General features: G+C 31.2%; 4 protein-coding genes across 4 annotated transcripts; 1 reads left to right on the forward strand and 3 right to left on the reverse strand.

The window, feature by feature from the left end:
- Positions 1-148: 148 nt before the first annotated feature.
- LOC134262659 (E3 ubiquitin-protein ligase RNF123-like) lies at positions 149-12,256 on the reverse strand (the record flags this gene model as incomplete). The annotated part of the gene is made up of 20 exons (XM_062745033.1): positions 11,903-12,256; positions 11,213-11,288; positions 10,831-10,922; positions 10,485-10,591; positions 9,683-9,737; positions 7,514-7,686; positions 6,882-6,949; positions 5,023-5,266; positions 4,575-4,709; positions 4,263-4,391; positions 3,919-4,014; positions 3,449-3,520; positions 2,966-3,070; positions 2,372-2,468; positions 2,104-2,165; positions 1,596-1,667; positions 1,348-1,462; positions 1,001-1,102; positions 637-711; positions 149-249 (listed from the first exon to the last, which is right to left on the reverse strand). Coding segments are annotated over exons 1-20 (2,043 nt in total), but the record flags the coding sequence as incomplete, so codon positions are not given.
- Positions 12,257-12,398: 142 nt separating this feature from the next.
- Positions 12,399-25,794, forward strand: LOC134262670 (rab GDP dissociation inhibitor beta-like). The gene is made up of 11 exons (XM_062745044.1): positions 12,399-12,549; positions 14,986-15,093; positions 15,622-15,718; positions 16,134-16,268; positions 16,793-16,991; positions 17,246-17,377; positions 22,551-22,719; positions 23,020-23,122; positions 23,454-23,598; positions 23,954-24,008; positions 24,510-25,794. Exons 1-11 carry the CDS (start codon positions 12,505-12,507, stop codon positions 24,648-24,650), a joined length of 1,329 nt encoding a protein of 442 aa, XP_062601028.1. The 5' UTR covers positions 12,399-12,504; the 3' UTR covers positions 24,651-25,794.
- Positions 25,795-35,128: 9,334 nt separating this feature from the next.
- Positions 35,129-36,253, reverse strand: LOC134262667 (neuronal acetylcholine receptor subunit alpha-3-like). The gene has a single exon (XM_062745041.1). The coding sequence runs from the start codon at positions 36,251-36,253 to the stop codon at positions 35,129-35,131; it is 1,125 nt and encodes a 374-aa protein (XP_062601025.1).
- A 9,296-nt stretch (positions 36,254-45,549) lies between these two features.
- LOC134262668 (neuronal acetylcholine receptor subunit alpha-3-like) lies at positions 45,550-46,707 on the reverse strand. Its single transcript, XM_062745042.1, has one exon. The coding sequence runs from the start codon at positions 46,678-46,680 to the stop codon at positions 45,550-45,552; it is 1,131 nt and encodes a 376-aa protein (XP_062601026.1). The 5' UTR covers positions 46,681-46,707.
- Between the last annotated feature and the right edge of the window lie 3,884 nt (positions 46,708-50,591).

The following is a 50,591-nucleotide window of genomic DNA, read 5'->3' on the forward strand; positions in this document are numbered from 1 at the left end:
TTTGACCAGAGAGAGAGAGAGAGAGAGAGAGAGAAAAGAGAGGGGGAGATAGACAGATGTGCTATTCTAGTTTCATGATTAAAACAGATAATATCAATCTTTATCTTGCTTACTCCTAAGGACACTGAAGATCTATTGAACATTTTACCTTGGAGATCTGAGCATGAGAAGACAGGTGATACAATAAGACAATGACATCCAACAAGTCCATCAGAGAATTCCCACTGGGCATCTCCAGAGGGGGGTAATCTAAAAAACATTCACAGGGAATCATAAGGGTGGATAACAAGGGGTGGATCCACTTTTTCATATTGAAATTCATAAATATAACATGCAGGGATCAAACAATTTATTTTTTTGAGAGAGAACCAAACTAATTTTTACTTTAGTTTAATAGAGAAATGACACGTTTGTCTCAGTATTTTTAGATGACATGCATATGGGGACTTTAAAAGGTTAAGTTTATAAACCTCCTTGGATCATCCCATTAAATATGCACATTTGACCAGTTATTCAATTCTTTAATTTAAAGAAATGTCATTTATTTAAAATATGAAAATTATATTTTGAAATTATACAAATTCATCCCGAGCTTTCCTGTTATAATTTACAGACCATGAGGTCCCTATGACTCACCTGTACTGACATCTGTATTTCTGACAGGTTTACCATCTTTGTCAATCTGTAAACCCTGGCATTTGTTAACTTCACCTTGAAAAATAAGTTGCATGATTATACATGTACATGTGTTTTAAATTAAGATTTAAGTATTATCCAGTAGTTATAAAGTTAACATAATTATGTTTACAAATCTAACAAATACTTTATTACTTAAAAATATTATAGCCAAAAAAGTTTATCCATTTTCAGTTTCTTTGCGGCAATGAAGTGTACAAATAATTTGCCTATTCAAAAAAAAAAGCTCTAATCATACAATTCTGTCCAACCTTCAGACTATGTGTACATGTATGTTCCTATTTAACTCTTGTTTCTAGCCTACCTCCCAGAACCCTGTTGAGATGTGACACTAGTCCCCCACACCTCTGTAAATCACTCAGTTCTCTGGAATCTAACCAAAACTCATGGACAGGCATAAAGGCATCTGAAATCCAGATGATACACAAAATCAATCAAAATGAGAAACTTAATGTAGAAATAAAACTTATAGTGCTAAATTTCACACTTATTAAGGGTGTGCTGTGCTAATTTATCTTCAGCAAGACTGCAATTGAAAAACTTCCAATGCACGAAAGTGATGATATCCAAAAACTGTTCAGAAATAAAACAAAATGTTCGTCTAATATTTGAGACCTTATGTAGACTATGAATAGATTACAAGTCCCTGACCTTGGCTTAAAACAAATCTGGCCGGATCTTCTTTCTGGAAGTCATCCCAGTAGAAGCGGAGGGCCTGGACAAGACGATGGAAGAAACTCAGGGGGCAGGTGGTCACTTGTTGAAGCTGTAAAACAGGGGAAAGGGACTTAAACATTCAACAATGTATACAAAATTTACAAATAAAAGACTTATGCCATAAAGATATACCTAGTCTTAGGTTTGGTCCTTTTCCTATCAATTATCAATATGTTAATTACCTTTCCAAGTCTGTTGTTACTTTTCAGGTAAGTTCTCAGTTTCTCCACAAAAATCATTCGAGATGTCTTTTTCTGTAAATTCAAAATTGTTCCGAGTTATTTTCAACAGCCTCATCACAATACAGAGATGGAGAGATGGATAAACTAATCTTTTGATGGGGAGGGGTAATACGTTCACTAGAACAAACTTAAAATGTCCCCTAAAACAACACCCTTTCCTCACACAGGTAGGAAAAAACACACTCCTACTCATTAGTACATTCGGTGTCAGCAAAATATTTTGTACGTGCATGGCCAAATACTGAATCTGGTCAAATTTCTTAATATTGAAGATATTGTGTACAGATAAATATTGTATACATGTACATCTGTTTAACAATTACTTCTGTCACAAAAAAAAGAAATACAATGTAATTATTATATATCTATCCATTATTTTCAAGGAATGAAAATTTAAAAGATCTATTTTTTCTGAAATTTTATTCATTATCTGAACATTCCTACTTACGTCTATTGGGTCTGAGTGAGTGAGTAGCACCTTAAGTATGTCTATCTGTACATCCTCCAACTCTACAAAATAATAACAAGCTTATTCCCAAAAATTATCTTAACAACTTAGCCTTCATGCCTCCAACTTGCCAATAATTACTTTTGTAATAAAACCCTCCATACAAAATTACACAACTTGTATACACATGTATGTGACAAAACTTTAAAATTATTTTCAACTTGTCATCAATGCTGACACAACTATGAGTCAATATAGTTAATATTACCCTCTACTTTAGTTCTGAGATCTTGACAATATTTGTTATATCGCCTTTGGAGGTCTCTCTCTGTGTCATTGGAGGGAGGTAGGGGGTTTTCTTCATCCTTCAATGTAAAAAAAAAAAAATCGTTTTTATTATCCTCATGATTTGTAACATTAGAAAAAAAAATAATAGACTGTATATTTAAGCTTTTTCTTCATTTTTATAGTACATCCTATTATCATGCTTTATGACACTCGGTACATCTTTACCTATAGAATTGATGTACAACTTTACATAAAAGTCCTCAACTGCATTTTCCATACTTTTAACAATTAACAAAGAACACATGGCTACATAAATATATTTTATATTGAATGTAAAATTGAATGTTTTTGAAAGTAGCTTTCTAAGCTGAAATGCCAGACTCCCTGCCAAAGTGAATAATATCCTTTTATTGACTCTGACCACAACCCTTTAGATTTTATTTATCCAACTGGCATAACATTTTTTTCTTAATACCCTCCCTTCTGTCAGTCAGGTTTATGTGATCTAAAGCCCTGCGACTCCAACTGGTCTAATTTTATAAAATAAATTTACAAACACATCAAGCAGACTTACATTTTCTAGGGTAGCCCACCAGACAGTGGGGACCAGATCCTCCAGCCCTGCATCATCTGGAGGCTTCACGTGCATCAACACCGGAAACTTTATTTTCTCAAACGTGTCCTCAGTTAAGGAATATCAGATACAGGAATCTCAGATATTGTGACTTGCAAGTACAAGTACCATCCCATTGTTATCTCAAACACCAATATCCCAAATACCAGAAGTATGTCCAAACGATTTTAGAGTACATTATACAGCACTTGCTTCTTGAAAACCAAGGATCTGTAGAAGTGATTAGGTAGTTTGAGATATCAGTTCAATCCTGCAGAGTTTGAGATGACGACATTTAGTGTTCTTAATATTGCATGCCTACATCCCTAACCTAGAGCATGTATGTAAAATAATTATCTATTGAAATTAACATACTTTCTTGGGAAGATATAAATTAAACTGAAGTAAATTAAATATATGTCTAGCTGTGTTAAAAGGATATAGAACATTGAGTAGAAGGTATCTTCTGGTTTGTGAGTGCTGCAGAACTCTCAAGGTCAGATCAAGGTAGGTTTTCTGTAAGAAAAAAAAAATAATGTATTGTTTCAATGATTTCAGTAATCACCCCTGTACACTTTATTAATTAGAGCATAATTATTATATTAAATCCATGCTCTTTACATTCTTTTAATGTTTTAATTTAAACTCATCTGTGAGATTTTATATTAAAGCATCTGTGAAACACAATGCCCTTTGGTAGTGACCGAATCCCTGTGACAGACTCCTATATGTCTTGTAGTCTATTAGTTAACAGTTCAAAATTAAAATTCTGAAATCAATACATATTAAAGACACAAAAGCATACAAAAAGCCAAAAATAATCCCTTATACAAAGTAGTTTCTTTTCATAAAATTTGCAGTGTCATTTTAACTCATTACTTCTTCTAAATTAATTAGTTAACACAGATTCCTACCTGTGATGAGAAATCTGAGGTACAGGGAGATGTCTTGTAGAAGTTGTAGAGTAGGGAGGTCATCATATTGTCTATACAGGGCTTTATCTCATGGTCCTTAGGAAGGAAAATAAAGTACATATAACAGGTCATATTATATACATCTATAAAGGGATATTTTTTTAAAATCTAAATAATAGTAGTTTGCTCAGATGTATAAAATTTCAATTCCATTATAAAAGCTACACTAATAGCATTGCCTTACAGCTTTTTTATTGTTCTTCACACACCTAAATGAATTGGATTGTGTTTTTAATTTTTTTTTTACTTCTGCAGCTACATGTATAGACTGATAAAACCAAAACCTGCATCAGTGACCACATGAGATCTAGTAGTTTGATGATCTGAGGGTTTGTTTTCGTTCGATCTAAGGTTGTGGCACTAAACTTCAACATCAAAGGTAGTAGACAACATTCCACCACATAAGGACCTTTCTGAAAAGAATATCATACACATATGCCTATCTCATTTCTTAAAATTGTAATAAATCTTATCAAAATAACATATCAAGACTCTTTCTTTACTTTAATTTATTGAAAATAGAAACTCATTTAAACATGCAAATGCAAATCTACATGTAAATGTACAAGGCCTTGTACACTCAGTCTGATAACTACCAACAATGACGCCAGTTTCTCAAAGATGTGGGCTGATATAAGAATGGCTGTAGATTTCTTGCTTCTGTTTTCTCCTAGAGGTAGAGGAGGGATGCTGGATCCATCTTGTTCAATTCCACAGACATCTATCAAATGCTGAAAACAGATATATGTTCATGTAAAAACACCAACATGACTTTCTTTAAAGTTTTTCTTTAAAGTAGAAACTTTTTCTTTTCAATTTGATCTAAAAGTATTAGTAATTATTATATTATTTAAAATTAATAACACAAATCGGTTTCCAAATACCAAAGTTCAACTGTACATTCTGTATTTTGAAGTAAATACATGTAGAATGTCAAGTTCATAGAAATTAGAGCAAGAGAATGAATAAACTTTCTAAGTAAAACAGTTGGATATATGTCTTCTCTCTCTTTTTACAATATCAATTTTTTTCTGACAACGCTACCTTATCTTCCTCCACTAGTGTATAAATGAGTTTCTCCTGCCAGCCAATCAAAAGTTGAGCTTTGACGACGTCCTCCTGGGGCACGGCTTGTAAAGGCTCATAACCCTCGATCGGATAGCGGAGGGGTGTGGCTCCAAAGTTAGCTCTCAAGTGTTCATTTCTGGACAGACTGACCGCTGGAAAATAGGCATACCCACTCCCTGTCTTGATGTTTGTAAAAGCCTCTCCCATTGACTTTCCATTCCTATGAAAAAGCAACACTCAGTAATATTTAAATTTGAACTTTGGTTATTCAAATATTGAATTTATTTATACAGTCAAACTTGTCTTAGCGGCCACCCGAAACCAACGGCCACTTGCGGTCAGCGGCCACTTTCAGTTCCCCCCGACGATTTTTCCTATATATTTTAACTGGAATAAACGGCCACCTCTGTAACGCGGCCAGCGACCACTCAAATCCTCCCCCAACTGCCTTATTGACACTGTAATAGGCGGCCATTTCGTCACTTGTTGCGACCCTATCATATCTTTTAACCCCATTGGCTTGGGTAATTATATCCTCAATAGTAAATTTAACCTATTAATGCAATTTAAAAAATGCTTTTAGATACGCTGAACTCTGTGTTTATGAAAAAAAAAAAATATTTGTCCTGTTATATCAATTTGTAATTATTTTTCAAGATTGCCGATTAAAAAATTAAAAGAATGTAATTACAATTGATACTTTCCTCTAGCTAAAGAAATTCACACCTTTTAGATTTTGATTCCATGTAGAAGCCCTAATTGCTTCTCTAGTGAAAACAAAGTGCTTCATATGCCATGATTATCTCGTGAATTTCACTATCAAGAGACGATCGATAGGGATTAGTAACGCTCTACTGCACTTGACACCTGTGTTATGGAATGATTTTCAACTGCGTAAATTCATCTCTCTGGTCAACTGGTTAATTTTATTTGTGTGTCTGTGTATGTTACAGCGAAATTCTGACAGCTTTATAAACAATAAAATTAACTAGACTTCAAAAACATCAGCAAGTAAGTTAATTATCGATTAAGTTGGGGGATGGGGGGGGGGGGTACACTGCTCACCACTTTTTTTAATTAATGAAAGTGAACATATTCTTACTTAAATTTCTATGCTTTATTTTATTTACCAGTAAACTGTATTGTTTGGGTTATTTTCTCTTTATAAAAAAGGATAATAGTCGGACACTGTGTGTATTTCTTCAAATGAAAATTAAAAGAATTTATTTAATATTTCAATGTAACAAAAGCACACTGATGAAATCAAGATATTTAACTAATATGTAGGACATATGTTAAATATTTCGAATTCTTTAATATTCTTTTTAAATGAGCTTGAATTAATATATATACACATAAAAAGCTTTTATGAAATTGACCTGTTTAATCATAATTAAGTTAACTGTCTTGCTTATTGTTGTTTATTTATTGACCGAATGTCCTTCTCGAGGGAAAACTGGAATAAGAGGCCACCTGTCTTAAGTGGCCAGTTTTCAGACTTCCCAAAGGTGGCCTCTTAAAACAAGTTTGACTGTATATACACTCTGTACCATAATTGTGTGAAAATTAGTGATTTCACAATATTTTTTATAAACCTCAATTGCTGAAACCATTGGTTTTTTTTTTTTTGCCATTCATTTTGACATAGAAATAATGTGGTTGGCTAGAATAAATAACAAGAGACTTTTAATTATCGATCATCTATCTGGACACACTGTAATGTAATGAAGATTTGACGAAGTATTTTCTTTATATCTTGTGATAACTTTCCAAATTCTCAACAGTTTTCCACAAGTTATGTTTATTTTAATTTTTCAGTAGCTAAGTCAACAAACCTGTAAAATGTCATGGTTTTATTGTCACAGTCCAGTGCACATGTAATGACATCTCCAGCCAACCATGCCTGCAAAAAATATTGACCATGTGAATCCAGAATCACTTTTGATATAAATCAAGCTCTTCAAAAAGCTTGATTTAATTTCATTAACACATGCATGCTAATGAATGCAATGGAAATTAAATAAAGAGCATTAAAATGTTTTGTTTGGAATCAAAATACAAAAGCAGTTTCAAAATGGAGTTTTAATGTAATACCCATATTTCAGTTAGTTTTCCTTACTTTCTTGAAATCAAATACATGACTTGTATGCTTTTCCTTAAGTTTCATTCATATAATTTAAATTAACAGTTATTTTTACTTATAAGTTCAACATGTTCAATTTATAAGTAGATTTCAGTAACAACTATCTCAGAGTGTGAGAAAAAAGCTTCACAAACAAGAAATACACATTCTTATTCAAAGATACTGAAATTATAGTTGCTTTCAAAAACCGCATCAGACGACATTTGGAAAACAATTTCCTGAACTGAACTGAAGGAAAATTTATAATGTAAGATCCCAAAATCCACATAAAGAAATATCTGTAAGTTAACTGGCAGAGATATTAAGATATTTAAGTGTGAGTACCTCTCCATATTTTTGTGTCCTGATGTTCCATTTTCTGAGTCTACTTCCGTCATAGGAGTATGAATCCTGTGTATCCCCCACGCCTTCCTCGTATGAGAATTTACATTTGATCGTACACCACCCCAGCTGCATCACACCCTTAGACCACAACATGACCTCGTACATCCATTTCCCTACAAAAATAACCAATTCTGAATCACACAAACCAGGGGTACATTTACTGTTACAGTAATATAAATTTTTGTAGGTGTTTAATTTTCGTTGTGTTCATGGTATGAAGAGATGCATGAATTTATGTCCTCCATGAATAAAATTTAGAACAACCAACTTTACTTCAATCATGAAATAAAATCCCCTTGAACCATTAATTTTTTTTTTCAAATCATGAAAAATTTGACCCATGAAAATGTGCAATTTTACAGCATTTGTTTGCATAATCTTTAGAACAAGATACTAATATACATGCTAATTTCACACAGAATTGAAAGATTTGAAAGTTCAGATGATGAGTCAAAAAGTCAATAAGATTAAACATGGGAGTTTTTAAAGGCCGAGATTTTTAACTGTACAGTTTTCTCAGGTAAAGGGAGGGACTTAATTTTACATGCGTGGTACTCTGAGGCATTGACAGTAGTGCATGTCGTAAAGATCGAGCACTAATTCCTATAGTTACACGTCAAACAGTATACACAGGAAGCCCATTCATTGAGTATTACCTGCACAACTTGTTTGGCCTACATTTAATCATAAAATTATTAGATCTCTACATGGAGAATATATAAAAAAATATCATTAATAGTTTAAACTTTATACCCAGGGACTAAATGCCAATCAATTTTAAGCACCCCAAGATGGACCTTAATTCACTTGATTGATGGGGGAATACAGAAGAAAAAACAACATATTTTTTCTATCTGGAAAAGAATAAGACAAATATTTGTTGTCTTTTTTTTTTTATAGTTTTTTCAGTCCACAAAGAAGGTTAAACCTAAAGGTGTAACAATACTATACAATTATTGCTAGTTTTTGAGGTCAATACAATGATTTAGCCATCTGAGGAGTGCAATATTCACCGAGCCCGAAGGGCGAGGTGAATATGCATGGTACTCTGAAGATGGCTAAATCATTGTATTAACCGAAAAAATAGCAATAATTGTTTTATTATATGATTCACTGATAAAATGATACATTTTATTTTATTAAGTCCTAGCCAAATACAAGAGAGATGCAGAATTAAAATGTGAATAAACCTTACCAGTCGTATCGATTTGAAATTGTTTTTTTTTTAAATCAATTTTAGTTATCCATGAAAAAAAAATATATGTCAGTCTTTTTCATAGGATAGATTTTGAAAGGAAAGAGTATTGTCAGGGAAAACTGACTGCCAAAAAGTAAAAAAAAATTGTTGTTCAGTAAAAGTGTTGGAGGGGGATACACCGATCGTATTGAATCCCCTGATATGCACCACCCTCACCTAAAATCTATATTCGCTTATGTTTTGTTCACATGAAAATAAAAATCAAAGTTGTTAATTTAAATAGCTTTCTAAAACTATTTGTATCAATTTGGAATCTCCAAATCTATTTTTAGATCAATGTAGAGGAAATAAATCCTTGTATTGACCTGGAACGTCACGTGCAGGTCAATACAACGTAATATTTTTCCAACATAGTTGAATCTCAGCCAATCAGAGAGATGGAAATTATTCAATCATATAATAAAGTGTGATACATCAAGGTCTCACGATATGCATATCATATTGCCATGACGTATATATCGTGATATAGTACAAGTTAATTTCATTGTCTATTTGAAAATTCTACAAGCAGACTGAGACATTTTAATGTTAATGTATTGATTGAAAACAAGGTAGAAATGAACAAATACAATGGTAAGAGTATCTGTACACCTGCCTATAAATATATTTAGTTAGGGGTCTCAAGATACTCTTTTAATATTTTCTGTAACTGTGAAGGTAAACAAGCAATAATATGTTATGATATCAGTTAATTTAAGTTTATTTAACTGTTGACAGCTGTGTTATGATACATGTTTTTTTCACATGACAAGTGACAAGTATCATATTGTTAGGTAGCTTGTGATACTCAGGCCTACTTAAATCATTTAAAGACTGTCATAAAACTTTTTGAATTGTGTTGTCACTCCTACCTCTATAAACACAGCAGTTGGCCCTCACGGTGCTGAAGTTACTGTGACTTGTAACCTGTAAATAGTATAAATTCAAATTTAAAAATTTTCAAGGAGGCTGGGGGAGGGGGTTGGGGGTTCAACAAAGAAATAGTCAGATATAACATAACTTAATTTTTTAAGATATGATATCTTAAGCTGTCAACTATCATTTGGAAAAGACAAATTTTATACCTTTTATTTTTAAAATTTGATCATTTTTGTATATTATTATATGGAGCTCTTCTTCTTAATAAAATCAATATAGTCTGAAAATGGCCACAACCACCCAGCCCTCTCAATAAATAATTAAGAAAATTATTTATTTTCACCTGAAGATCAGATAACTAAATTTTCAGATAGACTAGCACTGTATTGTATGAAATTCCTTGCTATTCACACATGCATAACTAGGTATGATAATGAAAATGTATTTATAGTTTCATCTGTTTTAATTTAAAAAAAAAAATAAAATTCCAAGGCAATGATCTTTTTGAATGAGTTCAATTTGTAGCTGCTTGTATATGAATATTTATTATTACTTTGAAAGAATCTCAAAATTAAGTACAGTTACCGTTGTAGATCATTATATTTTCATGACACTTTATTTTCGCAAGATAGTCATTGACTCTTTAATAGCGAGACAAAATTTTAACGAATTATGGTTATTGCTGTATAAAATCTTTCAGAATAATACACATGAGAATGAAATTTTTTCACAAATACACTGTCTTGTGTAATTACGCGAAAATGAAGTTCTTGTGAATAAAAATGTAAAACTTACAGCAAGTTGATCAGATTCCAAGCGAAGACCCATCATGCCGACAATCGACTTCTGATCAAAAACAACTTCTGACGGACCAATCCTCCCGTCTATAGGGGTGAGTATGTCTAAAGGATATCATACATGTACAATTGTAAAAATAGGAAATCTAAGGAAATTTTCTGGTAATCAATTTGCCCCATTTTAAATTTTTTCTATAGAAACAGTGTATTTTCAATTTGTAAATATTTATTCTTGTTGTAGTAAGTATTTGATGTTCTCTGTAGAAACTTAACTTCTTAAATACAGGGTGCAAAATTACTCAAGAATTTAATCAGTACTTTTGCTTTTTATTTGATATACAAACTTTTCTTCTTTGAGGATGAAGAGGACTTTTCCACAACATCACTAATCATTTCATCCATATTTGTCTGCAGGTTTTCTAGTTCCAGGCTTTTTCTGAAAGTAATTCAAAAATAAAATCATAATATTGTAAATACTTTTGCTTTTTTCAAATGTTTCAAGGTAAAAACAATTAAAAATCTATAAAGCTATTCAAATTAACACGACAATTTGGTCATGTTGGTATATATGCACACAACAAGAACAAAGTACCTCAGTCACTACCTGGTCTATCTTTTTAAAAGTTAACCAACCAACCAGAAATTAATTAAAAAATAAGAAAATGCATGAAAAAATGCCTATTGAATTGAAAGATTTTCCTGCAAAGATTTTTTCCTTTAAATTACCTTGGCTTTGCACTTGCTTCTTCTGATAAAGTCATCTCTGAGAAAACATGTTGTAGCAAGTCATAAGTCTGCGAGTCTGTAAAGGAAAAAAAATCTGATACAAGACTAATGATACATAAACATGATAAAACCATTAATATTTTTTTTACCAACATGATCTTTGTTGCTTTAATTTGTTTGGAAAATGGTATAATTTGTAGGAAATGAGCAATGCATAAAGAGATTATATGACTTGATCCAGAATCTAAACAAGAAGTTGAAGAACTCCTTCTTGCTAGTTAGGTGTCTATATATAGCCACTGATTCACTGAACTATACATATAGATAGACTAATCTATTATCAGAACAAGCTAACTAATAGAAACATGGGGATACTCAAGTTCAAAATAGGTGTTAATTTGAATTTGGACATAAATAACATGTAAATCTATGCTAAATCTCGTATTTTTATTTTTTTTTTAGTTCAGATACGCCATATATAGCTTTTACATCCATTTATCACAGAGATTGCAGCATTGTCTTTCTAAATTTTAGGGGATAGTTGATTGTTAAATATATTGTATACACATGCCTTGCACTTGAGAATCAAAATCATGAAAATGATTGTAAAAAGTTTGTCAACATCAACATGGTGAAAAATTGAACAGTATCCAACTCATACACATTGAAAAGCCCTTGCAGGCCACAAACCTTCAGTTTTAATAGATGTACTACTTGTCATGGGTGAACTTGCTGTAGATCTTCGTTTTTCGGCCATACTTTTATACGTTAATGCTTAACGTAATTTAAATAAATATTCAAGATTTTGCTATAGCCCCAGTTGTGGAATTTTAGCTTAAAATTTGAACAACCATGTCGAAATATGGACTGAAGTCCAGATATTTTTTATAGATGGTCTCATTCGTGTTGCAATGCATTCGCCTCACAAGTTGCAAAGTTTGTTGTGGAGGGTAGCTAACTGCGAACAATCGATATTTTGATTCTGACGGTGATAAAATCCCGGAAGTAACCAAACAGCACACCAGATGGCGAGAGGATATTATTCCGCTGCATAAATAATAAACTCGACTGTTGTTTTCAATAACTTGTAAACAACTTTTTATTTTAACTGATTCTTTATGCAGTATTAAGTGGTATATATAGTCTTATTGATAAATTTGACGGAAGAATTAGGCCACATGCAGTTTGTAATGTGCCCAAATTCATACGCGCATGCGACCATTATCATCCGCCGGCAGAAGGACCACACCACCTCACATTAATTTTAGTTGTTGCCAGCTCACTAAGTAACCATGGATGAAGAATATGATGTGATCGTTCTTGGAACTGGACTAAAGGTGAATTTCAGTATTACAAATGTAGAAACTGTTAAGTTACCAGTCCTTAAATTCAACCAAAGGGAATAATTAGTGTGTTATGACATTTTTTTTTATAGTAAATTCACGAGACAGATTAGCCACTTTAGAGGAAATGATATTTGAGGTATAATCCGGTACCTGACAAGGAAGTTGTTAAAAATATGTGGAGATCTGAACAAGATATCAAACATTAACACAATTAGACAAAGGCAGGCGAGGGTGGTGAATCTAACAAAACGCCCCTTTATCTGTTGATGTGTATTGATCTCGAAGTCATGTATGAATAATATTATGAAACATGACTACATATTTTGACATGGGTCTTTTAATTATTCTGTAAAGTACCTCATTTACAAGCAATACGTATAAGCAGTAAGAGACATAATGTAGACATTAAGAAAAAATAATAACACAAGTTTGAAGTATATAGATATCAGATATAAATACGTGATATATATAGTATTTTATTCATAACCCATGATAAGGGTTTCATGAAGAAATGATCAGGATTTTCGAAACTCTTTGTGCTTTTCACAGAGTTATGACTTTAATAAATGTTTTGCACTTTTTGATATAATTTGTTTGGAAGTTTTACATGCCAAAAAAATATTTCCCAGGCATCGGACCCTGTGCCCTTTTTTTTGAAATCCCTTATACATGTTATAAATCTCAAACAATTAAGTGAAAGACTTATTTTTCGAAAGAGCTGGTTCTAATGATTTTTTGAAAATTACCCTGAATGTTTATTTTTTAAGCATGTTAAGATCTCAAGATTTCCTGTTTTGTGTTCTGATTCAAATGATGAATCAATTTTATTGAATCAGTTCTGTTGCACATAATATTTATGAGAATGCTTGCTTTATCATAATTATAGAAAATTTTATTTCTAAATTAGGCATACATTAGATTATTTACTTTTTCTAAAATTCATTCTGAAGTAAGGCAAACTTCTAAACCCCTTTTAATTTTCTTGACATATCTTGAAGGTACTTGGACACAGATTTGAAGTCAATATTTTCTCTATAATATTACGACTTATATATTTTAATAGCATTTCACACAAAAATTAATTAAAAATCTTAATTTCATTTAAAAGTTATTAAAACTTCAAATTTTTTGGCGAGTTTGATTGACACATCCTTGCACTTTCACAAATTTTAACCTTATTCTTAATCCTTAGGAAAAGTGGCAATCTTGTTGTGTATTAATGAGAAATATGAAAACTTTTATCCAGAAAAATAATTTTATACAGAGTAGAAATATTAGAAAGCAACACTCCTTCACAAGTATCGTCATGCCCATCTAAGAGTTGCGTACAGAGTTTAGCAAATCGAGCACACTCGTGTTATGTACACAGTTTTTGTGAACAGGACACGAGTTCTGTTATTGTTTATGTTTACAATTCACCGGGTGCGTTCAATCGTCACAGTCTGCTTACAACAACTGCACGGACTGACAATATATTGTGTGTTTATTTTGCCTTCGAACATGTCTACTCTGAATTTTCTGGATTATAGTATTAATATTTTTTATTTATACAAAACGAGATTGCCACTTTTCCTTAAGATTAAGAATAAAATTAATAATTATGTGAAAGTGCAAGGATGTGTCAATCAAACCAACCAAAAGATTTTAAATTTTAATATCTTTTATATAAAATAAGATTTTTAATTAATTTTTATGTGAAATGCTATTAAAATATATAAGCCGTAATATTATAGAGAAAATAATAACTTCAAATCTGTGTCCAAGTACCTTTAATACAGATTGATATTTGTTTTTATGTTTTTCATTTTTTAGAACTTGCATGAACATAAGCAGTTAGCTCTTCTATCCAGTATTGTTGTGCTGTATTAATAATTAATATCTAATATCAGAACTCGGTCTCTTTTATGCCTAAGTGCAAATCCATTCAAATTGAATACATTATAATTATAATTGTTCAGTTCATATTTTAAGTAAATATCTCAGGAAGAAGGTATAGTAATCTACTTCCTACATTTTTATGGTTTATTTTTTATCCTTAAAAGATGGTAATTATGGATGTAGGTTTAAACTGATTAAAATTGGGATCTTGAAAAGAAACTCTTTTAAAATGTCTTATCTTAAATCAGGTGATCATGTACATTTCACCCATGGTTAAGTAAAGCTGAGAAATAAGGAAGACTTTGGCAGCATGTTTAAATGTCTATGATCTGTGTTAACTTTCTTCCTCTCATCTTTAAAAGTTTATTTTTAAAAAAAGTGCAATTGAAAAATAAGCATACAAGTTCCTGTATAAACATTTAATACAAAGATTTCCTGTAACATTTCATAGCCCTGAAATGAAATGTACCTTGCACTGTCAACAGTATCTGATAGACAAGTTGTTGACCTTTGATTTTAATTAAATTGATTTATCATGTTTATTTCCAGGAGTGTATTTTGAGTGGTATGATGTCAGTGAGTGGTAAAAAAGTACTGCATATAGACAGGAACAAGTATTACGGAGGAGACATCGCATCTATTACTCCGCTGGAAGATGTAAGTCATTATATAAAGTTCAACATGATAAAATATCACCCCGCTGGAAGATGTAAGTCACCGTATAAACATGATAAAATATTACCCCGCTGGAAGACGTAAGTCACCATATAAACATGATAAAATATCACCCCGCTGGAAGACGTAAATCATCATATAAACATGATAAAATATCACCCCGCTGGAAGACGTAAATCATCATATAATTTAAACATGATAAAATAGAAAGACAAATCCATGAAACCTGGGGCCTGTTTTACAAAAGATCTTCTTTCGACTAAGACCAAAATCTTCACTTAATCGTAAAATTTAGAAAAAATGATCCAGTTTGAAATTGCCAGAATAAAAAGTATCTTTCTACATATCTTTTAAAAAAGATGAAAAACATTTTCTATTTATTGTAATTAATAAAGTTATAAGCAGAATTAAATTTTGGTATTTGTCGTAAGTTCTTTAATTTGTAAAACGAATCCCTGATCTGCTTTGAAATTGTTGGTTTTTCATTTCCATTTCATGCCTGTTTTATAGATGTTCCAAATGTATGGAATGAAGATGCCAGAAGACAGGTTTGGAAGAGGCAGAGACTGGAATGTGGACCTGATTCCAAAGTTCCTCATGGCTAATGGTTAGTTATCTATGTTACCTCTAATTCTCTTTTGTATTATTCAATAAATGTACATCCGAATATGTAATGCTAAGCATGCTAAAATTAGTCAGAATTGCTTGACACACATTTAAGCACGTTTAGTGTGTATTTTAGAATTTGCATTTATAGTCATATTAAATGTAAACTTTAATTTATAAGTTGAAAAACAGAGAAGTTATTTTAAAATTCTACTTTCAATCACCAACAAAAAAATTTAAAACAAGCATGATGTTTTTTTCTTACTCTAATTTTTTTTTCTGTTTTGGAACTCTAAGAAATTCTAAGGATTCTTTCCATGAATTCTAATGAAGGAAAAAATTATATCATAAAAATATCTTACAAAAAAAGGACTGCACTACTGATATTAACATGGGAACTATGTCTTTTATTTCAGGTCAGCTGGTTAAGTTGCTGATTTACACTGGTGTAACCCGTTACCTAGAGTTCAAGTGTTTGGAGGGTAGTTATGTCTGTAAGGGAGGCAAGGTGTATAAAATGCCTGCCGACGAGAAGGAAGCCCTCACTACAAGTAGGTGTTTACATTATATATATGAAAAGGGACAAAATTGATGGCTGAACACTGGTTGTTTAAAAATTTGAACAGTCTTGCATAAAATTTTCCATTATAATCTCAATTAAAAGGTTCAAATATGGCAGATGGTCCTTTTAGATCAGTATCCATGACCAGAGGCAAATTTTAGACACTAATGGAGGAAGCATTTATTCATATTTCATCTAATTTGAGAATTAAATTTGTCTTCGATATTATATAAAAAAAAAAAAGAATCGAATAGTTTTCAAGGAAATATATGTCCGTCTAAAACTAAAGTATTATATTATACACCATGTAAATGTAGTTTCATGATTGAATGGAAATCATCTGATCTATTACAAACGATAAGATGCAGAAAGTCATTACTGCCTAATTTCAAGCTCAGTGATAATAAAGGGGAAATGTAGAGTCAGCATTTGTACAAAGCAGTTCCTTACTTGATTTCATTTGTTGGAATATAATTAAAATTTGTAGACTTAGAACACCATCATACATTTCAGATTTGATGGGCATTTTTGAAAAGAGGCGCTTCAGGAAACTGATGATCTTCATCATGGAATTTAATCTGGAGGACCCTAAGACCTGGCACGGAATCGACCCCAAACAGAGCACGGCTGAGGACCTGTACAACAAGTTTGGGGTGGACAAGAATACAATCGACGTAACAGGGCACGCCCTGGCTCTCCATCGTAATGATGCGTAAGTGACTTTGTGGGGTTTTATGTGTCCAGCCTGAGTTAAATAGATCCTTGTACATGTTGTATGCTCCTAAGTTCTTAAAGTCATTGTACAAATTTAAATCAGATTTTTTGTTAGGCTCCAAAAGTCTTATGGAAGCTAAATAAAGTATAGCGATTGGAGAGCATAGTTTCAATATTAATCAGATTTGTTATATGTCTTTTTTATGCCAGTTATTGTTAAATGTTCTGACTCGTGCTTTTTTGTTGTTGCAGTTATCTTAAGGAGCCCTGTTTAGATTTTATTCAGAGAGTTAAGTTGTATCAGGACTCTATACAGAGGTATGGAAAGTCCCCCTTCCTGTACCCCCTGTATGGACTAGGAGAGCTCCCACAGGGCTTTGCCAGGTAGGACACTACAACGAAGATAACTTTAGAAAGTGGTATAAAGATGATAAAGCTTTAGTTGCAGTTATCATAAAGTTTAACCATTGAAAAAATGATGAAAAAGTAATGGTGTAAAAAAAAATTCATAGTATGGTGATCGCTAATACATGCATATGGCAGTGATTTACCTTTATTTTATGAGATTTATCCAGTGTTTTCCCTTTATTTCAAAGTAAAGGGTTAGAGATCAGTTGTAACAGGCTAGGGTCTGAGGTTTATGAACAGAATCTCTGTGGACCTTCCAACAAAATTTTTATTTCAAACATGTCAAAGCAGCATTTTTGTCAATTGAAGCATTTAATTTTGCTGGTAGCCACTTCTTAGGGAAAACACTGTTTGGTAGTTCTAGATATTGATATGTGATAAATGTTATTAAGAGGATTTAAGGACGCGATTGCACGGCGTCACGTGATCACGTCATATGGTGAGTAAAAAAAGAATGTTTGCTGTAACTATTTCCAGAATAAGGAGCGTCATATGTTTGCGCTTGACAAAAGGGGTTTATTTTTCTAAAGTAGAGAAAGTATAAGATATTAAAGATTTTAACGATGCACTGAGAGTGTTGGTGAGCGTTGATCATATTTTTTATCTACGTGCACGTTTTACGATTTGACACGTCTATCTCTTGTATATCTCTGAACATTGAAATCTATTTCATTAGAAATAAATTTGATTTATATCTTGAGGTTTATATCTTCATTTTAAAATTAGAATTTTACTTAAGATTGTTGCTTATCAAAGGATCTACATGATTGTATAGATAATTTCCCATGAGAGATTCAGACGGCGTGATTTACTAGATACATGTATAAATATTGAGGAACGAAGGCGATTTTGATAAACGTGTTACGGCGAAGACCACTTATGCTCAGAAGACATATATTTTAAAAAAAAATATCGCAGAGGATTTTGTTTTCTCCTATAAGATCTTTAGCATTTTCAGCAGCAGGGCTCCCACTGGACCGAAAATATTTTTCGCCACTTTTCGCGACACAATCTTTAAGGAAAGGCATACGTACATCTGATTTCTCGACAATGCAATGCACTTTTTTTTATTCATTTTTTTTAATTATGTTTATCTGATACAGACATTGTTTTAAAATTGTAATGTTTAAACCTTATGGTAGTATTCATTTAAAAAAAGAAAAAAATAATAATGGTGGAATTACACAATTAATTTGATATTGTATTGATATCAGCCAACTCTTGACAGAAAATGTCCTCTTGTTTACATTTTTTTTTCGCCTGGGAAAGGGGGGGGGGCTACAGACCTAGTAAAAATATGACATTTTTTAAAAATAGAAATTTTCATCATTTCATTAATTAAATTGTGAAGAGAAGTAAATTAAAAAGTAATGAAAATTAGGTTTGAAACTTGACTTTATTTTAACAACTTGGGGACTCCAGGGTTTAATATGCAAGCTCATGTTATTGTAAATAATTCAGTGTAATTTACTAACTAAAGTTAATTCTGTTTCCAAACCAATTTCTGTTTAACTCTTTGTCAGTTAACGGTATATTAATGTACACATTTTTCAATTTTAAGTAGGTAAAATTTGAAGCCATTCTTTACAATTTTCGTCATGTTTCCCTACTTTCGGTTTAAAAAAAACGATCTACATAGATCCAGGTTTTGTTGATAAAAATCTTTTATTTATTAACTTCATCTCCCATTAACACTTTATCTCCCCCTCCTTGTTTAATCCAAATTATATCATTTCAAGCAATTTTGTATCCCTTTATTGCCCCAGGCTAGTTACCCAGCCAGCATTGTTCGTTCAAGCGAGACGTGATTGCCTACATGTAGGTTTCAGTTTTCACACCTCTGCTGCATTAATTAAGTAAACAAAGGGACTTATCTGTGTACATTGAATAAACAAAGGAGCTAACCGGGACTACACAAATTTTTTACATGGTACATCTAAAAAAATAATTTTCGCCACTTATGAATTTCTTTTCGCCACTTTTGAAAAAAATTCGCAATTGGCGACAATGGCGAATCACAGCTCGAGCCCTGTTCAGCAGTAACATCGACCGCGTAAACATTCAATCATCGTCGCACATATATTGTAAACGATTGTTGTAAAATGTTTTATGCGTTGTATTGAAACACAACACACTTCTTCTGAAAGAATACCAGGGAAAATATGAACATAAATAAATAAAAGAAACATGTGAACTCATTATGCTTATGGGAATACATTTGAAAAATGTTTTTTTTTTAATCACATGGGCATGAACATAGATGTTTCACTCCAGCATATATCATAAAGCGACGGAAAGTTATTTCAATCAATGATTAATTTTTAATCAAAACAGTAGATCTATAGTTTTGACGTCAATTGTATCATTATGACGTCACAATGGAGATAGCGCTCATCCATGTACAGGAGAAAACGAAGTGTACTTACTTGAAAAGAATCGGAAGGAAAACCATTTGTAAATGTGAATATTTAGAATAATCAAAATTACTATAATTTGGCCAATAAGATTATTTATGGATGAAAACATTTATTTAAAAAAAATATATATAATGTAGTTACAAGTTTTAGAAAATAACCTCTATTCATTCAATGTGTTTAAATGTCTTGATGATAAAGCATTAGTTGCAGTTGATGATAAAGATGATAAAGCTTTAGTTGCAGTTATCATAAAGTTTAACCATTGAAAAAATGATGAAAAAGTAATGGTGTAAAAAAAAATTCATAGTATGGTGATCGCTAATACATGCATATGGCAGTGATTTACCTTTATTTTATGAGATTTATCCAGTGTTTTCCCTTTATTTCAAAGTAAAGGGTTAGAGATCAGTTGTAACAGGCTAGGGTCTGAGGTTTATGAACAGAATCTCTGTGGACCTTCCAACAAAATTTTTATTTCAAACATGTCAAAGCAGCATTTTTGTCAATTGAAGCATTTAATTTTGCTGGTAGCCACTTCTTAGGGAAAACACTGTTTGGTAGTTCTAGATATTGATATGTGATAAATGTTATTAAGAGGATTTAAGGACGCGATTGCACGGCGTCACGTGATCACGTCATATGGTGAGTAAAAAAAGAATGTTTGCTGTAACTATTTCCAGAATAAGGAGCGTCATATGTTTGCGCTTGACAAAAGGGGTTTATTTTTCTAAAGTAGAGAAAGTATAAGATATTAAAGATTTTAACGATGCACTGAGAGTGTTGGTGAGCGTTGATCATATTTTTTATCTACGTGCACGTTTTACGATTTGACACGTCTATCTCTTGTATATCTCTGAACATTGAAATCTATTTCATTAGAAATAAATTTGATTTATATCTTGAGGTTTATATCTTCATTTTAAAATTAGAATTTTACTTAAGATTGTTGCTTATCAAAGGATCTACATGATTGTATAGATAATTTCCCATGAGAGATTCAGACGGCGTGATTTACTAGATACATGTATAAATATTGAGGAACGAAGGCGATTTTGATAAACGTGTTACGGCGAAGACCACTTATGCTCAGAAGACATATATTTTAAAAAAAAATATCGCAGAGGATTTTGTTTTCTCCTATAAGATCTTTAGCATTTTCAGCAGTAACATCGACCGCGTAAACATTCAATCATCGTCGCACATATATTGTAAACGATTGTTGTAAAATGTTTTATGCGTTGTATTGAAACACAACACACTTCTTCTGAAAGAATACCAGGGAAAATATGAACATAAATAAATAAAAGAAACATGTGAACTCATTATGCTTATGGGAATACATTTGAAAAATGTTTTTTTTTTAATCACATGGGCATGAACATAGATGTTTCACTCCAGCATATATCATAAAGCGACGGAAAGTTATTTCAATCAATGATTAATTTTTAATCAAAACAGTAGATCTATAGTTTTGACGTCAATTGTATCATTATGACGTCACAATGGAGATAGCGCTCATCCATGTACAGGAGAAAACGAAGTGTACTTACTTGAAAAGAATCGGAAGGAAAACCATTTGTAAATGTGAATATTTAGAATAATCAAAATTACTATAATTTGGCCAATAAGATTATTTATGGATGAAAACATTTATTTAAAAAAAATATATATAATGTAGTTACAAGTTTTAGAAAATAACCTCTATTCATTCAATGTGTTTAAATGTCTTACCCCCCCCCCCCCCCCCCCCCCCCCCCCCCCCCCCCCCCCCGAAAGAAGAAACATCGCTGAGTGTTCAAAGCATGAAGAATAAGACCTTTGAGGACTGTGCACTGGTTTATAATATATTATTTATTTATACTGATATAGTAACAAAATGAATGTTTTGGAGATGAAAAACTGAGTTTGAAAAAAAGTAGAAGTTATTTTCGTGACCACTGTCGGTGATAAGTAAGTCATTGTGCTTCACATATAAAATGAGCATCAGCTGCCAGATTTTCAGAGAAAAAGTATTTATTTATCTATACATATGGCCTTTATTGTCTTTAAACAGATTATGCATATTTAAGGTCCAACAACAAACCATCATATGAAAATCTGTGAAATCTTTTAATATTCTAGGAAGGGGGGGGGGGGGGGTACTGAAATGCGTGTACCCTAAAAATAAATCTGATTACCTTACTTCATATTTTAACCATAAGCCACTTATAATGACTAGTACAGCATATATTAGTTTTGGGAAAATTTATTGGGTAATTTTTTGTCTAGGCGTTAAAAACTGCTATTGGGGTGAAAATATTACTGCAAATTTACAATTAATACTTCCCCAAAAAACAGTGGCATTATAACATTTAACAATAGTTTCCGAAACAATTTTTATTTTCAATAAATATAAAGCATATTATTAAATATCTGCAAGAAAATATTTAATTTGCTTCAATTTTGTTGCATGTATGACATTATAAAACATTCACCTCATAAATATCAAAAGATTAAAAAATGGTGGTTACCATGGCAACCATAACTTCCTTATAAGCCTGATGACCATGCTTGATACTTCGATAAAATGGTATCATTGACATTAGGAACGTTATATGTAAAAATGAGAAAAATTCATTGGGCGGAATTTTTTCAAGGACCCGTGCAATCCTTTCCTTAAAAAGAGCTTTAATCAAAAACTAAATCAAAAAAAAAAAATCCAAATTTCATACAAAACTTAATTTTATCTCCAGGCTAAGTGCAATATACGGAGGAACTTACATGCTGGATCGCCCCGATGCCACGGTGGTCTACGAGGACGGTAAAGCTGTCGGTGTGATGGCCGCTGGCGAGACTGCCAAGTGCAAAAAGGTCATTTGTGATCCATCTTATGCAAAAGACAAATGTAAACATGCGGGTCAGGTATGATTCTTTGTTTATTTTAATATTTTTTAAAGAATTATCTTTTATAAAAGAATGTATGAAAAAAACTCTATCTGTTTAGTGTTTTTAACAGGAAAGGTAGTTTTTTGTAATATTTTATGTAGATATCTTGAAACCCTTCTGCATTAGAAAAAGGACATATGTAAAGAAGTTTGTTTAATTATGGAATTATGTCATTTATTTTTCCTTAAGAAAAAAGAGACAATTTTATAAATAACCATGTTTCCCTCTGCAGACTAAGAACTGTAATGTAAAGGAATTTTTCTGGTTTTATTACAGGTAGTGAGAGCAATATGTATACTGAATCACCCTGTACCAAGTACAAATGACATGAAATCCGCTCAGATCATTATCCCCCAGCACCAAGTTAACAGGCATTGGGGTAGGTTTCTCTCAGTATCTCACTCAGATCAAAATATCCCAAACATTGGGGTAGGATTATATCTCATTATCTCACTCAGATCATTATCCCCCAGCACCAAGTCAACAGACTTTGGGGTAGGTTTATCTCAGTTTCTCAACAGACACTGGGAAGATTTATCTCAGTATCTCACTCACATATCTTTGCATTTCAGAATTGTTTGATTTTATGATGACTTGGCAGTTTGTTGTTCAATTAGTACATGTAAAAGAGACTAACATCAAGTTATGTATTATTGCATTGGTTAACAATATCAGGTTGAGATTTATCTTTGAATTTCATAAAATTTCAGACATCTACATTGGTGTGATATCACATGAACACATGGTGGCCGCCAAGGGTTTCTGGATAGCTAGTGTCAGTACTACCGTGGAAACGGAAAATCCAGAGGCGGAGCTTCAGCCAGGGCTAGACTTACTGGGACCAATCGAACAAAAGTAGGTGTGGTCTTAAGATAGTGGGAGGAGCAAAGATCAGTGACATTGTTAGCTTTAGAATTGTGAAAGATATTTTTTAGCCCTGGATTCGTGATAGTGCAAGGGTATCTTGTGTTGTTCACACTAGGGGACCTTCAGGTGGCCATTGATCATTCTGACAGACCTGAGCTCAATTACTTTAGAAGCTAATGTTGCTCTCTTATTTTCAAGTCTATTAAGATATGTTACTAAATTTAAAAAAAAACTGATAACTATGATGCTTCAAAGATAACTTGTGAGTTACAAAAAAAAAGATGTTTGTTTTTTCTAACAAAACCTACTGAAAAACTTAATGATGTTGTTATTTTTTTTCCAGATTTGTGTCCGTTCATGATATAATGGAACCTGTAGATGATGGAAAGGACTCTGAGGTAATAATTTATGATTAGGATTATTGGACATGTTTTATTTTGTAGATCAGAGAGTGCGCTCATATAATTTTTCTTCACTGAAAGTACTCAATTATACCTGTTTACCTAAAAATTCAAGAACATTGCAATTTCATAAAGCCAGTTCTCCAAGACCTGAACTTTTGGAAGATTTTTTTAAAATAGGATATGAAAGCACCAAGTCTCTAATTTATTTTAATGCTTCAAATAGAAAATCAAGTGTTGATCAATTAATTGGTATATCTACAGGGCCATTTTATGCATAAAGTGAACCGACTTATTTCAAAAGTGTTTTTAGATGTTAAATAGGGAATTTTGAAAAGAGCAATACATAAAAATCATTGTTAAAAATTGTAAAGGGGAAAAATCTCCAGTCCTCATTGGCACTAACTATTGTTTAGAAAACAAGTGTTTAAACTAGTGAGGTGATCATTTAATATTTCCTGTTGCTGAACATTAGTTTATTTCTTTTAATTGTTTTAGATTTTCATCACAAAGTCCTATGATGCCACATCCCATTTCGAAACAACATGTAAGGATGTATTGGAAACCTACAAAAGGGCAACTGGTGAAGAATTCGATTTCTCCAAGATCAAGATCCCAGAAGAAGAGGAGAATAATTAGTGCTTTTATTAATTTGGCATGGTGCCAAACTGGTATATGTGTTCGTTTTGAATGGACATGTGGCAGTGTACTTTTTTCCTTGTCTTCTCTGGTATAATATTATGGACAAAGGCATTGATATTTGCATACATTAAAACGTTATGAGCACCCTACATTTAATACCATTCCAAGTTTATGAGAAGAAGAAAGACCATTTTTTTATTGGCTGGTATCAGAGGTCACAAAGTGTCAACTCTTCCAAACATCATGAATATTTATGAGAAGGAATTGGGTGTCCTTTGCATTTGTGCAATTTAATAATTGATAAAAAGCTTTCTTGTCAACACTTATATAAAATATTAAGTTGCTTGCTTGATTATCTGAATTATTTTTATGACTATGAAAAGAAAGGAATAGGGAGATATTTTAAGTAGAATGCATATTTTTACTTTCCAATGCTTTTAAGATAAATAGTTCAATGCATTAGATGTGACTTTCATGTCCAAGAAGGTGATGTTTGTTTGGTGAGAGTTGTGATGTAAATATTGTAGCTATAGGCTCTATCAAATATCTACTGAAAGTATGAAAAATCTAGGGAGTATGCCATTCTCAGATGCATGCATATTCAAAGCATAAAGACATTTTCACAGTATATCTTATAAATGCTATTACAGTGTAATAGGAAGAAATTGTACACCTTTTTCTTCACTAAAAATTTAATATTGTTTTGCTAAAGCTTTTGACAATTTAAAGAGATTAATAAGTCAGTCTGTGCTTAATGCAAAAATAATAACATTTTGAGAAAATCATGTTTTGAGAGTAATCAATCGTAACAAAAAAGTCTGTCTTGTATAATGAAATCATGTGTATGAGCTTTATATATGAGATTTATTATTAAGTGTAATACATGTATGTGATATTTATTTATGGTTAACAACACTGTGACATTTCCTCATTTCATTGCTTGTCAAACCTCTTTTAAAAGTATTAATTGCTATTAGAGAAGAAAAAATATATGTAGGTTAAAAAAAAAGTTTTTTGTTATAAAAGATAAAGTATACATTGGTATAATGTAACCTAGTCATTATATTGAGTATGTCACAGGTTTATTAAAACAACTTTTTCTGAGACACGATTATCAAATATGAATAAATCAGTAACCATTGCCTGTGGTTTTCTTATTTATTATGTCATTTTTTAAAAATATTGCCTGTACTGGATTCCTAAATTTCATAAAAAATTAAAAATCCATACAGAAGTACAGTAAAAAATTGGCCTGGTTTGTAACACTGTTTTTTTTATGAATATAGATGAAAGGAATGGGCATGTTTTAGTTCAATGCAGGGATATGCATGTCCAAGTCCAAGGAATCTGCTTTATATGGCTATTGCTATTATTTCAAACAGTTTCTTACAGTCAAGAATTGTCCAATCCCATGAATGAATGATCATGGAAAACATGGCGGTTTATTACTCCTTTATATTTTATCACGGACATACAGTTCAGGTCAAATTAAACAATATATCTTCTGTATTTTAAACTTAAATGACCTTAAACACAAATATGCGAGGAAGCTTGGTGCCTAATGTTTTGGACGAAAAAGAAATTCGTTTTCACTGGTATATGGGCGAGAAATGTATGCATACATTGCCCCCCTTTTATTCTTTTATTAAACAGTGGAGAAAACTAGAATTCTACTCATAGTACAACTATTTGTATATACGTAATTCTGAGCATAGAAATAATTGACAGCAATGAAGGATTTGCATTTAATCTTTGACTCAATTTAGCCTTCCCCCCTGAGGCCTCTTGAGTGGGAGGTGGGGGGGGGGGGCTAAACTCATAAAAATGAATGCAATGTTTTGAAAATCTTCTCCTTACCTCCAGGATATTAATGGCGTGATTGTAATACTAGTTACACACTGACTCCTCTAAATGTTACAACATTTTTAAATCTTGCTCGGGTTGAATTAAATCTTTTAAAATCGCCTTCTGTGCTTCTTTATGTTTATAAACTAAGGATATGAATATCAATAGCAAAAGTTTCTATTCTAAAATTTTTGAAATTCATGGCCCGTGGGTGATGGGTTCTTGCGTTTGGATTGGGTTCTATCACTCAAAAAATGCATTGCTTCTTTGATAATCCCCTCTGTTCCTGGAAATTTAGACTTCAAATTAAGTGTACGGTAACTACGGTTATGATGATTGGTGAGCAAGTCTGCTTCTTTCAAAGTTTTGAAATCCATGTTCGTTTCTCTGTGTCTCTTGAGATATAGGCTATACAGTTGAACCATGCACATTCTTTTTAGCGGAATTGTGGAAGAGCTGAAGATGTTTTCAGAAAATTAGTCATAGACTTTGGTAACAATGTTGTGTACATATCATTTTATTTCATATTTCAGAAAATATATGATTTTTTATATATTTTTTGAAAAGGAGTTAAATTCATTTATACTCTTTATGTATATTGTTTGATGAATTTCCTATCATTTGAGATTCTTGATCACTAGTGACAGTACGTTTGTATGAAACCTTTTATATACGATAATATATGCTTGCGATCTTTATGATCATAATTATTCATATACCAGGTACTATTATAGAATTATTTTTACATCCACTGAATTTTTTCTCCTTTATTTCTTAAGAAACCATTTACGTTTATCAGTTCATGAACAACACTAAGCATGTCACCTGTACAGATTTCTTGATCAGTGGCTGTTCCATCAATACAACATACTAAGACGTACATATCAATAATACAATTATTAATCTTTTTAATTCTACTTTGAATGATTTTTTTAAACTGATATCAATGTAAACAATGTCATTTTGTGGTTGTTAGTACGGGAATGAACGTCGCAGCTATTGGAGAAAAAATGAACATAACTCGCTTACTTTAAGTGGAACTAGACTAATGTAGAACAGTCTTAATATATCAAACCATACGTGCTTCCATAGTTTCTTTTATTTTAATTGTTCCCTTCCGGCTTTTAATCTGCACAAAAAGGTTTTATTGTTTTTAACTATTTGCATATTTCGCTTTGCTTCAGTCCAATTTTATACTGGCTTCTAAGAGATAGACGAAGGTGAAGCATTAACTGACATCTATTGCAATGGAGAATCTCCTCCGACATTTACACGAGAAACGTTGAGTCAAACTCAAGAACATTTGCATATGCATTATTTTCAATAAAAGAAAAAGCAACTCTTCTAGGCAAGAGATCTATAAACATTATTTCAATGCAAAATCAGTGACTTGATGTTCAAGTTCAAGTTCATTTATTTCACTCACACCAACATCAGTGGTACATGAGGTACAATATATAAGTTAGTCGTCATAATTGTAAGAGAAATGATAAATATAATTATGATACAATAGCATAAATGAGAGGCATAACATATGTGCAAAGTATACATGTAGCAATAAACATACACTGAAAAAAGAATTAAAAAAAAAGAAAAGAACAGAGGGTATGGTAACATTTAAATTATGGAGGACAGACGGTGTCGTTTATTTTAGATATAGATATACAAAGGTTTTTTTTAAAGATTTTAAATTTGTCGTTGACATAATTTCAAAAAACTTAAATGTATTTGGCGTTTTACAATATCTGGATTGTAAAAGATTCTTTCTGATACTATTCAGTGTTTTACATTTAAAATGAAATGAAATTCGTCTGCTATTTGCCCTTTATTATACAATTTACAAACTCTTGAATCATCTAATGGAATATTTGACCATCTACCAGTTTCATTTGGGAGGTGGTGGTTTGAGGTTCTAAATTTTATTAATATTTTTTGGAGTTTACTAGGTAAAATACTTAGATATTTTTCACATCCAAAATCATTCTTAAAATTTTTGTAAATTTGACCTTTTGATGAATTATTAATATCACTATGCCATTTTTGAATAAACTGATCTCTTAATCTTTGCTTCACTGCTGCAAGCACCCAATTTCTGTGAATGGAACTTTGTTCATACCAAATGTTAGAGAACCCACAAGAGGTTAAAATTTTATAAATGAAATCTACCCATGGGTTTTTTGGACCTCCTTGAAAATATTGAGAACATAGATATTTATACAAAACACGATTTTACTTGTAAATTCCAAGAAACACGTTTCCCATGTCATACTCTGAGGATAAAGGGGAAAGCAAGAGGATAACATTTGATAATCATAATCAAAAGTCATTAAAGTTAATAGGAGGTTGTTGAAAGATTTTGCAATTTTATCTGTAGTTATAAAAATGATTTTCATGAGAATTTAATTGTACGTTCCTTTAGCTTATGAATAATTATGCTATCAATATATAGATATTGGTCGAATTTCCCCTGAAACAAAGAATTCAAAGACGGTTTCTATCCAAACAATCAAACGTATTATCCTATATTTGTTTGTTAGGAAGCTCAGATACATGTATATTCTTTCCCAGCATGATGCACAGCAATTTTAATTTCAATAATTTCTCGGAAATTCTCACTAAATCCTAAAATGAAAACGATTCATTCATAGTAAGAGCGACAAACAATAAAGAAAATCAACTTATCGAGTAGAGGAATAAAATTGGTAAAGATGACGAACAATGATCGGTTTTTAAAAGAAAATCTAAAGAAAATACAAATCTTTAAAAGGGGTATTAACATGGACCCAGAATTTCAAAAAGTTGAATTTAGATTTGACTTTTAAAAAGTTTTATAAAAATGTTTTAAGAGTGTCAAGAACTTTAAAAATAAATTGATTTAAAGCTCCTCCATCAATGAACATGTAATGTACAAATTCATATAAAAATATTTTACCTCCTTTTATCCACTTTAAAATAATTTATACAAATAGAGTGATAAGCAATAGTCAATAAATTGCCTTTTATTGTTTGTTTACAGATTAATGAACAGTTTCTAACATTGCAGAAAAATTAAATCATGGATTTTTTAAAATAAAATATTATCACCGTTCAGTGGCTGTATACAAGAACAATTTTATAAGCATACTGAGTATATACGTATATTACAAATAACAAGAAACAAAGTAATTATGATATCAGAAAAAAGTTTTATCAATATTGAATGCTGATATATACCACTCTAAAATGTTGTGTTTCCAGAAAGCAAAGTCTAAATATATGATTATGATTTCAACGAGTAATATCAATTTCAAAGAAACTGTCTGTTTAATTTTGTTTTAGAAAGTTTCATAGAATTAGTTCCAAAACTTTCTGATAATAACTTGATCATAAAGAGCCCACTGGTAATGGATATACACATCATTTCAGTGCAAAATCAGTGACTTGATAAGTGCACAATTTTTTACTTAATGCATTTCAAGAAACACTTATTCCTTTAACATATTTTGAAGATAAAGGGGAAAGCAAGAGAATAATATTTGATGTTAATCATTATCAAATGTCATAAAAGGTTATTGATTGATTTTGCATTTGCATCTGTAGTTTTAAAAATTGATTTTTTTTTTATAATTTGGTCGTTACATTAACTTATGATTAATTATGCTATCAATTTATAGATTTTGGTCGAGTTTCACAAGAAACACCCATGCAAAAGAAATGTATTCACGGAAGCTTTCTCTCTTGGCAATCAAACATTTTATCATATAATTATTTTTTAGAAACCTTTAATAAATTATGGATTTTTTTTCTCTATAATGTTATCACCTTTTAGCTGCAGTATACAATGACATTTCTATAAGCATGCATACATTTTACAAATAACAAGAAACAAAGTCATTCTGATATCAGGAAAAATAGTTTTATTAGTATTGAATGACTGAACTGATGTATGCCACTCTAAAATGTTATGTTTCCAGAAAACAAAGTCTAAATATATGGTTATGATTTCACCGAGCAATATCAATTTCAAAGAAACTGTCTGTTTTATTTTGTTTTAAAAAGTTTCTTAGAGTTAGTCAAGTTCCAAAACTTTCTGATAATAACTTGATCACAAAGAGGTAAAATGTTAAATATTTGAATTAAACAAAAAGAAAGGCAACATGTCAGATTAAAACCATAAATTAAAATAATAAAAATTATTGTATTGAACCTTATTGTTATATTGGAAATGAATTAGGAGAAGAGTCCACTGGTAATGGATCTACTTATTATTTCGAGGCAAAATCAGTGACTTGATAAGTGCACAAGTTTTTACTCATAAATTTCAAGAAACACGTTTCTCATAACATACTTTAAGATAGAATGGGAGTCAAGAGGAGAAAATTTGATGTTAATCATTATCAAATGTCATGACAGTTCAAAGAAGATCATAAAAGGCTATTGAATGATTTTGTATTTGCATCTGCAGTTGTAAAAATTGATTTTCCTGAGAATTTGTACATTCCTTTAGCTTATGATTAATAATGGTATCAATTTATTGATATTGGTCGAACTTCCCCAGAAACACCCATGCAAAAGAAATGTATTCATGGATGCTTTCTATCATAGAATCAAACGTTTTATTCTACATTTTTTTTGGAAACTTTTAATAAATTATGGAATTTTTTTTCTTTAATGTTATCACCTTTTAGTTGCCGTATACAAGAACAATTCTATAAGCATATACTGTAGCATAATACAAATAACAAGAAACAAAGTCAATGTGATATCAGGAAAAATAGTTTTATTAATATGGAATGACAAAACTGATGTATGCCACACTTAAATGTTATGTTTCCAGAAATCAAAATCTGTATATATGGTTATGATATCACAGCTGAACAATATGAATTTCAAAGAAAATCTGTCTGTTTTTGGTTAAAAATTTTTCTTAGAGTTCAGCAACTTGTAATACGTTATCACTTTTAATTGCCATATACATGGACATTCCTATAAGCATTTATACAAGCAAGAGATGTTTGTAAAACACTTATCTCCCCCCTCCCGCAAATAACTGGAATTTTTAATTAGAGTCCAAGGGGCATAACTATGTCCAAAATGGATCGATCATACCCAAAACAGAAGTTGACCTAGATATTCTTATGATAAATATATGACAAATTTCATTTCAGTATGTGGAACCACTGCGAAGAAAATGAACGGAAACTTGGTTTACTGACAGACTGACAGGCAGACAAACTGACAGACAGCAACAGAGCAATATGCTTTCTCTTCTAAGAGGGTGGGGGGATAATAACAAAAATTAAAGTCATTGTGATACATGTATCAGGAAAATAGTTTTATTAATATTGAATGACTTAGCTGATGTATGCCACCCTAAAATGTTATGTTTTCAAAAAGCAAAGTCTAAATTGTAATGTTTTACTGAGCAATATGAATTTCAAAGAAACCCAGTCTTTTTATTTTGGTTTAAAAAGATTATTAAGAGTTACATGTAAGCAACTTGATTATAAAGAGCTGAAATGTTTAATATTTGAATAAAACAAAGGAAAGACAACCTGACAGATTCAAGCCATAATTTAAATACCTTACTCTGCAATTGTAAAAAGGCTTTAAAAATTTGATTTTTAGGGGTAAGAGCGTGTGAATTCAATTTTGTTCTGGTCACTGAATTTTGAAACATTTTAAGATGAAAATACCAGACATTTTAATAGCTAATTAAAAGTTTTGCATTGCATCGAGACAAACAAATTAAGACATTCTATAAGCCAAGAATAGATTTCTGTATACAGGGCATATGTACATCTGCCATAGTTTTAGATTCGCCCCTTTTGTCATCACCGGAAAAGGGCCAATTAAAACGAGGAGAATTAAATGAAAACAATATTTTTTTAAAACAAATGTGTATCTGAACGAATTTAAAAAGGGGCAAAATATGTTGCAAGTGTGAAAGTGTGAAAAATACATGTAACACAGGACGAAAATAACCCTGTATACATTATTATTGTTACTGATACAGTAACAAATCACATGTAATTTCTCTCTGAATGCAATGAATTTAAAAACATCGATATATTACAGAAGCCAGGGTTTTATTATAAATATAGTTACTGATACAGTAACAAATCATAGATATAGTTCTTTTTTTATATGCAAGAAATTGAAAGACACACGACAATATTATACACAGGACAGGTACTGAAACAGTAACTTTTACAGACCACAGCTATTTTACAAGCATCGGTATATGATATACAACATAGCATAGGTGAAGAAATAGAGGATATTCAATGTTTTGTAGTTGAATATGGAATTTATTTCACGAGTGGTTCTTGAGAAAAAGAAGGATTTTTTTTATATTTTCACGAGTGCGAAGCACGAGTGAAAATATCAAAATCTTTCCTGGCCCAGTTGTTCTTGAGAAGAAGATTTTTAAAGAATATAAATTCCATATTCAACTACAAAACATTGAATTTTCTGTTTATTACATTTAAAAAAAAAATCTTTGAATTTTTTCCTTTGCCTATGAACTGTCTTTTTTGTAATACATTCATGGACTCGTGACGTCATAGTTGAGCGGTTGAGACGTCATAGCTAAGTGAGGTGAAAACACTGTAAATATGAATTTGACAACATATTTTTGGTAATTTTGACAGTTTTATTCGCTGTCAGAATGGTTTATTTATTTCCTTCTATCTTATATTAGGTCAAGGAAGATATTTTTACAGCAATCTTCGTTATGAGAAAGGAAATCGAGAATTTTCCCGCACTTTTGATATTCGTCACACTGTGATAGGATATAATATACAACACATTGATATCCTTTCACACTGTGACAGGATATACTTTTTTTAATATATTCTAATTTTACAGAACTTTTTATGAATTTAAAAAAAAGTATTTCTGAATCAAAATTCTAGTACAATATGAATATTTTAAAAATGTAATAAATACCGGTATACAACTTAAGAGAAGGTGTATATTAATACATTGAACATGATCTGAATTTATCTGAACTTGTGTCAACACAGACATATACATAGATGATAATTGGCATTGGTCCAGTATTGATGTATTTTGAGTAATGCTTGACTTTTGCAACATGGGTTCTTAAAGTTGAAACTCAAAAATACTCAAGAGAATTTTATTTTCGCGTCGAAAAAAGCAGCGAAATTTTGCGAAAATTATTATTTTGGGTTAATATGTTTTAACCCTGTATGCAGATTAAAATTATGTAATTACTTATCACAGTTTAACCTTTTAAAATCTTCAAGTCATTGTTTATGCTCCTCCAATTGTAAATTCCGTGAAAAATATTATGCAAGGATTTTTCTTATAAATAGGTAAGTAATGAAATATTTGGCATTTTAAACGTTGCAATATTTGATCAAACAATCCTCGGATACAAAAAAAAATGACAATTTATCGAATGCAAAATTTACGATACAAATAAGAAAATATGCAATACAAATAAGAAATTATAAAATGCAAATGGAAAATATAGAATGCAAATAATATTTTTACTTTAAAGATAAAAGAAAAATAAACAATTCAAATGAAAAATTATATAATACGAATGAAAAATTTAAACAATACAAAGAAAATTTATACGAATATTCAAATAAAAAAAATATACAATACAAAATGTTCTACATATACTATGAAAAAGAATAGAATATACGTAGATTAAAAACAAATATGCAAAACAAATGGAAAATTTTTGCGATGCAAATGGAAAATTATAGAATACAAATAAAGATTATAAAATGCATATGGAAAAGATCGAATATTGCAACATTTGACATGTCATTAGAAACAGTTACAATGCTTTGCATATATTTCCACACAAATGACAACATAATGCGTATATAATTTACATGTACATGACTAATTAGTCACGGAAAATTTAAATATAAAAAGTTCATTGTCACTCTGTTCTTTTAGATCTTAGCTGTAATTCTAATGATTTACAATAAAACCTTATTCTTGATTGATAAACGGAATTTGAGATAGCTTACAGCGCAAATTTGACAGAAATGACATTTTTTTTCCTAAATGAACTTTTCATATGGTCATTAACTCAATTTAAAGGTTTTTTTCTCTTTGCAGGGAGACAATGAACCTTAAGTTTGGAAACCCTTCTATCTCAAGAAAAACTATACATAATCATAAACTGTCTAAACTGGCACCTGTGCATTTTAATTTCCTGTATATTATGATCTTTATGATAATTCCCTTTTTCTTCAACTTTATGTTCATTGTACTGTATAATCCCACACCCTGTATAGCGCGAAACAATTTTTTCCCAATGCATGTTGGATTAGACAGGATTATTTCAACATGTTTCAAAATATCATTTCTTTCCTCATAAGAAACTAAATAAGGAAATATTTCTGTAATCTGAAACTCAGGTTCCCGACTTACAGAAACAAAATATTTGACTAGTTAACAAAAATAATAAATTTAGTCATTATACTATAAAGGATGTCAGCTTAAGACATTGCAACATACTAGTATTTCAAAAAAGGTCTTATCCAATATCATATCTGAATAAAGAATGGTCTGTCATATATCTAAACAAAAATATTTTTCTCTCTCTCTCTTAAAAAGGTGATAAAAAAGTAAAAAAAAAATTAATGAAATTTAAAAAAAACCTATTTTTGCGTACCCACAAGAAAGGTTATGAAAGAAATAAAATTCAAGATGACGTAGACTAACATTATAAAGTTATCGAGACGTTTGATTCTAATCTTTTTATCCGTCTTTTTCTTTGATTTATCGATTTCCATTGTTCCGTCCACTAATACATTGGCCTCGACGTGCGTCAACCTTTCGATATGATATCTCAATACAATAGTTTCCATGATGATGACAAACCCACTGAGAGCTAGCTGGAATGTGAGATAGATAGCAAAAATTGGGGTGTCCTCCGACACTGGCATGGATTCGCTGAGGAGTGTCAAGAAAACTGCAAACGTAAGAAAAACAGCCACCGAAGTCCCCATCTTTTCACCACATTCGATCGGTAGTACAAAAGAGCATAGATTTACGGTGGACAACAGCAACACAGGCAAAATATAGGAAACAATAACATTCAATGGTCGTCTTTCAAGATGTATCTCAAACTGGAGCCCTTCAAAAATCATATCTCGATTTTCTTGAATAAAATACTTTGATACAGTTGCGTCCAGAACATTCCATTCCTCGCTCCCGGTGTACAAGTCTAGTCCAAAATATGAAGATGTCAAATTGAAGAATATTACATTTGATCTGCGAAATGCGCTTCCTATGTCGATAGAGCATTTCTGTACGTCAAATGGAAATTTCTTTGCATTAATGTTACACTGGGTGGCCCCATCGAGAGATTTGGAAAATATAACTTCGCCTGTGTTTAAGACAGTTACCGTAGAACCTTCTCGAAAACAGCTTTCCATACCAATGTCATTAACGATACAAACAAAGGCTGGATTCCATACTTTTGCAGAGTTTGTCTGAATGCTGTTGATTCCATTGTAAAGTGCAGGATCCCATTCCAAGCGATCATCTTTCCACGACATGAAAAACCAAAACGTCGAGGAAAATGTCTGCAGTCTTGCTTTAACTTCAAGTATCTTTTGTAAGTAAAGAGACATGGCGACATCTAGTGGCTGGGAAGAGTTTTCATACGGACCTACATCTGGATCATATTGTTTGAAAAGGTTTTTGAATAAAGCAGACCTATTGGCAGCTTCGCAAATTGCCAAGAAGAGGAATGTAGTAAAGAGGCTCCTTCTTATCATCTTAAAAACGTGCCGATCTACAATAGAACAGTAAAGAGCTTGACTTTATATAGGTGAATCACCGTCTCATTTAAAAAACATATTCCAATAGGAAAACAGATGACATTTAGTGAATTCAATAGCTGTTAAAATGACCTTGTTAACATATTATTATATAAACTATCATTTGTCGTGTTTTGTTTGACTTGTTCCATATCATTTGTAAGACCATTGTTAACTTTGAAATTGATTCCTGACTGTTCTTTCTATCTGATCAAAACGTAAGGTATACTATGGGTGTGGCCAATCAACAGGGGATGCTTACTTCTTCTAGGCACCAGATCCCACCTTTGGAATTTCCAGGTGTCAGAATTATGCTGTTTTCACTAATTTACTATTGCCAATGAGTACACGAATAATTATAATTAGTTATGTACTCCTTGGCAATTGAAAATAGTTATAACTAGTGAAAGACAATGCTATTATCTGGGGGACATATACATTTAGGATAAAGAAAACACTTTTCACAAAGATTTTTTGCCAGCGATCGAAATTTCATCCGTACATTTCAGATAGAATAGAAAAGAATATATAATATTTTTTCTAAGTGTCTCTGGTTTGAATAACTTGGACTATAATATACTTAGGTAAATATGGTTGCTAAATCCTATTTAAAAAATAGGGATGAAATATTAAGGTGTATATCCAAATAAGTTCTAGCCTCGTCGAAAATGAATATATTCTATACTTACCACAGTTCGACTACTATGGTAATGTGTCAGTTGAAACAGAGTAAAAATGGTGTTGTTTAGTAATTTGTTTTACACCAAATCTGGAACATCAAGAACATTAAATTATATAATTCAGCATTATGTGAACCATTGTCCAAAGCCAATGTTTTTAAATGTAATAAATTAAGAAAAGGGACAGTAATCAATTTCATAATCAAACAAAAATATACACCCCATTAGAATTAATCATGCAAATTTTAATGATTTTGTTTCAAAGAATTTGTTTCAAATCTTGCGTACTTAAAGAAAATACAGGTACTTGGGACATGGGCCCTACACCCTTTTCTAGTTTTTCATTTTAAATCTTGGGTAAAGTCACCCTTTTTCAATTAAAAAAATAGAGGTATTGTGAAAACTGAGCTCACAAAAGATTTCAGTATGATTATAATGGCAAAGTCCATGTTTTGCTGTTGGGGACCCGAAATAAGTGTCAGATCATATATAAAATAGGAGATGCATAATGGTTCTATGTAATAAAGCACACGTAAAATTATCATTAGATTTTATTCAGTTGTATTAGGGAGAAGCGGATAAGAGTTGGGTATCCCTCACTTTTATAGAGAAAATTACCATGTCCATGTTTTGCTATGGGTAACCGGAAATATGTGTCCGATCAAGAAATAAAAATAGAAAATACACAATATAATCATAAGATTATGTAATAAAGTTTCATTAAATTAAATTTTATTCAGTGGTATATAAAAGTAACGGAGGGAAGTACAGACAGAAACCCCTATCACTATATTCACTATCTGGTCGCTCGAGTGGCACAGTGGTAAGAGCGTCTGCTCTAGAGTCGCGAAGTGAGGACTTGATACTTCTGTCGCGGGTTCAATTTCCACTGAGGGACGTGAAGACCGGTCTTTCGGATGAAACCGTATAGACCGAGGTCCCGTGTCGCAGTGGGTGCTGGCACGAACAAGATCCCGCACTGCTCAGTGGCCTTGAGTGCCGAGCATAGGACTAATTTGTATCTCTCCCATGGCAAGTGGTGGCGTCTCCACATGAGTTAAAAATTCTCGAGAGGAACGTTAAACAAAGAGAGATCGGTATCATTATAATCACTTCATTTTTTTTTTTTTGGCTATTGAATACAGATTTTGCAACCAATTAAAAAACAAGTATGCAAAGATATTTATACATCAAAAATATATACCTTTTCAACATACCTTTGATCAGTTTTAAATTTTCTGTAGCGGTTCTCGATGTAGGTTTTCTTCGTTGAAGCCTTCTATGAAATTGTTGCCAGGCAAATATATAATTCAACCTTATAAACAACAACAAACGGTAAATAAAATTTGAATAAAATCAAAGAGCATATCCTTTGCAATTAATGTTTTCACAGATTATCCCACTCAAAGTAATATTAGGTTTTTTCCTTTTCATATCCATATGCATGTTTTCTGAAAAAGTCTTGAAAATACTAGAATTGCTTCTAATGAAGGTGTGAACTTAAAATATCTAGTCAAACCCATCTATCTATGACGTTTACTTAAGCATTTTTAATCGGACCTTTCCTGAATAGTTTTCTTGTGTATATCGATATAATTAATTACTGCTATAAACCAAATAAAGCAGGATCCGAAGATTTTAATTAAGCGAAATAAAGTTCTTTTAATTTTCAAACTGCACAGGGACTTACCGCTAATCTCCCAATAAAACATTCATTCCATTTATTGTAATAGCTGTATTGTTAACATATTCGAGGAAGATTACAATGATATTGTTCTATCAAGGTTCCTCCAAGAACTGCATCCCACGTTATGGTATTATGCCTTAATGGATTCAGAAATACTCTACAATCTTTTGTTCGGATAATTAGAACAATGCTGACTCACTATTTATACATAATGGTCTAGATACCTATTAACAAGAAGAAGAAAATGATTTCATGTCGTCAGTTGCGAAATTTCAACAATTTCAAAGAGGTAAACAAACTTTTGATCTAAATGGATGCTTTTAATTGAATGAATTAATAATTTCATTTAGCAATGACGATTGCTAGTAATCTATCAAGTTTTTAATTGATTATGGGCAAAGTTCGATGAGAGTTCACTCTCATTGCAAGGTACGTGCCAATTACATTGGTAGTTGCATAAAGTACATGTTTTCGTTGTTTCTTTCATTGTCATTAAAAATGTTAAAATAAGAGATAACGAACAATAGTTATTCTTATACATACCTTACAGGAAAAGAATCGTGAACAGAACAAAAACACCGACCCCCTGTCATTGGCGGGATCAGGTGACAAAGAGGAGTAACCATCCCTTATTACCTGGCATTCCTTCCAAGAGACGCCAACTACATACATGTATATTGTTAACAAATGTGAAGAATTTACAATCTATTCAATTTTGCAGGTTTTGACAGATGTAAAAACCAAAAAAATTATTATGGTTCGGACTTTAATGACATAATAAATACAAACAAACACATATTTTAAATTAAAACATAAAAGGACGGCCAGGTAATAGATTACTTCAAAGCATTTTATCTTTCCTTTTCCTGTATGGTCATTCACGTCATGAGAATTCTCTTCACCATAATCATCTGATATGAAGTCATTATTACTTGGTCACTTACAGAAATTGAACTAATGAGGCTACTAGTATTTACATATTCTAATTTAATCGACTTATATGGTTTTATTATCGTTCATTAAATCTACTAAGACTTTATTACTTATTCATCATTTAATTTACTGATATATATAATGTGGGTTATCAACTCTTTATTTTGAGTTAGATATGTTTGAATAAAACACAAAATTTATCTGATGAAATATATAGAGATATTTCAAAAGTGAAAAGTCCATCAAACAATACAAATTTTGGAGCAGAGCAAACACGGACCTAAAAAGCCTAAGGTGGAATCAGGTGCCATGGAGGAGTGAGCATCTCCTGATGAAGAGTCACATCTGTTGTGTACTCTTTGTTATAATCGGGAAATAACGAAAAAAAAGTCGGGGCACGAACGTTTTATTTTACTCAACTCAAATCTGAGTAGAGTAAACTTTATTTCAGTCTCCTGAGTTTGGACTAAAAAATGTGTGCCAACTTAATGTGAAACTTTACTCATCAGAACAATATAACTCTGCTTAAAATTAAAATTAGTTTTAATGATATAATTGGCCTTCGCAATAAAAAGTATTTTTCAGAAACCTTTAAACGTTTTATCTGAGTTCATTTTCCATTTCATTGAATTTCATAACTTTCTGCATCATAACATGTAATTATGACGGGAATTTTTGTTTTGATGACGCTATATACGTCGAAAATCCACGTTGTAAATAATATACTAATAATCAATTAGTATAAGAAGATCAGTCAGAATTTGACTTAATGATAAATTGTATTTTCTGATTTTTAAAGAAGAAAGTACGGTATGAGCCAAAATCCAGCCTGTCCCAAAATTCGATGAAATTTTTTTGAAACATTTCTAGGGTAACCGCTTTCTAAACATTTTAATTTTTGTTATTATCTGAAACCATTTCTCATAGGGAGTTCTTTTAATACAGGGAGTTTTTTTTATATTTTGGCATACCTGTATATCAAATTAAGGAAAATACTAGGCCTCTGTATAATAGGTAACGTACTTAGTTCTTTAAACGAGACTGCTGATATTCTTTTTCATCAACTGACGTTCGTCCATGAGCACTACATCCAGCAATATCTTAACAATGATGTGAATCAGTTCATCATATGTATGAAAATTAGTCGCTTTAAAAAAATTAAAATAATTTGTACTATTCTTTCCCTCCTGTAGAACTTAATTAAGTTTAATGAATATCCAAATTTGAAGTTTTGAAATTCAAGAAAAATTATAAAATATGATCGATGTTTATCAAATAACGATTAAAAATGAAAATGGACATGAAAATTAACCTATTAAAATTAAAAAATCAGCCTTTCCTCTGTCGTTTAAAAAAGATGCCAAAGTTCAACAAATACCTTGAAACTTAATTTTTGTTTCTTCTAAAGTTCTTATTCTTTTGTTTTTGGAAAGTGCTGCTAGAATCGTATGGTTTACGGGAATTTACATTTTTTTTAAAACAAAATGTAAAAGTTTTTCCGAAATTGTTGAATAATTATTTTTTTAAGAGGACAGTAGGATTTAGCAGCACTTTTCATGGTAAAGATGTTTTTACATAACTATTAATATAAATTCTAATTATTAGTTAAACTTTTCACTTTTTCATTAAGGCATATTTTCTAATTATAGACGTCACGTGGTGACGTCGTGGTGAAGTGCCTCCTGTAATGTTTATCTTGCAAACTAAAAGATTTATCCACTTTTCCGATTTATTAGTTTACATAAATAAAAAAAAGTGTTAAAAAATAACTTCATCATATTACAAAAATGTTATGCAAAGTGCCAATTTTTGAGAAAAAAAATTAAAATAAATCAATTAATTATAAACGATTGCTGTTATATCAAATAAAAATACGAAATACATTTTGACAAGATACACTACTGTCTTTCGAAGAAAAAAATTTAATCAATTCATTGCTAAATTTGTTTCCATGGCAGAAGAATTCACTCCATTCTTTTAAAAGATAAAATATAATCTTTAATGTGAAACATTACTGGATGGTAATTATATTCTTCATCGATGACAAATAAAATCCATTTATTTTTTAGCACGAATTTATCCAGAAATTGTTTATTTCCCTAGAGAAAAATTAAATGTTTGTAAACAGATTTTAAAGAACTTTTAATAAAATAGATGCAATGTGTGGGTGTATTTAGTAAATAATAAACCCATGGCAAGATGTTTTCAAAATAGATATGCTTAATGCATCCCTATGCCCTTAATTGCACGTTGAGCTTTTTAACTGTTGGAAAAACAATAACTCTTATGTAAAATCTTTTGATTAAAAAGTCATTGTTCCATAATAATGTCCTCAAAGGCAGTTTGAATGTTGAAAAAAAAATCACGTGTTGATTATTGATTTACATTGTTATATGAACGAATAACAGTGATTAAGAAAGGGCACTTTAATTTGATGTTTTTGTGTACAGTATTATCCATCATACAAAATGAGGATGGTTTTAGCAACTACGAATATTTCGTAGTTTCTTAACATTTTTTTTAAAATAATAATAACAAACCCTTTATATTTAAAAAATAGTTTTACAAGTTTTGAAATAATATAATAAGGTGATTTCTTACACCTAACAAGCTCAAAACTTTACTGAAAAAGATATATGGAGCAGGCCAGTGTAGACATGGACCTCTAAAACATCAGAGGTGAGATCCATTCCATAAAGTGGAAGCATTCCCTGTCAATCGGCCCCATCAGCCGTTTTCTTGTAAGGGAAATGGATCCGTAGACAATTCTTTGTGTTAGTAATGACTTAACAATTAGTATTTGATATATATTAATGTACAATCAGTCTGCATTTAATACTGTGAATTCTGTTTAGATGTTAGAAAAGTTTTCTTTTCGAGATTCGAAACCACGACCTGATGAACAAAGTGCTCTAACGACTGAGCTACAGTGACGATTTTTTAAAAATTAATTGTAATGATTCTGGGAGCCTGTAATGCTATGTATTGCTGTGTGTTTTATGACCATATCTGGTAATATACATAACTGTAATTGTAATAAACAAAATAATGTGGTAACTTGATATATTCTATCAAATAATTTTCTAACTTTTTTTTATTACTTATTATTCAAAGCAATATATTTTCAAAATACATTCAAGAAAAGTCATATGTTTCTATATACATTTTTTTTTCTTCCGAGTCACCTTCTATTGCAGAGACTCAAGGGATGTTTGCAAGAATTCAAGGTATGTTTTAAGTTTTCTGAGTTTTTCAGTTTGAAATTACGCAGATTTATTATGAGCAACTTCCAAAAAAAAAAAAAAAAAATAGAACACCTTCTTTTCTCCTTTTTTTATTAAACAACATACAACATAATCGAAAACGCCAACCAAATATAAAACTTCTATAAAGTAATTGAAGCATTCGGCATTGAAAATTATTTTTGTACGTGGGTTTGATGTTTGTTCTTTCATTTCAACAAAATTAATTCATGAAAATACTGAAAAATTTCCAATGGCAGGGAAATTTTAATGCAAAAAATGTTATTGAATTTCATTTATGAAATAAACGAAACGATGGGAATGCATAACATACGTTTTTTAAATTTTCAAAAGACGAAATTTAAAAAAAAATTCCATCAAAATACTGAATTTCAAATTTTAAAAGATATAGAAATTTAGATTGAATAAAACATGCCCATTACATCTTTTTTTAAAATATATGTTTCTATATAGCATTGTTTTCAGCTAGCTAGATCGATGCAATTAAAATATGTTCTTCAATGAAAAAAAAATCAGTTATTGTGTACATATTCACATCAAAAGAAAAAAATACTGCAAAATATTTGCAGATTTTAATGTAGAATCAATCTGATTCATATATTTAAATCCACTGAATATCATTTCCTATTGTTCTTACGAAGACCATTGCCGTTAATCAGTCCATGAATAAAATTCCGCCAGCTGCATACATTTCTTGAACAATGGCTTTCCATCATTTAGGCAAACAATGACATATACGTCTATCATACAGTATTAAACGCATTTAATTGAACTTTAGGGACCAGGCAAAATTTATCACAATGATGGGAACAGTACAAAACAAAATTTTCATTATAAAAAAATACGTGTCTCATGACATTCGTATTGAAAATAAATGTTTGCCCCATGCCTTAATATTTAGAAAAAAAGTTACTGCCCCATGGTTACATATTGGTGTTAGTGAGATTATTGGAATAAAACTCAGGAGTCTTTTAGATTTCAGATATTTCCAATATCGATAAAAATATTTTGGTTCATTTTCATATTTTCCAAGATTTATGATTTTATGTTGCCAATGTTGCAATTTGTGTCCTTCGTTTGAGTTTATGATATGACTTTTTTTCAATTTTTTTAGCTACCTGTATAATGAATATTTCTTTATGTCAAGTACTAGTACTGCAACTCATTAAAAAAAGTTAGTGTCCCATGGGTGAAAAAACTCATTGTCCCATGCCCGTTTGTACCGGTCCCATCATTGTGATAAATTTTGCCTAGTCCTTTATATGTTTTTTTTTATACAGATGTAAATATAAACAACAAAATGTCTTTCTTTGGTTATTAGCACGTCGCAGCTATTGCAATCAAAAAATTATACGACCCACGTACACGTATACATGCATTTGCATAGTACACACTGATTCTTTTTTATGTTTCCATTTCAAGAAACCTGCCATTACAACTAATTGTCTCACACACAGAAGAGATAATTTGCTTTCTTGCTAGGGATTTTCTTTTTTCTTTTTTTTTTTTGTTTCTATTTCGTATCCATATCGTAAAATGTCGCGTAAATATAACAAATATTACGCAGCATTGTTAAGGCTGAAAAAAAGAGACGTAGCCTAATTTATACGGGTAAAGTTTACTGTGACGTCACACAAAAATACGACTTTTATGTATTCGTCATAATACCAGACAGTAAAAGAATTTGTAACTTTTAATTGTATTATATGTAGCATAATAAACAACAATAAAACTTATAAACGCATTTAAAAAGTTGCTAGTTAAATCCCGTACAGTTGGTTATAAAGAAATCCCTGATCTCGATGAACTTGTCAATCATGACGTCATTTTGGTAAAAATGACGAATTTCATGTGCTGTGAGAGGCAGATTGGGGATTTTTTTAACAACAAAATTGCGTTTTATTATAAAACAGAATATTATTTATAGGTTTTAAATGGGCTTTTAATACTACCAATGTATATCTTTTGTTTGGTGCGATTATTCATTAACAATCGAGATAATGTATTTAAATAATTTTGTGTTTCATGTTCAGGTTAGGTATATTTTACATCGAGGTGCCTCATAAAATCGTTCTTCCGCAAGGGCATACACTAAATAAATCTTAACCATTTTTTAAATATAAATAAAGGATATTTTCCTTAACTCGAAAATTGCTGCTGCTTTCTTTAAATCGAGAGCGTGAATTTACAAGTACACAAAATACTTGGTAAAAGTCAAACATGTTTCGACATAGGCCTATTTACTTTGAAATTTTAACTATTAAAACGCAAATTCTATTCAAAGTAGCAACACTGTCCAGAAAGTACAAAATATACAGAAACAATTAATAGCTTGAATTTTTAATTTCAAATAGGGTAAGCCCTTGTGATATTGAAATTCGTTAATGACCTACATTCAGTACACATACTTTGCATTCATCACGTGATTGTCTATCGATGGGACCAAAAATGCTATTTTCATAAGTCTTTAAGTTCTGTGTTAATAAAACAGCTGAATAATAATAAGTTCATTTTAAAAAACAATTCCCGTTTTTGTACTTCTATTTTCCGTTGATTTCTCATAGTAATCCTTAACAATGCTGCGTAACCGAAGAATATAAAAATCTCATTTTAATTATGATATTTTCCACATATTCCTACCCAATACTTCAATTGGATGTTTTCTCTCTTTATCTGAAATAAGGTTTCTACTCACTGAGTACCCACAAAAAATATTAAAATCGAAATCAAATTCAAAATTAAGTAAATAATCATCATATACCTATCAAGATATTTTATGTTTATTTTGTGTCGCCGTAGATCCTTGGATATTTTTGGATTTTCTGACTCATTGTTTTCATTCATTTGAATTTCCCCCACAAGATTTTCCCTCCAGTCGAACTTGTATTTCAGGACGATGGTTTCCATGATAATAACAAGACCACTGAGAACAAGTTGAAACGTGAGATATATAGTAAAATGAGGAGTGTCTTCAGAAACCGGCATGAATTGGCTGACGAATGTCAGAAAAACCGCAAAAGTAAGAAAAATGGCCACCGACGTCCCCATTTTTTCTCCACATTCACTCGGCAACACAAAAGAGCATAAGTTGACAATGGAGAGAAGCATTACCGGCAGTATGTACGATACAATGACACTTCCGGGTTGTCTTTCAATTACAATTTCAAAATGGAGCCCTTCGAATATCATCTCATGGAAATCTTTGATAGAATACGTTGATACTGAGGTGTTCACAACGCTCCATTCTTCGCTCTTTGAGTACAGGTCCAGTCCAAAGTAAGAGGACGTGAGGTTAAAATGAATGAATTTGGATTTATGAAATGCGCTTCCTATGTCAATAGAGCATTTCTGAACGTCAAATGGATACTTCTTTGCATTAATGTTGCATTGGGTGGCACCGTCGAGGGATTTGGAAAATATGACTTCTCCAGTGTACAGAACTGTGACCGTGGAGCCTTCTCGAAAACAACTTTCCATACCAATGTCATTTACCATACAAACATATGCGGGATTCCAAACTTTACTAGAGGTTGTATGAATACTGTCTATTCCTTTGTAAATTTCAGGATTCCATGCCAACCGATCATCTTTCCACGACATGAAAAACCAGAATGTCGATTCGAATATTTGCTGTCTTGCTCTAACGTCAAGAATCTTTTGTAAGTAAATGTACATGGTGACATCCAGTGGTTGTGAGGCGTTTTCATACGGTGCAACGTCCACTTCATAGTTTTTAAAGATATGTTTGAACAAAACCGATCGGTTTGTTGCGTTGCATGTTGTAAGGAGAAAACAAATCAAAAAGATGCTCATCGTATTCATGTTTGAAATTCCCGTTTGACTAAATGGTTGTTAACGCCAATGTATTGTTTTCAACTATGACGATATTTTCCTGCAATTAAAAAAATGAATGAATATAGCGAAAGAAATATCTTTCACTAAAAATCAAAACAATGAGTTTTTTTTAAAACACGTAACAATATTTTTAAATGGTACAGAACATTTTAATAATAATTCATGTATATGGATGTTAACGTTCACGTTAAGAATCCAGTTTTCAGTTATTTCTTGTTTGAATCCAAATAATTTATTCGGTACAAAATCTAAACTGTGAAAAGATTTCGTAAATTAAAGCTGAACACTATTCGTAAAAAGGTATAGTCTGCCGTTCATGAACGCTATCTCCTACAAACCCTATATAAGGATCTGATCTCTTAACAGTTTAAAAATGTATTTCGCTGTAGAGATCCGACGATTGTAGACGTACATCTCACACTGCTCTGCTACTCGGTGGCGGTGAAATTATAAAATTTTTCGCAATTTTTCCAAAACAGGTGAAGAGTATCATGAAAAATACAAGTCAATACATCATTTACAAAGAGGAAATGCACACAAACAAAGAGTAAATGCAAAAAAATCTAAAACCACGAAAGGAATACTAGTCATGTCGGCCACGAGTTTCAAGTGTGCAATCGAATGTAACGAAATCGAAGGGATTAAATACCCGTCTGACGATGCCTATTTATGAGAAGTGTTCAGCTTAAAGTCGATATTAAAAAGATATTCATGACAGTATCTTTAGAGATCATGTCTTCAACCGAACCGACGGAATTCAAATGGGTACTCATTGTGTCCCGTTATTAGTCTTTTTCATACATTATATATAATGAAATGAAATAGAGGCTGATACCTCTGTTTTATATTTGGATATTTCACCAACAGAAAATGTAAATGTAACTACACAAGAAAACTCTATGATAAATGATATGAATTTAACTCTTTGTCAACCTCTGTGACTTATTTAGCAATACATGTTATTGTATATCCTAATTAATCAAATGTGTAAGGGGCTATCCTATTTGATTCGATATGCAAGAGTATACTCTACGTACGTACACTTTCTTAAAGCAAGGCAAATTATTGACAGTTTGTTAAAATAACAATATATGACAAACTTGTTTAAAGCCTTCATTTCACAAGTTCTTTGGTCGATACAATGATCTAGTCAGCAAAATCAATGTATCATTAAGTGTAATGCTGGCCGACATTAGCAATTATTAAAGCTTTGAATTGTCTACGAATTTTCCCGATTTTCCAGTAATGACAAGGAGCACACTGCTGGTGTGAACAGTCATCAGGGAAAGGTAATTCATCTATGGCACCTGATCTCATGTCTGATTATTGTAGAGGTCCGAGTTTGCTCTGCTCCTGATTCATCCTGATATATAATGGACTTTTGATCTTTATTACTGTTTGTTATCCCCGTATGTTATCAAAAGAGATGATAAAGCAAATACTTTTAATCAAGTAGAATATACACTATCAAGTTAGAAAAGTCTATTTATTGTGATTTAAAATGAGTATTATGAAAACACATAGAATCTTTACATATGCACTATAGATGTTTGTTGACTGATCTCGTGTCAGTAATATAATCAGATTACCAATGTAACAAGGTAAAATCTTTTAATAGTTCCAACTTGAAAGTAAAGTTCTTACTTGTGAAAGTATGCCCTAACTCGGTATATTTAAACTTATGTAACTCCTTTGTTCAAATGACAAAATAATTTCTTTTATCACCTTAAAGTTAAAAAATTCTATTAGATTGTATGAAAATTTTTTAATTTTTTTTCGCAATCTAAAACTGTTCACAATATGTTTAACGAATTTTCTTTAGAAGTATATAAATATATAAAGATAAATTGATAAAGATAAATAAAGAAATATATAAAAGATAAAGATAAACTTTTATATAAAAGGTTTAAGTAATTTTTTTCATAGATTCCAATTTATTTAAGTAATGTATTTTACATTTAACAATCTAGAAGACAATCTCTTCCGTAAATATGAAGTTTTACAACATGAAATTTCCATAATTTAAAAATGGTAATATTTTCTTTTAATTTCTTGAGTATACATGACTGGAGGAAGACAAAAAATAGACTTTAAAATGATTTATCGTAGGGAATCTTTGAGCTCACTGAGCAGTCTTTTTCTCCTTTTCTTATTAACGCATTATTGTTAGTTGTCTATTAATTTTACTCCATAAAATCTATAAAATTCTATCAAAATAAAATACCAAGTTTACACTTACAGTTTGGTTATGTTCTTCAATCTTTCAGCTATTTCCAACAATTTTTCTCCCTCGTACTTGGGGGAGATTCAAATCTTCGTTCGTAGGCCTATGATCAAGGTATCGCCCATATAATCTATTCAAAGATAAATCCCATCATAATGATAAAAACCATCAATTTATTAGAGACAATTTAAAATATTTCAAAAAATCAATTGTCCATATTCGTTTCAGAAAAGATGACAGCAATACATTTACGTCTATGTGTATTCAGAAGCATCACTACTTCAATCTAAATCAAGGCAAGTTAATTAAATAGATGTGTATACACTGTAGTTTTATCGGTATACCGATCGCACAGCTATTTCTTTTATTTAGCATAATTTCCTTGGATATTTCTCTAATGTTGATATAACTTCAATTCTATTAATTGTAACTTTGATAAATATTCTATATCACAGTAGATCTATCTGTGGAGTGATAATATTAGGAAAGCTTGCTTACTGAGTATTTTACTAATTTCTGATACTAGCAATTTTATTTTTTTTTGGGGAAAAATATAGTTTTATTTGTAAAATCGATCGTGGTATGATAATGAAATTTTTGAATAAATCATGGAATTGAATTGATTCTCAAAATGAAAGCGTCAAATGAATTTTGGGGTGGGGTTTGTATCTTTTATATGAAATAAATATACCCGATGTTTGAACGAATATTGCAAAATTCATTGATATCATTTTTACTTGACAATTTAAAATTCTTTCACATTACACTATATATAATAGCCATTCTCTGTAATCACTTAAACTTTGTTGCCACGCATGGTCACTGATTTTGATGAAACTTCACCCATGCTTAGTACTTGACACCAGAAACAAATATCAAACAAAATTTCGTTGCTATGTGTCTCGGTTGCTATGGCAACAGTCGGAAAAGTTTGAAAAATCGGGATTTTCCGCCACTTTGAATCTTGACTGTGGCTTCATAAAAACTAGAAAAAGCAAACAAACCATTCTCACAAAAACATGACACCTTGATGTCACTTATACTGTAAAGAAACTGTTTAGAATATATCTCCAAGTAAGTGGGTACCAAGGGTACATTTGGAATACATTTAAATTGCTGAAATATGCTGAAAAACACTCCGTATTCACTAATGGTAAGTGTTACATGGTCAAACTCAATCAACGACTTAAGAAAAACAATGAAAATGTTTGACCTTAAGTATATAAGTATAAGCAATATTATTCTATAAATAACTTTTATGGTTGCCATGGTAACACAGTGTAACCATGCAAAACCAGTAACTAAGATTGGGTTAATGTTACTGTCTTGAGGAAAAACATGAAAATTCAAGACTGGCAAATATGCATCCTTAGGACCTTGCAACACCAAAACCATAAGAAAAAATCGGTATAATTGCTATTTTGCAGTGTAACCATGGAAACAAAATACCAGTGCTTAAAAGTGAATTATTTTTTGCTGCATTAAGAATTAAATTGCCATTTAACCAAGAAACAAATTAAAGGACTCAGCTTGAATAGTACTTATCTGTTAGAACTGAAGTTGAATATCATATATTGATAAAATTTGATGAAGAAAACAACACTGTTGCTATGGTTACCAAGAAGGGAAAATGTTCGATTTTGTGAACTTTATA

Source organism: Saccostrea cucullata, unplaced genomic scaffold (genome assembly GCF_032062105.1).
Source record: "Saccostrea cucullata isolate Sc308-1 unplaced genomic scaffold, CSIRO_AGI_Scuc_v1 ctg1378, whole genome shotgun sequence".
Taxonomy (NCBI): Eukaryota; Metazoa; Mollusca; class Bivalvia; order Ostreida; family Ostreidae; genus Saccostrea; species Saccostrea cuccullata.

What these genes read in the sequence shown, in the direction of transcription:
- LOC134262668 (XM_062745042.1), bottom strand. Translation starts at nt 46,680, where the DNA reads ATGAATACGATGAGCATCTTTTTGATTTGTTTTCTCCTTACAACATGC.
- LOC134262667 (XM_062745041.1), bottom strand. Translation starts at nt 36,253, where the DNA reads ATGATAAGAAGGAGCCTCTTTACTACATTCCTCTTCTTGGCAATTTGC.
- LOC134262670 (XM_062745044.1), top strand. Translation starts at nt 12,505, where the DNA reads ATGGATGAAGAATATGATGTGATCGTTCTTGGAACTGGACTAAAG. An exon ending in CCAAGTTAACAGGCATTGGG is followed by an intron (nt 23,123 to 23,453) that starts GTAGGTTTCTCT and finishes ATAAAATTTCAG; the next exon opens with ACATCTACATTGGTGTGATA. An exon ending in ATGATGGAAAGGACTCTGAG is followed by an intron (nt 24,009 to 24,509) that starts GTAATAATTTAT and finishes TAATTGTTTTAG; the next exon opens with ATTTTCATCACAAAGTCCTA.